The following is a 72089-nucleotide window of genomic DNA, read 5'->3' on the forward strand; positions in this document are numbered from 1 at the left end:
TACAGCCTCAACTGTGGATACTTTGATGCAACAAAGCTTTATTCATATTCAGGCATGAATACCAATTGTTACAGTTCACTCATATGACTGGATAAAGTTATGTAATTCCTCTGAACGGAATAAAGGCTTTTTCTGAAGTATTTTTCGTTTTAGAAGATGTTTTAGGCAAAAACACTCCAGATGCTTTGCGTGATAGAATAAATAAATATATAAAGAGTATTCTTGCTCCAAGCATACTAAACAAAAGTGGGACAAATATACACTTCAATTCACAGCATGATTGTAGAAAATGTTGTCTTTTCATTTAAAGGCATGCTATAAAGATGATCCTACTTATATTAAAAATAATTTCGGGTTGTAGCAGGTTTTGAGGAATTCAGAAGTGTTTCAACAGATGTTTATAATAAGTGATTAGGGAAAATTGTTATAACTTACCGGAAAGGCACTGAGGTATTGGCCTGTAATTGCATATCAATTATGTTATTTTGTGTCTTTACTCCCAGACACCATTTATTCCTGTCCGAGTCGCAGGTTTGGAGGACATTCCTACTTTCGGTTAGCTAGCTTTATGACGGCCGAGTAACACTCATACAGCTAGATAACCAAAGATAGCAACCGACTCCTTCTCGTACATACTGCCAGAGTATCGTATGGGTTCCACCTAACACGAAAAATAAACATTTTGTTAATGCAATAATTAGCCTAATAATGACACTGCTACCACCAATTGGTATCCATAAATGTGCCCCCTTCCCCAGAAAAATATAATAATAATAAATAGGCCTACATCAATAGAAATATTTCCGATTATTAGTTGATGTGCAGGCCATGGGGTCGATGAATAAGACCCTGGGAAAGGTTTTAATCTGTCTCCATCTCTAACTACTCTCACTGATATAGACCCATGCATGGTGACATCACAAGCATGTAGACCTATAGGCCTACAAGCCTGGCCTGGACGTGCAACCAGCTTCCCGCCTTTTGTGAAAGATCCTTAAATTCTGCATAACTTAAATCATTGCGATATTAAATCCCGAGTCACTTTAGAGTAAATCGATCAATAGACTCTCAACCAGCGGAGGACTTGGCTAACATTGAAATGTTCCATTTATAGGCCTATAGTTCTGCTCCCATACACCATCACCGTCTTCACCATTTAGGATTCCACTCCCACTACATATCTTATGACAATAATTAGGATCAATTCATGTAAAAACATATCACAGGCGATTTAATTGCATCGATTGGCATCGTATTTGCACGCAGTAGGTACGCTATTATAGGCCTAGCGACTTTTCCAGAAAAATAGCCTGTGTCTATTATGGTAAGGACTGCATGGCACTATACGTCACCTATGATCATTATAATGAAATTATATGATGATTATTATTATTATTATTAATGTCATATTATAATTGGAATCCTTAGTCTATAGGCTATTTATATATCTGGATATCATTTAGTTTCTTACCCCTTCTGGAAAAATGTATCTATTTCAAAAGATCATAGAGGATACCCACACTAACACACAATTGGGCTATTCATTCACTAATTCATTCATTTCTCACAAGGGAGTGTAAAAAACACAAGCTAAATCATGTTATCAAGTAGAACGCGTGTAGGCCTTTAGACCATCATTATTTTACCGGGTTTAGTATTGTAGCTAGTCTATCTATAAAGAGCCTTCTGCACATGTTTTAATAAAGACTAATCTTGTGATGAACCCACGTTTCCCTTTATCAGTGCGTCTTACGTCATAGCTTTTATTTGAAAAAGTCACGAATAATAGTGATCTTGTAAGCAACTTCCAAATAATTTCGATTTAACACATCAATAATTTAACACAACGCAATGTTGTTTGTTATTAATATAATGCAACAATTAAAATATTTACAGAAATTGACACAACTTTATTGCTATGTTACAGAATAGCCTAAATAATTGCATATTTTATGTGCACGTCTTTGTATGTGGGTGACATTACACATCCTGATGTATGGATGAGGATATTCCTACAAAGCAGTTAGGTTACCAGGCTATAGGCTACATTTGAAACTGCCCAATTTCATCACACCGACTATCTTACTAAATGAATGTAGAAAATAATATAACCAATATACCATATAAATAAAAACCCTAGCAGTATCTACATGACCAAAAGGACTGCGTTTATTTCACAAATAGGCCTATACATGTCATAGAGGCTATACATGGCGATGTAGATCTATCCGCGCTTTCGACTATATAAGGCTAGGCTACAGTTGATCAGATCAGACACAGGTTAATTTGTCCCATAATTAGCCAGCTTTACTAGATCAATTCAGACTCTTTAACACTGTATATAAATATATAAATGATGGTCAGAATTGATGGCTGCGATATGGTAAACAAAGCTGAGTGTCTGCAGCTAGCGGTAGGCTATATAGCCTGAAATAAACTCACATCGACATCTATTGAATAAGGAATCCTTACTTTTCAATGCGAGGAATTTTTTTCCTGGTTCTTTTGCCATCCAATGGAGGGCGGCGCACCCGCGTGGAAGGCAGCAGTAAGGGTTCCGGTATAGGATGAGAAGCATATGGCTAGCCTATAGAATAGGTTTTTACCGAGGAAATGAAATCAGATGATTTACCTATGAAGAGAGGACAGTACAGAAAACGATAAACGCTTCTTATCCAAAATCCGCCTTCGAAGCAGGTGGAGGCAGCCAGTTTCTAAAAGGCGCTGTCGATGCTCAAACCGATCCATGTCGAATTGGTGGTTTATTTCCGAGGTTGTGAGATCCCTTAACCGTTATTTCACTTGTCTCTCGTGGATGGCATACGAGATGGTATCTCTCGACGGATTATAAATCAAAGCGCGGTCCTCCCGTGGCCCGTTAGTTTATCCATTGTGGCTCTCCTCCGTGCCTCCGTTGCTCTCACTACCCTGAGAGCATAGAGTTTTTTCTCTAAATGCTTCTTCCTCTGACAGTTCTCTCCTGCAGTGACGTCACTTCAGCAGAAAACGGCCGAGTGACCAATCACAGACAGGCTACACAGTGGGAAAGAGACACTCTAGACCTGACACATGGGCACCCACAGACAGGCTGTGATAGATGAAATCATCAGAGCACCCTATTGGCTGTACTGTGTGTGTGTGTGTGTGTGTGTGTGTGTGTGTGTGTGTGTGTGTGTGTGTGTGTGTGTGTGTGTGTGTGCGTGTGTGTGTGTGTGTGTGTATGCCATTTTATGAGAGAGCGCTTTTTCTATCCATGTTTAGGCTATAGGCTACTTGAGATAATATTACCGCCTGTTTATTACACTATATAAGTAAAAGATCGAAAGATTACCCCAAACTTGGTTTGGGGTAGGCTACAATTTGATTGCACGGGTTTTATGCACGTTTGGTGACTTTTACGCAGGTTTATACCTGTGTGTGTGTGAGTATTTGTGTTTATTTGATTTCCCCCCATTAACTCTGTATGAATGTTATTGGATGAGGACATACTGAGCTAGGCCTAGTATTGCCCAATCCACCTTCGGGTGTTGGTGTGGCAGATTTAAATTAAGCTAATTCGGATGAAATAGGGTGCTAGAATAGGCCTATCATCGAAGGAGAGAGAGGGAATCTATTGAAACTGGATTTAGCCTTGTAGTTCTGTGCTTTGATACTATCCGCGCTCAGTGTAAGATTTGCTCTGTAGTAGATGTGCTCAGTAAAGATGCTGTGTAGCTATTCATAATAAATTAACTATACATCTGTTAATGTCATTTCTATGTCTTTATGATATTTATTAGGATATATTATCCTAGTTTTTTAGCATGACATTTTTTTTTCTCCAACCGTTTTGGCAAACTGTCCAGGTGGGCTATGGGTTAGTGCGTGCTATGTGATGAGACGTAATCAATGCAGCTTGCTATATCTTCATTTATCAGCTGAGCTATTTAAGCCTGCAGTCTACACTTTTAGCATGAGCATTTTCTCGCTAATCCCCCTTTTTACCTTCAATGCTTGGCACTCTTCATGTTTGATGTTTGAAAGCAGATATTCTACAACACAACGTTCCGCTCCAGCAGTGTATGTAGCCAATAGGCAATGAGAATAGAGAAAATACAAATACTTTATGGAGGGCAAACGATTTTTATGGTTCATATAATGTCGTGATCTAATTTCTCTAAACTATCAAACCGATTGAAGTTTCAATTAAGTTTGCAATATCACAGCCAACAAATCTTAAAGTAACTCAAAAACCTATTTGGACTATGTTTTGTGGGTATTCAATTTTCCCCAGGCTTGGAAGACGAAATTCTTGAACTTATTTATCTCTGATCTCCTCTCTCCGTTCGGCCCCAGTCGGACAGGGAAGTAGAGAAAATAATATGCAGAGATACTGTAAAAAGTGTACTTTTTAATGCACCATTTATGTACCGTTTATGTACCATTTACGTACAATGTATGTACCATTTAGGTACCATTTATGTACCCTCAATGTACCATTTAGGTACCATTTTGGATGGTGGTCCAAACAAAGGTAATGCATGATTATACGAGCTCTCAGTGATGGAGCACCTTGTAATAAAACTGATCTTAATATGATTTGAATAGAAATACATGTATTTGCGAGACAACGGCAAAAAGGCATTAACAGACCATACGTTATTTTTTAAAGGCTTACTGGAGTAGGTATAATAACTGGACAGGCTTGACTGTGCATTTTGTCTAATGCAACAACAACAAAACAATTGGTACTTGAAGGCATTCTAGTTTTTATTTTTGGTAAAATCATATGGTTATGCTTGTGTGAGGCAGATTGTCTTTACTTGGCTATTTACTTAATTAGATCACACACACACGAACGCACGCAGGCACAGACGCACGCACACACACGATATATCTTCCTCTATTATTTCTTATTTCTCGTGTTTTTATTATTTTTAATTTTTCTTATTAGTTATACTTTATTATATTGAATTACTGCACTGTTGGGTAGGGCTTTCAAGTGAAGCATTTCACTGTACTTGTACATGTGAAAAATAAACTTTAAATACACACACACGCAATCTTTATCTCACACACAAATGGATTTTCGAATGGATAAAAATATTCATTAATGATCATAGACTCATGTCATGGACTAATGTCACGAGGGACTTTGTGGGGTTGATGGCTCAGGCAGTGACAGAACACGTCGCGGAGATAGCGGGTCAGTTCTTGACCTCTAAACCCTGGGTTTTGTTATAACAAAGTGGTGCTTTCACTAAGTCCGGTCTCTCCTTGTAGAGAGGGTAATTTAAGTTTAGGTTAAGTGCTTGTGTCTCTATAGACAGACGGATTACTAGCTTGTTAACCAATTGTGCGAGCCATTGTCAGATAATGCATTGTAAAATCGTTTATCAAAATAAAATGCCTGCAGTGATGTTACCCAGGTCAGCCTAAAAATGATCTCTTTCCATAGCCTTTATTCACACATATTAACCTGCTGAATCTCCAGATCAAATTGCTGAAATATATCCCAAATAGCAGTTTTTTGCAATCCGTAAATGATTACATCGAATAATGCTGAAGTGCGTATAGACTTTTTAATCTAAATTTTATGTCACTGACCCGTGGTTTGACCGTAATCTGAAAAGAGAGGATGGGCCTATAAGAAATGAATGAAGAGGTTTGAATAATGGTCCAACTGACTTGGGTTATACCGACATCTAGTGCTCGATTAATGCTTTTTCATTCCTCGTGTTATCATACTGTAAAGTCAATGGGATATGCTCTAGGCATAACCTCTATAACGTTTGTAATCGAAAATGCAATATATAATCTTAATTAGGCAATTAAGAGAATTTCGTAAATGTTAGGTCTATTTCAATTTGTTTCAACATTGTAATATAGGATTGCTAATTGTTTGTGTCAGATGTTTTGTAATATATCAGAAATGATGGTATTAAATCACCAAAGTTTGAGTCAAGACACAAACATCCTACTCTACAATAGATAGTTTATATTTTATATTTCTCCCCCAATGCATATTCTCATCTTCTAAAAAAGTTTACAAACTACAATCAATGTTGTTCTATAAGACATTTTTTCTAATATGCGAATATAATACACACTAAACCTAAGAATTAGATTCACTGCACAAAGAGTCCTTGTTTTGTTTGAAGAAGTCAAATGCAATCTTTTCCATGTTTGGTGCAGACAAGACTTTAAAATTATTTGTATAGTCCTAAATTGGCTTTGTTATTGCAGTTGGTTAGCAAATTAATGAAAGTGTTCAATATGTAACTTTAGAACTAAAGTTGTGTTCTAACAAATGGCAGTTCACAGTTTCAGAGATCTAGAATGATATATTTTTAACATTAAATGATAATAACATGTTTCATGTGTTTTAATTTGTTTGCATTATTACATGCCTCCTTATAATAAACAATAACATGTTTAGCATTATTACATGCCTCCTTATAATAAACAATAACATGTTTAGCATTATTACATGCCTCCTTATAATAAACAATAACATGTTTAGCATTATTACATGCCTCCTTATAATAAACAATAACATGTTTAGCATTATTACATGCCTCCTTATAATAAACAATAACATGTTTAGCATTATTACATGCCTCCTTATAATAAACAATAACATGTTTAGCATTATTACATGCCTCCTTATAATAAACAATAACATGTTTAGCATTATTACATGCCTCCTATAATAAACAATAACATATTTAGCATTATTACATGCCTCCTTATAATAAACAATAACATGTTTGCATTATTACATGCCTCCTTATAATAAACAATAACATGTTTGCATTATTACATGCCTCCTTATAATAAACAATAACATGTTTAGCATTATTACATGCCTCCTTATAATAAACAATAACATGTTTAGCATTATTACATGCCTCCTTATAATAAACAATAACATGTTTGCATTATTACATGCCTCCTTATAATAAACAATAACATGTTTAGCATTATTACATGCCTCCTTATAATAAACAATAACATGTTTGCATTATTACATGCCTCCTTATAATAAACAATAACATGTTTGCATTATTACATGCCTCCTTATAATAAACAATAACATGTTTAGCATTATTACATGCCTCCTTATAATAAACAATAACATGTTTAGCATTATTACATGCCTCCTTATAATAAACAATAACATGTTTAGCATTATTACATGCCTCCTTATAATAAACAATAACATGTTTAGCATTATTACATGCCTCCTTATAATAAACAATAACATGTTTAGCATTATTACATGCCTCCTTATAATAAACAATAACATGTTTAGCATTATTACATGCCTCCTTATAATAAACAATAACATGTTTAGCATTATTACATGCCTCCTTATAATAAACAATAACATGTTTAGCATTATTACATGCCTCCTTATAATAAACAATAACATGTTTGCATTATTACATGCCTCCTTATAATAAACAATAACATGTTTGCATTATTACATGCCTCCTTATAATAAACAATAACATGTTTAGCATTATTACATGCCTCCTTATAATAAACAATAACATGTTTAGCATTATTACATGCCTCCTTATAATAAACAATAACATGTTTAGCATTATTACATGCCTCCTTATAATAAACAATAACATGTTTAGCATTATTACATGCCTCCTTATAATAAACAATAACATGTTTGCATTATTACATGCCTCCTTATAATAAACAATAACATGTTTAGCATTATTACATGCCTCCTTATAATAAACAATAACATGGTTGCATTATTACATGCCTCCTTATAATAAACAATAACATGTTTAGCATTATTACATGCCTCCTTATAATAAACAATAACATGTTTGCATTATTACATGCCTCCTTATAATAAACAATAACATGTTTGCATTATTACATGCCTCCTTATAATAAACAATAACATGTTTAGCATTATTACATGCCTCCTTATAATAAACAATAACATGTTTAGCATTATTACATGCCTCCTTATAATAAACAATAACATGTTTAGCATTATTACATGCCTCCTTATAATAAACAATAACATGTTTGCATTATTACATGCCTCCTTATAATAAACAATAACATGTTTAGCATTATTACATGCCTCCTTATAATAAACAATAACATGTTTAGCATTATTACATGCCTCCTTATAATAAACAATAACATGTTTAGCATTATTACATGCCTCCTTATAATAAACAATAACATGTTTGCATTATTACATGCCTCCTTATAATAAACAATAACATGTTTAGCATTATTACATGCCTCCTTATAATAAACAATAACATGTTTGCATTATTACATGCCTCCTTATAATAAACAATAACATGTTTAGCATTATTACATGCCTCCTTATAATAAACAATAACATGTTTGCATTATTACATGCCTCCTTATAATAAACAATAACATGTTTAGCATTATTACATGCCTCCTTATAATAAACAATAACATGTTTAGCATTATTACATGCCTCCTTATAATAAACAATAACATGTTTAGCATTATTACATGCCTTCTTATAATAAACAATAACATGTTTAGCATTATTACATGCCTCCTTATAATAAACAATAACATGTTTGCATTATTACATGCCTCCTTATAATAAACAATAACATGTTGACATATCATTGAGACACGCCATTTCGATGCATGTGTGAGTCAGTTGTTATACGTTGGTAAATTAGGCCAACAACAACAAGGTAACCTGGCAACATGTGCGTGCGTGTGTGTGTGTGTGCGTCTGTGTGCGTGCGTGTCTGTGTGTGAGAGATATTTCTTTACAATTGATTTCGTTGCGATTTTCCAGTAAATTGACGCGTGCCACAAATGTCCAAAATAAGGTGTCTTCGACTGGTGTCTTGGATGGGTGTCAAACACATAGCCTAAGCAAGGGATGGGGAACTGGCCGCCTGCGGGCAGATCCCCATTTGAGGAGTATAGAGCAAAGTTGTTCTTTAAAATTAGTATTGATTAGGCCTATATGACACAGTATTTGACCGATCAAGCTTATTTTCCATAAGTAGAGTTCAAAATAAATACACCATTATTATGTGTCAAAATGTTATTAGTTGAGCCTCCGTATGGAATAATGTTGGGAGGAGGCTATGGGCCATTCATTGCACATCTGAAATGACTGCAGTGGGTGGGTTTATGATGGAAATAGGACGGAAATCCTACTAGAAAGTTAAACGAAACGATCACCATTTACTTACCCCCCTCGAGTCCTCGACTCCTTTAGTTCCGCAAGGACTCGGCATCAAGGGCAGGGAAAGAAAGGATACAAACTTTTCCGTTTTGAATTTAGGTGAAGTCGCTCCTTCCTCCTGGAAGGATATGAGTAAAAACGTTCCAGTCATTTGGCGCCATCTAGTGTAGGAATCCATAAAGTCAAACAATTCAAATGGTAGGCTATTTGACATTAACAGTCAACAATGAATAATAAACACACTTCGATTAAAGAAATGGGGGTGAAAAACAATTTATCAACAAATGGTTTCTACAAACGTATGTTCCATAATATGCATACAACATTTGATGACCATCATCAAATTAGGAAAAGGGCATATGTAGCCTAGCCAGCACAGGCTGGATTGCAAATGTTCGTAAATGCTTGCAAAACATATCTGCTTTCCAGACCTGAACCTTTTAGTTGGGTCTTTTGTCCATTTATTAGCAGCAAATATTAAAATAACAAGAATTAGATACTGGCAGATGTAATTACCATCTGCCATATCATAGTTCCAAAGGGTTAACATTGAGCAAGAATAGTATGCTCTCCTTACCTATGCATCCCTAATTACTGGTCACCTGTGTGTCTATATAGGCCTACATGTGACCATGACCCGTGACCCAACATAGTGCCCTCTACTGTAGGACTAGCCTAGAAATGAATTGGAATATACAAAGACAGACAAACCATAGACAGCACAACACAACAACTATATAAGTAGGTCAACATGGCTCCTATAGCAGACATGGTTAACAAATCCATGTCCTTTTGTCACTTCGTCTTAATTACAACACTTTCCACACTGCAACTCTCAGAGAACTGCTTGGCTACATGCAACAATGTGGAGCGAGCACCATTGTCTTATATCAGATTGCACGACGGCTGTCTGCACTGATCAGTTTTTATATCAAATGATTTTCTTACAGATATTTCAAAGTAGTGTGATGGATATTATTAAAACTCAGATCTACTGAAAAGCTTAGAATCCACCTATTCACTCAGAACCTAGCAGAGGGCCACGGAGATGACCCCAGTCTGTCAACCTGTTCACTCCTGTCTCAGAATCTAGCAGAGGGCCATGGAGATGACCCCAGTCTGTCAACCTGTTCACTCCTGTCTCAGGACATAGCAGAGGGCCATGGAGATGACCCCAGTCTGTCAACCTGTTCACTCCTGTCTCAGAACCTAGCAGAGGGCCATGGAGATGACCCCAGTCTGTCAACCTGTTCACTCCTGTCTCAGAACCTAGCAGAGGGCCATGGAGATGACCCCAGTCTGTCAACCTGTTCACTCCTGTCTCAGAACCTAGCAGAGGGCCACGGAGATGACCCCAGTCTGTCAACCTGTTCACTCCTGTCTCAGGACATAGCAGAGGGCCACGGAGATGACCCCAGTCTGTCAACCTGTTCACTCCTGTCTCAGGACATAGCAGAGGGCCATGGAGATGACCCCAGTCTGTCAACCTGTTCACTCCTGTCTCAGGACATAGCAGAGGGCCACAGAGATGACCCCAGTCTGTCAACCTGTTCACTCCTGTCTCAGGACATAGCAGAGGGCCATGGAGATGACCCCAGTCTGTCAACCTGTTCACTCCTGTCTCAGGACATAGCAGAGGGCCATGGAGATGACCCCAGTCTGTCAACCTGTTCACTCCTGTCTCAGGACATAGCAGAGGGCCAGGACAGAGATGACCCCAGTCTGTCAACCTGTTCACTCCTGTCTCAGGACATAGCAGAGGGCCATGGAGATGACCCCAGTCTGTCAACCTGTTCACTCCTGTCTCAGAACCTAGCAGAGGGCCATGGAGATGACCCCAGTCTGTCAACCTGTTCACTCCTGTCTCAGAACCTAGCAGAGGGCCATGGAGATGACCCCAGTCTGTCAACCTGTTCACTCCTGTCTCAGAACCTAGCAGAGGGCCACGGAGATGACCCCAGTCTGTCTCAGGACATAGCAGAGGGCCATGGAGATGACCCCAGTCTGTCAACCTGTTCACTCCTGTCTCAGGACATAGCAGAGGGCCATGGAGATGACCCCAGTCTGTCAACCTGTTCACTCCTGTCTCAGGACATAGCAGAGGGCCACGGAGATGACCCCAGTCTGTCAACCTGTTCACTCCTGTCTCAGGACATAGCAGAGGGCCATGGAGATGACCCCAGTCTGTCAACCTGTTCACTCCTGTCTCAGGACATAGCAGAGGGCCATGGAGATGACCCCAGTCTGTCAACTTGTTCACTCCTGTCTCAGGACATAGCAGAGGGCCATGCAGATGACCCCAGTCTGTCAACCTGTTCACTCCTGTCTCAGGACATAGCAGAGGGCCACGGAGATGACCCCAGTCTGTCAACCTGTTCACTCCTGTCTCAGGACATAGCAGAGGGCCATGGAGATGACCCCAGTCTGTCAACTTGTTCACTCCTGTCTCAGGACAAAGCAGAGGGCCATGCAGATGACCCCAGTCTGTCAACCTGTTCACTCCTGTCTCAGGACATAGCAGAGGGCCACGGAGATGACCCCAGTCTGTCAACCTGTTCACTCCTGTCTCAGAACCTAGCAGAGGGCCACGGAGATGACCCCAGTCTGTCAACCTGTTCACTCCTGTCTCAGGACATAGCAGAGGGCCATGGAGATGACCCCAGTCTGTCTCAGAACCTAGCAGAGGGCCATGGAGATGACCCCAGTCTGTCTCAGAACCTAGCAGAGGGCCATGGAGATGACCCCAGTCTGTCTCAGAACCTAGCAGAGGGCCATGGAGATGACCCCAGTCTGTCTCAGAACCTAGCAGAGGGCCATGGAGATGACCCCAGTCTGTCAACCTGTTCACTCCTGTCTCAGGACATAGCAGAGGGCCACGGAGATGACCCCAGTCTGTCAACCTGTTCACTCCTGTCTCAGGACATAGCAGAGGGCCATGGAGATGACCCCAGTCTGTCAACCTGTTCACTCCTGTCTCAGGACATAGCAGAGGGCCATGGAGATGACCCCAGTCTGTCAACCTGTTCACTCCTGTCTCAGGACATAGCAGAGGGCCATGGAGATGACCCCAGTCTGTCAACCTGTTCACTCCTGTCTCAGGACATAGCAGAGGGCCACGGAGATGACCCCAGTCTGTCAACCTGTTCACTCCTGTCTCAGGACATAGCAGAGGGCCATGGAGATGACCCCAGTCTGTCAACCTGTTCACTCCTGTCTCAGGACATAGCAGAGGGCCATGGAGATGACCCCAGTCTGTCAACCTGTTCAGAACTCCTGTCTCAGGACATAGCAGAGGGCCATGGAGATGACCCCAGTCTGTCAACCTGTTCACTCCTGTCTCAGAACCTAGCAGAGGGCCACGGAGATGACCCCAGTCTGTCAACCTGTTCACTCCTGTCTCAGGACATAGCAGAGGGCCATGGAGATGACCCCAGTCTGTCTCAGAACCTAGCAGAGGGCCATGGAGATGACCCCAGTCTGTCAACCTGTTCACTCCTGTCTCAGGACATAGCAGAGGGCCACGGAGATGACCCCAGTCTGTCAACCTGTTCTGTCAACCTGTTCCTCCTGTCTCAGGACATAGCAGAGGGCCACGGAGATGACCCCAGTCTGTCAACCTGTTCACTCCTGTCTCAGGACATAGCAGAGGGCCATGGAGATGACCCCAGTCTGTCAACCTGTTCACTCCTGTCTCAGGACATAGCAGAGGGCCATGGAGATGACCCCAGTCTGTCAACCTGTTCACTCCTGTCTCAGGACATAGCAGAGGGCCATGGAGATGACCCCAGTCTGTCAACCTGTTCACTCCTGTCTCAGGACATAGCAGAGGGCCATGGAGATGACCCCAGTCTGTCAACCTGTTCACTCCTGTCTCAGGACATAGCAGAGGGCCATGGAGATGACCCCAGTCTGTCAACCTGTTCACTCCTGTCTCAGGACATAGCAGAGGGCCATGGAGATGACCCCAGTCTGTCAACCTGTTCACTCCTGTCTCAGGACATAGCAGAGGGCCATGGAGATGACCCCAGTCTGTCAACCTGTTCACTCCTGTCTCAGGACATAGCAGAGGGCCATGGAGATGACCCCAGTCTGTCAACCTGTTCACTCCTGTCTCAGAACCTAGCAGAGGGCCACGGAGATGACCCCAGTCTGTCAACCTGTTCACTCCTGTCTCAGGACATAGCAGAGGGCCATGGAGATGACCCCAGTCTGTCTCAGAGGACCTAGCAGAGGGCCATGGAGATGACCCCAGTCTGTCTCAGAACCTAGCAGAGGGCCATGGAGATGACCCCAGTCTGTCTCAGAACCTAGCAGAGGGCCATGGAGATGACCCCAGTCTGTCTCAGAACCTAGCAGAGGGCCATGGAGATGACCCCAGTCTGTCAACCTGTTCACTCCTGTCTCAGGACATAGCAGAGGGCCACGGAGATGACCCCAGTCTGTCAACCTGTTCACTCCTGTCTCAGGACATAGCAGAGGGCCATGGAGATGACCCCAGTCTGTCAACCTGTTCACTCCTGTCTCAGGACATAGCAGAGGGCCATGGAGATGACCCCAGTCTGTCAACCTGTTCACTCCTGTCTCAGGACATAGCAGAGGGCCATGGAGATGACCCCAGTCTGTCAACCTGTTCACTCCTGTCTCAGGACATAGCAGAGGGCCACGGAGATGACCCCAGTCTGTCAACCTGTTCACTCCTGTCTCAGAACCTAGCAGAGGGCCACGGAGATGACCCCAGTCTGTCAACCTGTTCACTCCTGTCTCAGGACATAGCAGAGGGCCACGGAGATGACCCCAGTCTGTCAACCTGTTCACTCCTGTCTCAGGACATAGCAGAGGGCCATGGAGATGACCCCAGTCTGTCTCAGAACCTAGCAGAGGGCCATGGAGATGACCCCAGTCTGTCTCAGAACCTAGCAGAGGGCCATGGAGATGACCCCAGTCTGTCTCAGAACCTAGCAGAGGGCCATGGAGATGACCCCAGTCTGTCAACCTGTTCACTCCTGTCTCAGGACATAGCAGAGGGCCATGGAGATGACCCCAGTCTGTCTCAGAACCTAGCAGAGGGCCATGGAGATGACCCCAGTCTGTCAACCTGTTCACTCCTGTCTCAGACCCTTAGCAGAGGGCCACGGAGATGACCCCAGTCTGTCTCAGGACATAGCAGAGGGCCATGGAGATGACCCCAGTCTGTCAACCTGTTCACTCCTGTCTCAGAACCTAGCAGAGGGCCATGGAGATGACCCCAGTCTGTCAACCTGTTCACTCCTGTCTCAGAACCTAGCAGAGGGCCATGGAGATGACCCCAGTCTGTCAACCTGTTCACTCCTGTCTCAGGACATAGCAGAGGGCCATGGAGATGACCCCAGTCTGTCAACTTGTTCACTCCTGTCTCAGGACATAGCAGAGGGCCATGGAGATGACCCCAGTCTGTCAACCTGTTCACTCCTGTCTCAGGACATAGCAGAGGGCCACGGAGATGACCCCAGTCTGTCAACCTGTTCACTCCTGTCTCAGAACCTAGCAGAGGGCCATGGAGATGACCCCAGTCTGTCAACCTGTTCACTCCTGTCTCAGGACATAGCAGAGGGCCATGGAGATGACCCCAGTCTGTCAACCTGTTCACTCCTGTCTCAGGACATTGGAGATGACCCCAGTCTGTCTCAGAACCCATGGAGCCCCAGAGGGCCATGGAGATGACCCCAGTCTGTCTCAGAACCTAGCAGAGGGCCATGGAGATGACCCCAGTCTGTCTCAGAACCTAGCAGAGGGCCATGGAGATGACCCCAGTCTGTCAACCTGTTCACTCCTGTCTCAGGACATAGCAGAGGGCCATGGAGATGACCCCAGTCTGTCAACCTGTTCTCCTGTCTCAGGACATAGCAGAGGGCCATGGAGATGACCCCAGTCTGTCAACCTGTTCACTCCTGTCTCAGGACATAGCAGAGGGCCATGGAGATGACCCCAGTCTGTCAACCTGTTCACTCCTGTCTCAGGACATAGCAGAGGGCCATGGAGATGACCCCAGTCTGTCAACCTGTTCACTCCTGTCTCAGGACATAGCAGAGGGCCATGGAGATGACCCCCCAGTCTGTCAACCTGTTCACTCCTGTCTCAGGACATAGCAGAGGGCCACGGAGATGACCCCAGTCTGTCAACCTGTTCACTCCTGTCTCAGGACATAGCAGAGGGCCATGGAGATGACCCCAGTCTGTCTCAGAACCTGTGACCCAGTCTGTCTCAGAACCTAGCAGAGGGCCATGGAGATGACCCCAGTCTGTCTCAGAACCTAGCAGAGGGCCATGGAGATGACCCCAGTCTGTCAACCTGTTCTCAGTCTCAGGACATAGCAGAGGGCCATGGAGATGACCCCAGTCTGTCAACCTGTTGACCCCCTGTCTCAGGACATGGAGATGACCCCAGTCTGTCAACCTCAGCAGAGAGGCCATGGATGATGACCCCAGTCCCCAGTGTCAACCTGTTCACTCCTGTCTCAGGACACAGAGGGCCATGGAGATGACCCCAGTCTGTCTCAGGGCCATGGAGATGACCCCAGTCTGTCAACCTGTTCACTCCTGTCTCAGACCCTAGCAGAGGGCCACGGAGATGACCCCAGTCTGTCTCAGGACATAGCAGAGGGCCATGGAGATGACCCCAGTCTGTCAACCTGTTCACTCCTGTCTCAGGACATAGCAGAGGGCCATGGAGATGACCCCAGTCTGTCAACCTGTTCACTCCTGTCTCAGAACCTAGCAGAGGGGAGATGACCATGGAGATGACCCCAGTCTGTCAACCTGTTCACTCCTGTCTCAGGACATAGCAGGGGCCATGGAGATGACCCCAGTCTGTCAACCTGTTCACTCCTGTCTCAGGACATAGCAGAGGGCCATGGAGATGACCCCAGTCTGTCAACCTGTTCACTCCTGTCTCAGGACATAGCAGAGGGCCATGGAGATGACCCCAGTCTGTCAACCTGTTCACTCCTGTCTCAGGACATAGCAGAGGGCCATGGAGATGACCCCAGTCTGTCAACCTGTTCACTCCTGTCTCAGGACATAGCAGAGGGCCACGGAGATGACCCCAGTCTGTCAACCTGTTCACTCCTGTCTCAGGACATAGCAGAGGGCCATGGAGATGACCCCAGTCTGTCTCAGAACCTAGCAGAGGGCCATGGAGATGACCCCAGTCTGTCTCAGAACCTAGCAGAGGGCCATGGAGATGACCCCAGTCTGTCTCAGAACCTAGCAGAGGGCCATGGAGATGACCCCAGTCTGTCAACCTGTTCACTCCTGTCTCAGGACATAGCAGAGGGCCATGGAGATGACCCCAGTCTGTCAACCTGTTCACTCCTGTCTCAGGACATAGCAGAGGGCCATGGAGATGACCCCAGTCTGTCAACCTGTTCTCCTGTCTCAGGACATAGCAGAGGGCCATGGAGATGACCCCAGTCTGTCAACCTGTTCACTCCTGTCTCAGGACATAGCAGAGGGCCATGGAGATGACCCCAGTCTGTCAACCTGTTCACTCCTGTCTCAGGACATAGCAGAGGGCCATGGAGATGACCCCAGTCTGTCAACCTGTTCACTCCTGTCTCAGGACATAGCAGAGGGCCATGGAGATGACCCCAGTCTGTCAACCTGTTCACTCCTGTCTCAGGACATAGCAGAGGGCCACGGAGATGACCCCAGTCTGTCAACCTGTTCACTCCTGTCTCAGGACATAGCAGAGGGCCATGGAGATGACCCCAGTCTGTCAACCTGTTCACTCCTGTCTCAGGACATAGCAGAGGGCCATGGAGATGACCCCAGTCTGTCAACCTGTTCACTCCTGTCTCAGGACATAGCAGAGGGCCATGGAGATGACCCCAGTCTGTCTCAGAGAGGGCCATGGAGATGACCCCAGTCTGTCTCAGAACCTAGCAGAGGGCCATGGAGATGACCCCAGTCTGTCTCAGAACCTAGCAGAGGGCCATGGAGATGACCCCAGTCTGTCAACCTGTTCACTCCTGTCTCAGGACATAGCAGAGGGCCATGGAGATGACCCCAGTCTGTCAACCTGTTCACTCCTGTCTCAGACCTAGCAGAGGGCCATGGAGATGACCCCAGTCTGTCAACCTGTTCACTCCTGTCTCAGGACATAGCAGAGGGCCATGGAGATGACCCCAGTCTGTCAACCTGTTCACTCCTGTCTCAGGACATAGCAGAGGGCCATGGAGATGACCCCAGTCTGTCAACCTGTTCACTCCTGTCTCAGGACATAGCAGAGGGCCACGGAGATGACCCCAGTCTGTCAACCTGTTCACTCCTGTCTCAGAACCTAGCAGAGGGCCATGGAGATGACCCCAGTCTGTCAACCTGTTCACTCCTGTCTCAGGACATAGCAGAGGGCCACGGAGATGACCCCAGTCTGTCAACCTGTTCACTCCTGTCTCAGGACATAGCAGAGGGCCATGGAGATGACCCCAGTCTGTCTCAGAACCTAGCAGAGGGCCATGGAGATGACCCCAGTCTGTCTCAGAACCTAGCAGAGGGCCATGGAGATGACCCCAGTCTGTCTCAGAACCTAGCAGAGGGCCATGGAGATGACCCCAGTCTGTCAACCTGTTCACTCCTGTCTCAGGACATAGCAGAGGGCCATGGAGATGACCCCAGTCTGTCAACCTGTTCACTCCTGTCTCAGGACATAGCAGAGGGCCACGGAGATGACCCCAGTCTGTCAACCTGTTCACTCCTGTCTCAGACATCTGTCTCAGAACCTAGCAGAGGGCCATGGAGATGACCCCAGTCTGTCTCAGAACCTAGCACCTGGAGATGACCCCAGTCTGTCTCAGAACCTAGCAGAGGGCCATGGAGATGACCCCAGTCTGTCAACCTGTTGACCCCAGTCTGTCAACCTCCTGTCTCAGGACATAGCAGAGGGCCATGGAGATGACCCCAGTCTGTCTCAGACCTGCAGAGGGCCATGGAGATGACCCCAGTCTGTCAACCTGTTCTCAGGACATAGCAGAGGGCCACGGAGATGACCCCAGTCTGTCTCAGGACATAGCAGAGGGCCATGGAGATGACCCCAGTCTGTCAACCTGTTCACTCCTGTCTCAGGACATAGCAGAGGGCCATGGAGATGACCCCAGTCTGTCAACCTGTTCACTCCTGTCTCAGAACCTAGCAGAGGGCCATGGAGATGACCCCAGTCTGTCAACCTGTTCACTCCTGTCTCAGGACATAGCAGAGGGCCATGGAGATGACCCCAGTCTGTCAACCTGCAGAGGGCCATGGAGATGACCCCAGTCTGTCTCAGAACATAGCAGAGGGCCATGGAGATGACCCCAGTCTGTCAACCTGTTCACTCCTGTCTCAGGACATAGCAGAGGGCCATGGAGATGACCCCAGTCTGTCAACCTGTTCACTCCTGTCTCAGGACATAGCAGAGGGCCATGGAGATGACCCCAGTCTGTCAACCTGTTCACTCCTGTCTCAGGACATAGCAGAGGGCCATGGAGATGACCCCAGTCTGTCTCAGAACCTAGCAGAGGGCCATGAGGGCCATGGAGATGACCCCAGTCTGTCTCAGAACCTAGCAGAGGGCCATGGAGATGACCCCAGTCTGTCTCAGAACCTAGCAGAGGGCCATGGAGATGACCCCAGTCTGTCAACCTGTTCACTCCTGTCTCAGGACATAGCAGAGGGCCATGGAGATGACCCCAGTCTGTCAACCTGTTCACTCCTGTCTCAGGACATAGCAGAGGGCCATGGAGATGACCCCAGTCTGTCAACCTGTTCACTCCTGTCTCAGGACATAGCAGAGGGCCACGGAGATGACCCCAGTCTGTCAACCTGTTCACTCCTGTCTCAGGACATAGCAGAGGGCCATGGAGATGACCCCAGTCTGTCTCAGAACCTAGCAGAGGGCCATGGAGATGACCCCAGTCTGTCTCAGAACCTAGCAGAGGGCCATGGAGATGACCCCAGTCTGTCTCAGAACCTAGCAGAGGGCCATGGAGATGACCCCAGTCTGTCAACCTGTTCACTCCTGTCTCAGGACATAGCAGAGGGCCATGGAGATGACCCCAGTCTGTCAACCTGTTCACTCCTGTCTCAGGACATAGCAGAGGGCCACGGAGATGACCCCAGTCTGTCAACCTGTTCACTCCTGTCTCAGGACATAGCAGAGGGCCATGGAGATGACCCCAGTCTGTCAACCTGTTCACTCCTGTCTCAGGACATAGCAGAGGGCCATGGAGATGACCCCAGTCTGTCAACCTGTTCACTCCTGTCTCAGGACATAGCAGAGGGCCATGGAGATGACCCCAGTCTGTCAACCTGTTCACTCCTGTCTCAGGACATAGCAGAGGGCCACGGAGATGACCCCAGTCTGTCAACCTGTTCACTCCTGTCTCAGGACATAGCAGAGGGCCACGGAGATGACCCCAGTCTGTCAACCTGTTCACTCCTGTCTCAGGACATAGCAGAGGGCCATGGAGATGACCCCAGTCTGTCTCAGAACCTGCAGAGGGCCATGGAGATGACCCCAGTCAGAACCTAGCAGAGGGCCATGGAGATGACCCCAGTCTGTCTCAGAACCTAGCAGAGGGCCATGGAGATGACCCCAGTCTGTCAACCTGTTCACTCCTGTCTCAGGACATAGCAGAGGGCCATGGAGATGACCCCAGTCTGTCAACCTGTTCACTCCTGTCTCAGGACATAGCAGAGGGCCACGGAGATGACCCCAGTCTGTCAACCTGTTCACTCCTGTCTCAGGACATAGCAGAGGGCCATGGAGATGACCCCAGTCTGTCTCAGAACCTAGCAGAGGGCCATGGAGATGACCCCAGTCTGTCTCCTGAACCCTGTCTCAGGACAGAGGGCCATGGAGATGACCCCAGTCTGTCAACCTGTTCACTCCTGTCTCAGGACATAGCAGAGGGCCATGGAGATGACCCCAGTCTGTCAACCTGTTCACTCCTGTCTCAGGACATAGCAGAGGGCCATGGAGATGACCCCAGTCTGTCAACCTGTTCACTCCTGTCTCAGGACATAGCAGAGGGCCATGGAGATGACCCCAGTCTGTCTCAGAACCTAGCAGAGGGCCATGGAGATGACCCCAGTCTGTCTCAGAACCTAGCAGAGGGCCATGGAGATGACCCCAGTCTGTCTCAGAACCTAGCAGAGGGCCATGGAGATGACCCCAGTCTGTCAACCTGTTCACTCCTGTCTCAGGACATAGCAGAGGGCCATGGAGATGACCCCAGTCTGTCAACCTGTTCACTCCTGTCTCAGGACATAGCAGAGGGCCATGGAGATGACCCCAGTCTGTCAACCTGTTCACTCCTGTCTCAGGACATAGCAGAGGGCCACGGAGATGACCCCAGTCTGTCAACCTGTTCACTCCTGTCTCAGGACATAGCAGAGGGCCATGGAGATGACCCCAGTCTGTCAACCTGTTCTGTCACTCCTGTCTCAGAACCTAGCAGAGGGCCATGGAGATGACCCCAGTCTGTCAACCTGTTCACTCCTGTCTCAGGACATAGCAGAGGGCCATGGAGATGACCCCAGTCTGTCAACCTGTTCACTCCTGTCTCAGGACATAGCAGAGGGCCATGGAGATGACCCCAGTCTGTCAACCTGTTCACTCCTGTCTCAGGACATAGCAGAGGGCCACGGAGATGACCCCAGTCTGTCAACCTGTTCACTCCTGTCTCAGAACCTAGCAGAGGGCCATGGAGATGACCCCAGTCTGTCAACCTGTTCACTCCTGTCTCAGGACATAGCAGAGGGCCACGGAGATGACCCCAGTCTGTCAACCTGTTCACTCCTGTCTCAGGACATAGCAGAGGGCCATGGAGATGACCCCAGTCTGTCTCAGAACCTAGCAGAGGGCCATGGAGATGACCCCAGTCTGTCTCAGAACCTAGCAGAGGGCCATGGAGATGACCCCAGTCTGTCTCAGAACCTAGCAGAGGGCCATGGAGATGACCCCAGTCTGTCAACCTGTTCACTCCTGTCTCAGGACATAGCAGAGGGCCATGGAGATGACCCCAGTCTGTCAACCTGTTCACTCCTGTCTCAGGACATAGCAGAGGGCCATGGAGATGACCCCAGTCTGTCAACCTGTTCACTCCTGTCTCAGGACATAGCAGAGGGCCATGGAGATGACCCCAGTCTGTCAACCTGTTCACTCCTGTCTCAGGACATAGCAGAGGGCCATGGAGATGACCCCAGTCTGTCAACCTGTTCACTCCTGTCTCAGGACATAGCAGAGGGCCATGGAGATGACCCCAGTCTGTCAACCTGTTCACTCCTGTCTCAGGACATAGCAGAGGGCCACGGAGATGACCCCAGTCTGTCAACCTGTTCACTCCTGTCTCAGGACATCTGTCAACCTGTTCAGCCTGTCTCAGAGGGCCACGGAGATGACCCCAGTCTGTCAACCTGTTCACTCCTGTCTCAGGACATAGCAGAGGGCCACGGAGATGACCCCAGTCTGTCAACCTGTTCACTCCTGTCTCAGGACATAGCAGAGGGCCATGGAGATGACCCCAGTCTGTCTCAGAACCTAGCAGAGGGCCATGGAGATGACCCCAGTCTGTCTCAGAACCTAGCAGAGGGCCATGGAGATGACCCCAGTCTGTCTCAGAACCTAGCAGAGGGCCATGGAGATGACCCCAGTCTGTCAACCTGTTCACTCCTGTCTCAGGACATAGCAGAGGGCCATGGAGATGACCCCAGTCTGTCAACCTGTTCACTCCTGTCTCAGGACATAGCAGAGGGCCATGGAGATGACCCCAGTCTGTCAACCTGTTCAGTCCTGTCTCAGGACATAGCAGAGGGCCATGGAGATGACCCCAGTCTGTCTCAGACCTGCAGAGGGCCATGGAGATGACCCCAGTCTGTCTCAGAACCTAGCAGAGGGCCATGGAGATGACCCCAGTCTGTCAACCTGTCTCAGGACATAGCAGAGGGCCATGGAGATGACCCCAGTCTGTCAACCTGTTCACTCCTGTCTCAGGACATAGCAGAGGGCCATGGAGATGACCCCAGTCTGTCAACCTGTTCACTCCTGTCTCAGGACATAGCAGAGGGCCATGGAGATGACCCCAGTCTGTCAACCTGTTCACCCTGTCTCAGGACATAGCAGAGGGCCATGGAGATGACCCCAGTCTGTCAACCTGTTCACTCCTGTCTCAGGACATAGCAGAGGGCCATGGAGATGACCCCAGTCTGTCAACCTGTTCACTCCTGTCTCAGGACATAGCAGAGGGCCACGGAGATGACCCCAGTCTGTCAACCTGTTCACTCCTGTCTCAGGACACCTAGCAGAGGGCCATGGAGATGACCCCAGTCTGTCAACCTGTTCACTCCTGTCTCAGGACATAGCAGAGGGCCATGGAGATGACCCCAGTCTGTCTCAGAACCTAGCAGAGGGCCATGGAGATGACCCCAGTCTGTCTCAGAACCTAGCAGAGGGCCATGGAGATGACCCCAGTCTGTCTCAGAACCTAGCAGAGGGCCATGGAGATGACCCCAGTCTGTCAACCTGTTCACTCCTGTCTCAGGACATAGCAGAGGGCCATGGAGATGACCCCAGTCTGTCAACCTGTTCACTCCTGTCTCAGGACATAGCAGAGGGCCACGGAGATGACCCCAGGTCAACCTGCCACGGAGATGACCCCAGTCTGTCAACCTGTTCACTCCTGTCTCAGGACATAGCAGAGGGCCATGGAGATGACCCCAGTCTGTCAACCTGTTCACTCCTGTCTCAGGACATAGCAGAGGGCCACGGAGATGACCCCAGTCTGTCAACCTGTTCACTCCTGTCTCAGGACATAGCAGAGGGCCACGGAGATGACCCCAGTCTGTCAACCTGTTCACTCCTGTCTCAGGACATAGCAGAGGGCCACGGAGATGACCCCAGTCTGTCAACCTGTTCACTCCTGTCTCAGGACATAGCAGAGGGCCACGGAGATGACCCCAGTCTGTCAACCTGTTCACTCCTGTCTCAGGACATAGCAGAGGGCCATGGAGATGACCCCAGTCTGTCTCAGAACCTAGCAGAGGGCCATGGAGATGACCCCAACCTGTCTGTCTCAGAACCTAGCAGAGGGCCATGGAGATGACCCCAGTCTGTCTCAGAACCTAGCAGAGGGCCATGGAGATGACCCCAGTCTGTCAACCTGTTCACTCCTGTCTCAGGACATAGCAGAGGGCCATGGAGATGACCCCAGTCTGTCAACCTGTTCACTCCTGTCTCAGGACATAGCAGAGGGGCCATGGAGATGACCCCAGTCTGTCAACCTGTTCACTCCTGTCTCAGGACATAGCAGAGGGCCATGGAGATGACCCCAGTCTGTCAACCTGTTCACTCCTGTCTCAGGACATAGCAGAGGGCCATGGAGATGACCCCAGTCTGTCAACCTGTTCACTCCTGTCTCAGGACATAGCAGAGGGCCACGGAGATGACCCCAGTCTGTCAGACCTGTTCACTCCTGTCTCAGGACACCTAGCAGAGGGCCATGGAGATGACCCCAGTCTGTCTCAGAACCTAGCAGAGGGCCATGGAGATGACCCCAGTCTGTCTCAGAACCTAGCAGAGGGCCATGGAGATGACCCCAGTCTGTCAACCTGTTCACTCCTGTCTCAGGACATAGCAGAGGGCCATGGAGATGACCCCAGTCTGTCAACCTGTTCACTCCTGTCTCAGGACATAGCAGAGGGCCATGGAGATGACCCCAGTCTGTCAACCTGTTCACTCCTGTCTCAGGACATAGCAGAGGGCCATGGAGATGACCCCAGTCTGTCAACCTGTTCACTCCTGTCTCAGGACATAGCAGAGGGCCATGGAGATGACCCCAGTCTGTCAACCTGTTCACTCCTGTCTCAGGACATAGCAGAGGGCCACGGAGATGACCCCAGTCTGTCAACCTGTTCACTCCTGTCTCAGAACATAGCAGCAGAGGGCCATGGAGATGACCCCAGTCTGTCAACCTGTTCACTCCTGTCTCAGGACATAGCAGAGGGCCATGGAGATGACCCCAGTCTGTCTCAGAACCTAGCAGAGGGCCATGGAGATGACCCCAGTCTGTCTCAGAACCTAGCAGAGGGCCATGGAGATGACCCCAGTCTGTCAACCTGTTCACTCCTGTCTCAGGACATAGCAGAGGGCCATGGAGATGACCCCAGTCTGTCAACCTGTTCACTCCTGTCTCAGGACATAGCAGAGGGCCACGGAGATGACCCCAGTCTGTCAACCTGTTCACTCCTGTCTCAGGACATAGCAGAGGGCCATGGAGATGACCCCAGTCTGTCAACCTGTTCACTCCTGTCTCAGGACCCTAGCAGAGGGCCACGGAGATGACCCCAGTCTGTCAACCTGTTCACTCCTGTCTCAGGACATAGCAGAGGGCCACTGAGATGACCCCAGTCTGTCAACCTGTTCACTCCTGTCTCAGGACATAGCAGAGGGCCACGGAGATGACCCCAGTCTGTCAACCTGTTCACTCCTGTCTCAGGACATAGCAGAGGGCCACGGAGATGACCCCAGTCTGTCAACCTGTTCACTCCTGTCTCAGGACATAGCAGAGGGCCATGGAGATGACCCCAGTCTGTCTCAGAACCTAGCAGAGGGCCATGGAGATGACCCCAGTCTGTCTCAGAACCTAGCAGAGGGCCATGGAGATGACCCCAGTCTGTCAACCTGTTCACTCCTGTCTCAGGACATAGCAGAGGGCCATGGAGATGACCCCAGTCTGTCAACCTGTTCACTCCTGTCTCAGGACATAGCAGAGGGCCACGGAGATGACCCCAGTCTGTCAACCTGTTCACTCCTGTCTCAGGACATAGCAGAGGGCCATGGAGATGACCCCAGTCTGTCAACCTGTTCACTCCTGTCTCAGGACATAGGAGAGGGCCAAGGAGATGACCCCAGTCTGTCAACCTGTTGACCCCAGTCTGTCTCAGGACATAGCAGAGGGCCACGGAGATGACCCCAGTCTGTCAACCTGTTCACTCCTGTCTCAGGACCTAGCAGAGGGCCATGGAGATGACCCCAGTCTGTCAACCTGTTCACTCCTGTCTCAGGACATAGCAGAGGGCCATGGAGATGACCCCAGTCTGTCTCAGAACCTAGCAGAGGGCCATGGAGATGACCCCAGTCTGTCTCAGAACCTAGCAGAGGGCCATGGAGATGACCCCAGTCTGTCAACCTGTTCACTCCTGTCTCAGGACATAGCAGAGGGCCATGGAGATGACCCCAGTCTGTCAACCTGTTCACTCCTCCTGTCTCAGGACATAGCAGAGGGCCACGGAGATGACCCCAGTCTGTCAACCTGTTCACTCCTGTCTCAGGACATAGCAGAGGGCCATGGAGATGACCCCAGTCTGTCAACCTGTTCACTCCTGTCTCAGGACATAGCAGAGGGCCATGGAGATGACCCCAGTCTGTCAACCTGTTCACTCCTGTCTCAGGACATAGCAGAGGGCCACTGAGATGACCCCAGTCTGTCAACCTGTTCACTCCTGTCTCAGGACATAGCAGAGGGCCATGGAGATGACCCCAGTCTGTCAACCTGTTCACTCCTGTCTCAGGACATAGCAGAGGGCCACGGAGATGACCCCAGTCTGTCAACCTGTTCACTCCTGTCTCAGGACATAGCAGAGGGCCATGGAGATGACCCCAGTCTGTCTCAGAACCTAGCAGAGGGCCATGGAGATGACCCCAGTCTGTCTCAGAACCTAGCAGAGGGCCATGGAGATGACCCCAGTCTGTCTCAGAACCTAGCAGAGGGCCATGGAGATGACCCCAGTCTGTCAACCTGTTCACTCCTGTCTCAGGACATAGCAGAGGGCCATGGAGATGACCCCAGTCTGTCTCAGAACCTAGCAGAGGGCCATGGAGATGACCCCAGTCTGTCAACCTGTTCACTCCTGTCTCAGAACCTAGCAGAGGGCCATGGAGATGACCCCAGTCTGTCAACCTGTTCACTCCTGCCAGAGGGCCATGGAGATGACCCCAGTCTGTCACTCCTGTCTCAGGACATAGCAGAGGGCCATGGAGATGACCCCAGTCTGTCAACCTGTTCACTCCTGTCTCAGAACCTAGCAGAGGGCCATGGAGATGACCCCAGTCTGTCAACCTGTTCACTCCTGTCTCAGAACCTAGCAGAGGGCCATGGAGATGACCCCAGTCTGTCAACCTGTTCACTCCTGTCTCAGGACATAGCAGAGGGCCATGGAGATGACCCCAGTCTGTCAACCTGTTCACTCCTGTCTCAGGACATAGCAGAGGGCCACGGAGATGACCCCAGTCTGTCAACCTGTTCACTCCTGTCTCAGAACCTAGCAGAGGGCCATGGAGATGACCCCAGTCTGTCAACCTGTTCACTCCTGTCTCAGGACATAGCAGAGGGCCACGGAGATGACCCCAGTCTGTCAACCTGTTCACTCCTGTCTCAGGACATAGCAGAGGGCCACGGAGATGACCCCAGTCTGTCAACCTGTTCACTCCTGTCTCAGAACCTAGCAGAGGGCCATGGAGATGACCCCAGTCTGTCTCAGAACCTAGCAGAGGGCCATGGAGATGACCCCAGTCTGTCTCAGAACCTAGCAGAGGGCCATGGAGATGACCCCAGTCTGTCAACCTGTTCACTCCTGTCTCAGGACATAGCAGAGGGCCATGGAGATGACCCCAGTCTGTCAACCTGTTCACTCCTGTCTCAGGACATAGCAGAGGGCCACGGAGATGACCCCAGTCTGTCTCAGGACATAGCAGAGGGCCATGGAGATGACCCCAGTCTGTCAACCTGTTCACTCCTGTCTCAGAACCTAGCAGAGGGCCACGGAGATGACCCCAGTCTGTCTCAGGACATAGCAGAGGGCCACGGAGATGACCCCAGTCTGTCTCAGGACATAGCAGAGGGCCACGGAGATGACCCCAGTCTGTCTCAGGACATAGCAGAGGGCCACGGAGATGACCCCAGTCTGTCTCAGGACATAGCAGAGGGCCACGGAGATGACCCCAGTCTGTCTCAGGACTGTAGCAGAGGGCCATGGAGATGACCCCAGTCTGTCTGTCCACTCAGGACATAGCAGAGGGCCACGGAGATGACCCCAGTCTGTCTCAGGACATAGCAGAGGGCCACGGAGATTACCCCAGTCTGTCTCAGGACATAGCAGAGGGCCATGGAGATGACCCCAGTCTGTCTCAGAACCTAGCAGAGGGCCATGGAGATGACCCCAGTCTGTCTCAGAACCTAGCAGAGGGCCATGGAGATGACCCCAGTCTGTCTCAGGACATAGCAGAGGGCCATGGAGATGACCCCAGTCTGTCAACCTGTAATTACAGCTCAGCTACCAGGAAGAGGTGCTCTTTAGGCTTGTCTGGAGAATGCTAAAAGACAGCATGTCAGTCGGTAAGCCTACAAGACAACAATATGTATTTTGCAGGTGCACAAATGTGTAAAAACCTAGTTTATGAAGCTTAGTTTAATCTACACAAAGTGTACACAACATTATGAAACATTGCTCTTTCCTTGAAATAGACTGACCAGGTGAATCCATTTTACATTTACATTTTAGTAATTTATCAGACACTCTTATCCAGAGTGACTTACAGTTAGTGCATTCATCTTAAAATAGCTACTGTAGGTGAGACAACAACACATCACAATAGTATCAAGTACATTTTCCCAGTGCTAGTTAGTGCTAGTGGGAAAAGCTATGATCCCTTATTGATGTCACTTGTAAAGTCCACTTCAATCAATGTAGATGAAGGGGAAGAGACAGGTTAAATAATTATTTTTAAGGCTCGAGACATGGATTGTGTATGTGTGCCATTCAGAGTGTGAAGTGTCTTTGAACCAGGTATGGCACAGTAGTAGGTGCCAGGCACACCGGTTTGTGTGTGAAGAACTGCAACACTGCTTGGAATTTCACGCTCAACAGTTTCCCATGTGTATCAAGAATGGTCCACCACCCAAAGGACAAAAAATGTATCTAGGAAAATCTTTGAAGTCCCCGAATATTAACAGCAGGGTGAGACCCAATCATATAGTTGTCCTCCTCCGAAGAAATTACGCCATGACATTGCACGACGTTATCAGGAATCAACCAATGATAAAGAAGCAATGGCGGCCTAAAATCAGAAGCGGGCTTGTGGCGCAATGGATAACGCGTCTGACTACGGATCAGAAGATTCTAGGTTCGACTCCTGGCAAGCTCGTTCACTTCCTTTTTGCACCATCCATCCAAATCACAGAACGATATTCTCACATGATGTTATGTCTATTCAGTGCATTCAAATAAAAAGTATCTGCAGAAAATATCCATTGTTATCGCCAGAGGCCAATGTTAGGTTAAGTAAAGTTAGCTCTTTGTTATCATTACGCAGGATATTCACAACATTTAATTACACAACACAGATGCCCACCCCAAATGGAGGGCTCCATATTGCTCTGTATTTACATGATTGGTTGACAGCAGATGGGAACGGGAGGTCCTGTTGAAATACAAACTCACGTTGACAAATCTTCGTAACAGGTCTGCACCATGAAGCACAAGAAGTAGGAATGCCCAGACTTCTTTTTATTTTACCTTTATTTAATTAACTAGGCAAGTCAGTTATTAAGAACAAATTCTAATTTATAATGATGGCCTACCAAAAGGCAAAAGGTCTCCTGCGGGGATGGGGGCTGGAATTAAAAATAAAATATAAATTATAGGACAAAACACACATCACGACAAGAGAGACAACACAACACTCCATAAAGAGAGACCTAAGACAACAACATAGCAAGCCAGCAACCCATGACAACACAGCATGGTAGCAGTACAAAACATGGTACACACATTATTGGCCACAGACAAAAGCACAAAGGGCCAGAAGGTAGAGACAACAATACATCACACAAAGCAGCCACAAATGTCAGTAAGAGTGTCAATGATTGAGTCTTTGAATGAAGAGATTGAGATAAAACTGTCGAGTTTGAGTGTTTGTTGCAGCTCGTTCCAGTCGCTAGCAGCAGCGGACAAAAAAGACGAGCGACCCAGGGATCTTTAATTTAACAGAATGTGACAGGCAGAACGGGTGTGGATGGGGGCTGCAGTAGGTATCTCAGATAGGGGGGAGTGAGGCCTAAGAGGCTTTTATAAATAGGCATCAACCAGTGGGTATACAGAGATGACCAGTTTACAGAGGAGTATAAGTGTAACAGGGTTATATTGGTGATTCCCCTTGCCACTTTATTGTTAAGCCAATGAGTATTTGGTTTGTCTTGCCTTCACCTACTCAACATGGCATCTTATTGGCTGGTTTGCGTAGCATGCTTATGAGGGGGGATGTTCCAGTTAGAATCGTCCCAGTGAACAAGCACCAAACCAGCGGTAAGTTGTTGGTTGCCAAGCACTGTACATCAAAAGTGATTTTTATACTCTCAAGTGATGATATAAATGTACAATTTTTATCAAATGGTTTGTAAATGTTATTCGAACATCACACATAAGATGCAGCGGTTTTTGGAGAATATTTGTTGTGCATTTTGTTGGAAAGAATTCCCGCCAGTACTAGCTAGCAATTTACTGTGTCTGGTGGGGGGGTTCATATATTTTGTACAGTGCGTGAGTGCAGAGTTGGATGGTGAGACGTGCAATTTTGTGTCGTTCCTATCAGGTACATTGTTAAAGATATTATATTGTATATTGTAATTGTATTATTTTGGTAACTACCCAGTGAACAAGCACCAAACCAGCGTGCGTGAGTGCAGAGTTGGATGGTGAGACGTGCATTACATGACGTGCAATTTTGTGTCGTTCCTATCAGAATAAATCTACATGACTGGTGCTACATGTTGGAGTTCCGTGTCGATGACTGATTGTACACAACGCAAGAAGAGTACTGTTACACAAGCATGTTAGCTAATCCTCCCCCTAACCCTAAATTTAACCCGTTTAGCTAACCCTAACCCTTTAACCTAACTCCTAAACTCAACTCTAACATTAACCCTAACCCTAGCCATGTTAATGTTAGCCAGCTAGCTAGAATTCGTAACACATCATGTTTTGCAAATTTGAAACAAGTTGTACATTTAGCAAATTCATAATATATCATACAAATGTGTTATTGGACATGCACAAATGAATACATACCATACGAAATGTAACATATATTACATTTACATTTAAGTCATTTAGCAGACGCTCTTATCCAGAGCGACTTACAAATTGGTGCATTCACCTTATGACCTCCAGTGGAACAGTAGTGCATCTAAATCTTTTCAGGGGGAGGGGGGGTGAGAGGGATTACTTTATCCTATCCTAGGTATTCCTTAAAGAGGTGGGGTTTCAAAGGTGGTGATTGACTCCGCTGTCCTGGCGTCGTGAGGGAGTTTGTTCCACCATTGGGGGGCCAGAGCAGCGAACAGTTTTGACTGGGCTGAGCGGGAACTGTACTTCCTCAATGGAACATCTTCGGATTTAGGTACAGAATAATACGAAATACTCTGAAACCAGGTTGCAAATCGAGCTCTGTCTGTACCACACAGCTTCCCAAATTTTGTAACAATGCTGAGGGCTCCATAAAGCTCCGCAATGAGATGATTGGTTGACGGTAGGTGGGGGCGGTACGTCCTGTAAAAATACAAACTCCCTTCACAACAGCTCTGCTGTGCTCCACGAAGTATGAATTCCCTGATTTCTGCAGAAGCTGCATCACAGTAAACACTGTATGGCTATTATAGACGCTGGATTGACCGTGCTGCTAGCTTTATGCTAACCAATCACATACAATTTCACTACAAATCGTTTACCTGGAATTGACCAATTAAAAAATTGCTGGTATGCCTATTAGTTTCATCAGCGGGCTTGTGGCGCAATGGATAACGCGTCTGACTACGGATCAGAAGATTCTAGGTTCGACTCCTGGCAAGCTCGTTACTTTTATTTTTGCACCACCCATCCAAATCACAAAATGATATTCTCACGTGATGTGATGTCTTTTCATCCCAATAAAAAGTTCATCCCAATAAAAATGCTCTGCGGAAAACTATGCATTATCACCAAGAGAGGCATATGTAATGCTAAGTCATCACACGCAGGCAACACAGTTGCCAACCCAAAATCGGGGCCCGGGCTGCTGTACTGAGTGAGATTAAACGTTCAGAACATTGCCCATATTTCAGTAGGAGGGGGGTGAATTGTTATGGGGGTGCCCGGTTATCAGCACATACCCTAATTTAACCGTAAACCTTTAACCTAACTCCTGAATTTAATTCTATAACCTTAATCCTAATCCCTAACCTAGCTAACGCTGGCTAACGTTATCCACCTAACTAGAATTTGTATCATATTATACGTTTTGCATATGCATATCATACGTTTTGCGTATGTACAGTCATTGAACAGGAATTGAAGAATTACAAAATAGCTATTTTGGCACCACATACCAGTACTGGGCTTGTGGCGCAATGGATAACGCGTCTGACTACGGATCAGAAGATTCTAGGTTCGACTCCTGGCATGCTCGTACATTTTTTGCATCGGCTGGAGTGGTGTAAGGCTCTTCGCCATTGGACTCGTTCTCTGGAATGATGAACCATGCTTCACCATCTGGCAGTCCGACAGACAACTCTGGATTTGGTGGATGCCAGGAGAAATCTACCTGCCCCAAAGCATAGTGCCAGCTGAGAAGTTTGGTGGAGGAGAAATAATGGTCTGGGGCTGTTTTTCTTTTTTCGGGCTAGGCCCCTTAGTTCCAGTGAAAGGAAATCTTAACGCTACAGCATATAATGAAATTCTAGACAATTCTGTGCATCCCACTTTGTGGCAACAGTTTGGGGAAGGCCCTTTCCTGTTTTAGCATGACAATGCCCCCGTGTACGAAGCAAGGTCCATACACAAATGGTTTGTCGAGATTGGTGTGGAAGAACTTGACTGGCCTGCACAATGCCCTGACCTCAACCCCATCGAACACCTTTGGGATGAATTGTAGCGCTGACTGTAAGCCAGGCCTAATCGTCCAACATCAGTGCTCAACGTCATTAATGCTCTGGTGCCTGAATGTAAGCAGGTCCCCGAGTGGAAAGCCTTCCCAGAAGAGGTGGAGGCTGTTATAGCAGCAAAGGTGGGAGGAACTCCGTACTAATGCCCATGGTTTTAGAATGAGATGTTCGGCGAGCAGGTGTCCACATACTTTTGGTCATGTAATGTGCTTCTACATCTGCATTGCTTGCTGTTTGGGGTTTTAGGCTGGGTTTCTGTACAGCACTTTGTGACATTGGCTGATGTAAAAAGGGCATTATAAATACATTTTATTGATTGATAATGTATATGTAAACAGACCATAAATGTCTACATTTTCATTTTATTTTAAAGCTGTGAGTGATATATGATATAATAAGCTGTTGCATTTACAACTTGTCATCAATTGTTTTCAGCCAGTGTATGGCTGTGGAGTGACTGCATTGTTTGAATGTAATGTCATATTGGCAGTTAATGGAAACATTTATGGAATCATTCCTCTAAAACTGTCTGGCTAGCGCACTAACAATCATACAGTGCAGTTACATTCTTCAAATTCATTATTTTACACAGTATTTTATCACAGCACTGTCATACCATGGTTGACCAACTCCCTAACCAAAATGGTTGATCTTTATCCCATCATAATTACGTTTCATTCCCATTCTAGTATTCTAATTCTGACTGGCCACCCCTCTGAGCCTGGTTCCACCCTTCTAGGGAGTTTTTTCCTAGCCACCGTGCTTCTACATCTGCATTGGGGTTTTAGGCTGGGTATCTGTATAGCACTTTGTGACTACTGCTGATGTAAAAAGGGCTTCATAAAATACATTTTATTGATTGATGTCCAAATGTATGGCTTTATGCATTTAAGATAGCAATTTTTATAATTATTTAGTCACCAAACCACGACTTTCAATATTTTTTATATTATGCCTTTACAATATATTAGTCAGTCAAAGATTACAGAAGCAAGAATCATATTTTATTTCACATACAGAAATGGGTAGTGACGACAAAATAGCAACAGTGAACAGTATAACCTGTTTATGATGACAACGTCTATTATTGTACAAGCGGATGAATTACACGGAGGAAAAGAAAAGTGCTTGATATAGAAAACGAAGAGCATTCTTCAACATTTATTTATAAAACCACAAATATAGAAAAATGAGAAAGGGATGAATACAAAAGATATACAGTTTATAAAACAAATACATCATTTTAACAGTACAAAAACAGGAAAAAAGAGAGCCAATTTTGACACGTGGAATTGAACTTGATTCTGTTTCATTTTAAACAGGATCCTGCCATTAAGCCCTTTGGCATTTAAACTGAATTCTGCCGTAAGGTCCTTTTGCATTTCAACTCGCTTCTACCATGAGGTCCTTGTGCTTTTAAACAGGATTTTTCCTCACATCAATTCTGGAATTGTTTGAGATCAGTGGTCCGGTGTTGAGGCTGGATCGGCGGGACTCTCTGCGTGATTTGGCAAATGGCAGAGATGTTGTACCACTCCAAGGCCCCGTGCCTGTCTGAACCACCCGGTTTACAGGCGTCTCCACGGCCACCCGCTGCTGTAGCTCCTCCATGCCGCAGGGGTCCTCGGTGGGGAGGGAAGAGCGCCTCCATGTGGCAGGGAGAGGGGCGTTGACCAGCTCCCTTATTTCCTCCCGGGACCTGGTTGGTCTCTCTGGCTCCCCTGGCCCTCCCCTACGGCTGTCGTCTGGGCCTCGGCTCAGCCTCTCCACACTGCCACTGCCTGCTGTTCTGCCCTCAAAGACCGGAACTGCAACCCAACATTTAAAATAATGAATATTCACATGCCTCCTCGCACTGAACAGGACAGACTAGGACAGAATACTCACAAACACTGAATGTTGAATACTTATTATTCCCTGACAGATGTGCATTTTACATATGTACTTTTAAAAAAAATTTTTTTTATCAGAGAGCAGATGTCTGAGTATTTGAGCAGATGAGGATTATTTTAACAGAAATCAGAGATTGGATTATGTTTTTTATACCGATGCCTTCTGTTATCTTATCTTACCTACATTATGTTACATTAATGTACTTTACCTACTGACAAGGGCGCTTTGTAAAAAAAATGACAATAGCATGTCCCTATCCAAAATGAGCCATACAGTACCTTTTCCCTGCTCCATGGACTGGCTGGCGTTGCCACACAGCTCCCTGAACCGGTTGCTCAGTTCCAGGTTGGCAGCCTTGTAGTGGTTGAGCTCTTTACTGAGGTTATGGATCCAGCCTTCGTACTGCCTCTGCCTCCCCGCCAGGCCCTCGTCCATTTGCTCTGTAGGGAAGTAAACATCAGGGGGACCACAACAATACCTGAGGAACACTGCGCTGCAGATAATGGGCCTGGTGGCTGTTATCACACTGGGTGTGGGAGGGTTGAATGGGAGGTATAGACATGGCAAACTGAATGGAGATCAAATATCAACAATATATATCTTAAAAATAGAAAGGGGTAGTTGTTCCCGTGTCTCATTTTGTTGTCTTGAGGTGGAGCAACAAAGTGTGACTAGATCTTTGTTGAAAACAAAAAATGTTGGTTATATTCTGACATGTTCTGCCTAAATTCTACAGGTGTGTGTATTTATTTGTGTGTGAGGCCCACCTCGGCACTGCTGCAGCAGTAGCTGTACACTCCTCTCGTGCTCCTTCTGCTGCTGTGTGAGCCTGCGGTCCGTGTCGAGCTGTGTGCGGTCCAGAGCGTTCTCCAGCCACTGCACCAGCTGCAGCTGCTCCTCACCACGCATCTCTAGATCTGCCAGGGCCAGCTGCAGCTTACGCTCCTCCTCCCGCAGCGACACCACCTACACACACAAACAACTTACATTCCCAATCTTTCTCTCACTCCATTTCCATGCTGCTTTGAATCAGAATGGAGACTTGCCGTGTACACATTGACTATGCGGCCATGTATTTGAGGGGACACAGTGAAAACCACAACAGCAGGGAAGAGGGACACACAGACAGACCTTGTCAAAGTACTTGCAGAGCAGCGCACGGGTCTCTGAGGCAGACAGGTAGCTGAGTTTGGCCATAAGGTTCATCTCCCACTGGGAGAGCATGCTGGCAGAGGCCCTCAGCTGCCTTTGTCTCTGGGTGATGGCCTCGTTCTTATACTCTATAGCCGCGTCCAGAGCCTCGATTGCCTCGTCCAGCTGGAACACAGACCGCTCCTCCTGGGGACAGAACAAAGAGAACCACAGGGGTTGAAATGGGGGAGGAATACAGGCACACACACAATATACCAAACTACAGGGGCACCGCTAGCATTGACACTCAGAACCTAACATGCCAAACTACAGAAACGATACAAATACTACGTATGGAAAGAATCCACAGAGAAGTGTTAGGGCGGTGTTAGAATCTTCTGTAAGCCTGTAGGGTCTCTGACCTCTGGTGAGAGCAGACTACCCTGCCGTAGTTTGTCATCCAGCTCCACTCTCTGTTTGAGCAGTGTGTCCTTCTCCTGGCGCAGGTTGTTGATCTCCTGGCGGATCTGCTGGGAGTCCTGGGCACTGCTGCTGCGGAGCAGGCCGTTCCTCTCACTCAGCTCCCGCTCCAGAGACTCGATACGGCCAGACAACGTCACCAGGTCCTCACTGAGGGCCTACGGGGAGCGAAGAGATATACTACAGTTGAAGGAAAGACGCTACTCGGCCGTACTAGATTTATTAATGATTTATCAATGAGTACGGTAAATAATAAAATTGAAATTAGCTTGGCAAACCACTATACCTGAAGGGCCACTGAGTGTGTGGGGCTTATTTAATGTGTGTGTACCTGACTTGAGCGGAGTCTTTTGGTTTCCAGGCCACTGCGCTCCTGCAGCAGGGCCTCCTTCTTGGCTAAGATCTGTTCCCTCTTGGTCAGCTCTCCCTCCAGGTCCTCCAGTCCTTTCCTCTGCTCCAGAACACTTTCCATCTCCTCATCCAGCCAGCGTTTCTGCTCCTCAATCTTCTGCACGCACAGGAACACATGCAGACACACTTCATTTGGATCCACAATGAAACACGTTAGTACCGTACAAAGGAACTCAATATTTCAGACGTAACTCACATTGCACACAAAAGGGGCAAATGTAGACACATCCCACATCTGAAGAACGTTCAATAACAAGACCAGCCATTTTGCTCATTGGAAGCCCGGACAAGAAATAATTAAACACTTGTGCCCCACAACATTGTAAATCTATAACTGACAGGCAGCTGGGAGTTTTTGTTGTTGATTGCCCATCATTCAGTGTATTGATCTATATCGCACCTATCTCCATCACACAGACTGCCAGGTCTCTTACTCTATTCATTAAAAAGACCATGCTAAGAGACCCACTAAAACAGGCTCTCACACAGAGTTCAGTATGGTGGCTGTGTATCACACTGGTCCAGTGTGAGTGTCAGTGTGAGCTCTGGGCCTGTCCAGGCACATAAGATAATGACTTGAGACACTCTCCACTCAATGTGTACTATGAGTGTGAGATATACGGAAACGCACAGGGGAAACTCAGCTGCATTTAGTTGCTGGGGGATACGAGACATTTTTCATCTTTCACTCTTAACAATGGAAATAAAGCCTTTGGATGTTGAAACATGCTTTTTGGATAAATATGTAGCCAGCTGATCTCCTGGCCAGGCTAGTTTTTAGTTGTTATATGTCCTTGGCTCATATATAGAGGAAACTATGAGTAAAACCACATAAAATACTTTAAAAGGCCATAGAATTACTTTATAAATGGTGTAGACCTACTGCATGGTTTGTATGTAACATCTGTATAAATGCTTTTGAGATTCTATGCCTATTGTATAACTAACTGGTGTATAAATACTTAATCAACTGTTCATATGTGCTATATAAATGCTTCATAAGCATTGTAGAAGACCCATGTCACACCAGTTGCTCCTCCAGTGATATGACAGAGCCGTTGCTGCCGCTGCGTCTCTGTCTCTGGAAGGCAGCAATCTCCTCCGTCTTTATCCTCAGGATCTTCTGCTGCTGTTCATTCTTTATCTCCAACTCCTGGGGAGGGAGGGATGGAAAGAGGGATGGAAAGAGGGATGGAAGGAAGGAGTATTCAGTAAAAACAGAGGGATACCAAGGTAGGCAGGCATCATATTCTAATAGCAACAATATAATTGCCATCAAACTGCCTAGTCCTTCTCTCATTTGAGAAAACTGATGTGGGGAAATAGCTGCTTAGAAATAGCTGCTATGCATAATGCAGGTGTTAGTTACATGTTGGAATTCTGTCCACAGAATTTAGGCCACAGTGGAGTGTTCGTAATACGCTATGAATGCAAATTAGTCAAGTGTTGATGTCATGTGATCACTGAAAACTTTTGGATGTGACAAATGCCAATCTGTAAAAACCACAGCATTGTCCTGCTCCACTCTGTTTCTTAGCAGGTATTCTACATTCTCCAGGGCTGCACCTTGACTCTGTGCGTGCGTCGCTGCATCTCTGTCTCCAGGCGTCGTTTCTGTTGGCTCTCGTGTCGCAGACGTCTCTGCAGCTGCTCCTGCTGCTGCCTCATGCCCTGCACGCTGCGCTCCAGCTCCGAAACACGCCGCTCGCTCTGTGCAGACAGTGAGGCCAGCTGCGCCGTGTCCCTCTGACGCTGGCTCAGGACCTAATGCGCACACACACATGCCCACACACACAAATATGAATAAACCGACACAGGAGAGTACAAACTAGAGGTCGACCGATTGTGATTTTTCAACACCTATACCGATTATTGGAGGACCAAAAAAGCCAAATACCGATTAAATCGGACAATTTTTATATATATATATATATTTGTAATAATGACAATTACAACACTACTGAATGAACAATGAACACTTTTATTTTAACTTAATATAATACAAAAATAAAATCAATTTAGTCTCAAATAAATAATGAAACATTTTCAATTTGGTTTAAATAATGCAAAAACAGTGAGAAGAAAGTAAAAGTGCAATAAGTGCCATTTAAAAAAGCTAACTGTCATGTGTCAATGTGCAGCGGTTAGGACGGAGTCAGACGCAGAACACAGAACTGAGTAAAAGACGTACTTTACTCGAAAAGAAACAACAAAATTTCCACACAGGGAAAACACACCAGCTCACAGAAGTCTTGAACACTAAACAAAGAACAAACACGCACAAAACCATGTGGGAACTAGAGGGTTAAATAGGGAATAAATTATAACGTAATGGGAACCAGGTGTGTACAATCAAGACAAAACAAATGAAAAAAGAAACGTAGATCGGTGGCAGCTAGAAAGCCGGACGACCGCCGAACGCCGCCGGAACAAGTAGTGGCACCAACTTCGGCGGAAGTTGTGACACTAAAGTTTAAGTTCCTTTCTCAGAACATGAGAACATATGAAAGCTGGTGGTTCATTTGGTCATTAATATGGTCAAATCCGGAAACTATCATTTCGAAAACAAAACGTTTATTCTGTCAGTCAAATACGGAACCGTTCCGTATTTTATCAAACGGGTGGCAACCCTAAGTCTAAATATTGATGTTACATTGCACAACCTTCAATGTTATGACATAAATATGTAAAATTCTGGCAAATTAATTAGGGACTTTGTTAGGAAGAAATGGTCTTTACACAGTTCGCAACGAGCCAGGCGGCCCAAGCTGCTGCATATACCCTGACTTTGCTTGCACTGAACGCAAGAGAAGTGACACAATTTCCCGAGTTAATATCGCCTGCTAACATGCATTTATTTTAACTAAATATGCAGGTTTAAAAATATATACTTCTGTGTATTGATATTAAGGAAGGCATTGATGTTTATGGTTAGGTACATTTGTGCAACAATTGTGCTTTTTTAGCGAATGTGCTTTTGTTAAATTGTCACCCGTTTGGCAAAGTTGAAGTAGGCTGTGATTTGATGATAAATTAACAGGCATCGCATTGATTATATGCAACGCAGGACAAGCTAGATAAACTAGTAATATCATCAACCATGTGTAGTTAACTAGTGATTATGTTAAGATTGATTGTTTTTTTATAAGATAAGTTTAATGCTAGCTAGCAACGTACCTTGGCTCCTTGCAGCCACAAGGTCCTTTTGTTACTGCACTCGCGTAACAGGTGGTCAGCCTGCCGTAACAGGTGGTCAGCCTGCCAAGCAGTCTCCTCGTGGATTGCAATGTAATCAGCCATAATCGGTGTCCAAAAAGGCTGATTACCGATTGCTATGAAAACTTGAAATCGGCCCTAATTAAATCAGCCATGCCGACCTCTAGTACAAACATCCACTATGAGCAGACACACTAACTGATGTTACGAGTGTGCAGTATGCATTAGTGTAGGAGTCTGACTCAGACAGACAGACCTGTACTTTGCTCTGTGCTGCAGCTATCTTCCTGCGACACTCCTGGGCCCTGGTCCTGTCAGTGACACCGCTGGTCTCCTTCTCATGTTTCTCCAGGTCCTGAAGCTGTCTCTGGGCCTCCTGGACCTCCTGCCTGGCCTGCTCAGCTTCCCCCTCCAGGGCAGAGATCTTACGGGTGTACTGCCTGTTCAGAGCCTGGGCGTCTTTACCTACAGTAACACATGATAACATCTGTCCCACCACTCCATGGTACATTACGTATTGTTTATGGGGAGAAAACAGGCATGTGATTGCCATCATATAGAAAGCCAGGAAGGAATGGTCTTAGGTATGTACCTGTCTTGACCAGTTCTCTGATGAGCTCCTCCTTCATGCGGATGGTGACAGACAGCTCTCTGATCTTCTGCTGGGCCTGTAGCAGGCCCCACTCTGACCCCAAACCCACTGAGCTCTCCCCTACACTAGAGTTGGCTGCACAGAGAGAAGGGGATGCAAACACATGTTAGTGCTTCCACAGTCAACTTAAATTTGAATTAGTTCATTTAGAATTTGAATTAGTTCATTTAGAATTTGATTAGGCCCCGTCCTGCTGTGGGACTCACATGGACGCCTGGTGGAGAATTGTTCAGAGGCAGGCAGCCCAGGCAGCTGAGACAGGAGACCTCTCCCTCCAACTGCTGATCCACCCATAATATCTCTCTTAGTCCAAGTCAGATTCACGTGTCTAAGAGATACATACAGTAGCCATCAATAACCTAGACAGTCAATGATGCTTGGGCATTCTATAATCTGCCTGATCTCACTCAGTTTTAAATAAAGATGTGATATTCTCTCCATACTTCCGTCTGTCGTGGCTCATGTTGACATAAGTGTCCTCCTCCTCAGAGTCCTTCACCTCTCCCTCTCCTAGGTCCTCGTGGTCATGAGAAGATTGACCATAACCACACTGGATCTGGGCACCAAATGAGCTGCTCTCCACACAGTTCACTGGACTAACCTACAGCCAACACAGTCACACTCATAGCACACAGCGACATACACTGTGGAACACACTACTGATTAACGTTGAGACTGTGGAACTTCATGCCAGTTTTCATTCCACTACTAAGAGGTGCTGATCAGTCAGGTACCTGTCTGTTGGTGAGTCCGTTGTGGGAGTGGCTCGTGGAGCCCTGGGGGGCGGTGTGGGGGCGTGGTGTCAAGTGTAATCCCAACCTCGGTACACCTGGCCCCGAGAGCAGACACTGCAGCTCCACTATCACGTCCTGCTGCTCCTGCAGCTTATCACTCTAGGGGAGGGGGAGAGAATAATTGAAACAATGAACAATGTTGATCATCTCTCAAGATGTAAATGATTATCTATAGAGACTAGTACTGAAATACTGGAGGCAAGTGAGGACAGACTAAGAAATGAGACAAAATGTATTTGCTTTTATTCTTTGATGATTACAGTGCTGTCATGTTGAACACCAAAATGCCAGTAAGAAGTCGAAATGCTGTGTAGTTCTGACCTGCTGTTTGTACTGCTCCATAGCGTCCTCCAGAGCAGCCAGGAAGTCTGTGTTCTCTCTCTCCAGCTGCTGGACCTGGCCCTGGAGCTGAGCCACACTCTCCTCCCTCTTACGGCCCAACTCCTCCCCACCACTCTCTGCCTCCTGTGGGGTTCAATGACAGATACATTGTGAGTCACAGAGCACAACAACACTTCCTGGATTGTTCGGTGAGATGATTGATGCCTTACCACCATAATTCCATCAGGTTGTTTGAATGCTTTTAGGATAGGATGAACTAAGGCTGGGCGATATGGCCAAAATATCACATCTTTTTAAACATTTTGACAGTATGGCGGTATTTGACAGTATTTTATGTTTCTGAAAAATAAACATTCTAAATATGTTTTATGAGCAGTGAAACCTCTCTCTTCACCTCTTCCTCTCGGAATCTTATCTGTGTGTGCCGGGAATCATTTATCCACAAGAAAATACTTTCAACCTCTAGCATTGGGTGCGCATGCACTAGTGATCGGACAGATGAGCATGGACCAAAGTGCTTAAAAGTATGCCACCATGTGCATACATATGAAATCGTTATCCAAAACTGACCATGAAGTAGTCCACTTTTTGGAACTGTTAACTTACTTAGCACTGTATCAACATATCGCTATAAACAGCATTGTAAAAACCCATAGCAGTATGTGGGTCCATACCCTACTTTAAAATATGATATATTACCCAGCCCTAGGATGAACCTCTTGTTGATAAGATAAAATATTTTGTTAAGCCTTTTCTTTGAATAAATAGGAGCTTTATGAATATGTAGTGAGCGATGTAGTGATTGTTAATGTGTGTATGACCTGGTTCTTGACTGCAGCCCTCCCCCTCCTCAGAGCGGAGGTGTCCTCGGTGGAGCTGCTCTCGATGCCGCTGTCAGGACCTGAGGCCGTGGTCAGGCCGCTGCGTTCTTCCTCCACAGAACACAGCCAGTCCTTCACCCGCAGGCCTTGCTCCGCAGTCAGCACCCCGTCACCCTGCAGCTCACACAGCAACCTGGGGATGGGTACACAGACTTACATATTCAGACAACTACTCCTGAGCTCATTAGCCAAACACAACACCCACACACATCTATCCTAACAATAAAGTGCCCTTTTATGAAACTGTTTATGAAACTGATAATATGACTTCTAGTCAACTACTGAACTTAATGCCAGTGATTATCAAGAAAATTAAAGCAGTTTGTGCTAATTTCATCTCACCTGTATGCAGTGTCAGTGCAGGTCCTGTAGTGGGCACTCTGGGCTTGCAGTCTGATGATCTCTCCCTCTCCGGGGCGCAATCGCCTGTCTGGGTCCGAGCGGGCGATGATACGGGTCTCTGAGCGTTGGCGGTTCTCAAGGGCCCTGCGAAGTGCCCGGATCTGCTGCTCCAGCCCCTCCACACGGTCCGGCTCTCCTCGGCAGTTCACCGTGGCCCGGTTCTGGATGTTGCGGGCTCGCTTGGCGTAGTTCAGTGTGTTCAGGCTCTCGTCAAAGTCCGCAGAGGAGGGGCTGATGCATGCAATCATCAGCGTCTTGGCGTTTCCTCCCAGAGAATCTTTCAAGATCCTGAATACAGAATTTAAATGTCAGACTTAAATGATTTGCAAAAAAAGGAGGAAAAACAATATACCCTGCACACCATTTTATGAGTCCCCAAATGTTAGATGACTATATACCTGGTGATTTTGGAGTCCCTGTATGGTATGTGGGTGCCTCTCCTCTTGGGGTCTCCCAGGGCTCCTATGACATTCCCCAGGGCTAGCAGCCCACTGTTGATCTGGATGCTCTCCTTCAGCCTCTCCCCTGTGTTCCCTGTGCGGAGGATCCTCTCCGACCCCGCTAGGTCCACAAAGTGAAACTTAGAGGAGAGGACGTGAGGCCCGGTGCCCGTGGTGGGGTTACCATGGGCCCGGGAGTTGCCACTGCGCTGGTCCATGTGCACACTGAAGATGGTGTGTGAGCGGCTAGAGTGGGGGTTCATCTGGGTGGCACCTGTGTGTCTGGCCGTGTTGCCAGACTCCAGCAGGCTCAGCACCTCGTCCAGCCCCTCCACCTCACACTCCTTCACCCCGCACAGCACTGCAGGGAAGCGCACACACGAGCACAGACAGGGACATGAATAACTAACACACATGACTTTGACTCCTCCCTACCCTCATGTTGAACTTTAAGATCCCTGACAACACAGAGAGATGCTTGTTTGTGATAAATATTTGTTGGAAAAACAAACAAACAAATATCCATACCAATGTTGCCCTTGTCATCCTCTCTGATGTGGATGTCCTTGCTGGCTGTCTCCACCTCCAGCAGGTCCCTGAAGTCCTCCTTGTACACCTCCAGGTAAGACACTCGGACAGAGAAGTCACTGAGGTCATTCTCATCCAGCAGCTTGAAGACCTCAGCCACAGCCCTGGGGATGATGCCCTGCTCCTCATCCCTAAAGGAAGCTACACACAGAGACTGGGTTCATATACCCTGTATGGTATAGCCTAGTAACCTCTGAGGATAATTAAGTATGTACGTATATAAAACCATTGCCTGCAGCTTCAGTTTTCATTGAAGGAACACGTACCTCTGACACACACATGCACCACAGAACTGATCTAATATAGCACATACTTCATCACACACAAACACACACGCTCTGTGTTGTAACCATAACCCACCCACACAGATTTGCCATCTCACACACCAGTAGCTCAGATGGCAAGCCTGTCTGGTATGGACTGTTCCCGCAGGCTGTGGCAGCTGAATTGTAGGAAGTGCAGTTGGCTTCCAGGATGGGTGTGAACTCTCTGCATATCAGCATTTCTATATCACACACCAGAAGATGTGCATCTATTCTCCGCTCCACTACACTACAAGCTAGCACATCTCCTCTGATGGAACTCAAAAGGCATAGAACAAAAATTATTAAATGACCAAACATTGCAGGTAGCTGGGAAGAAACCAGAAACTCACAAAGGTTGGCTTCTCCGATAGTGTATGTCTTCCCAGAGCCTGTCTGACCATAGGCGAAGACAGTGGCGTTGAAGCCCTGAAAGAAGGCCTCTATGAGGGGCTGGACACACACAGCGTACACCTCCTCCTGGCAGCTGGTCTCCTCAAACAGGAAGTCACAGTGAAAGTGTCGGTCATGACCCAGAGTGACCCTGCGCTGCTCAGGGTCAGCCGTCATGCAGCTCTCGTGGCTGTGCAGCAGCTCCTTGGGCAGCAGGGGGCGCACTCGAACAGCGACCTGTACCGCCGTGTCCTCCGCCCTGCCATGGCCAGGCACTTTGGGAGACATCGCTGGCAGGCTGGGCTAGTAGTCAGGGGTCCAGGACTCCCTTCAGGGTCTCTGGTTTGTGAGTTCAATCATCTTAAACAGGACATCCTACACAGGCCAAAATAACCACAATCAACTCATACACTCATACAGAAAAACCCCATCAATAATCCTCATACAGAAAATATGTTAACATTCAATAGAAATAAGAAATAAAATGTGTCAAAGAAAGAAAATGCCAGTAGAAAGAGACTAAAAAAATATAGTGTGTAAATAATATATTATAAACTAGGTGGTTCGAGCCCTGAAGGCTGATTGGCTGAAAGCTGTGGTATATCAGACCGTATACCACGGGTATGACAAAACGTTTATTTTTACTGCTCTAATTACGTTGGTAACCAGTTTATAATAGCAGCAAGGCACCTCTGGGGATTGTGGTATATGGCCAATACACCACGGCTAAGGGCTGTATGCAGGCACTGTGTTGCGTTGTGCATAAGCACAGCTCATTGCCATGGTATATTGGCCATATACCACACCCCCTTGGGCCTTATTACTTAAATATAGGCCTAGCTCTATCTGGTTTTATAGACAATGCCAATGGGTCCATGCTATAATGGGAACTTAATAGATGGCATTGTTATCTGGTCATAATAAAATAATCATCTAGCAAAGCAATATGTGGATTTCTGTAACTGGTTAGTCATCTGCTAAACAGCACGTCCAGTCTGAATTTGTTTTTGGGATTTTATAAATTAATTACTTTAATTGAAAAGATGTCTGACTTCTAGACCGCCAAGTAAACAAAAACTTTGATTTGGAACTCGCGCAGCCTGCAGGCTAGCTTTAGCTTAGCTACACACATGATGGCATAGCTCTGGTCCATTGCGTGTCCATTGCATAGTCGAACCCCATCAATGATTTGTAGAGTAGACCCAAAAGTATAAATGTTGCCAGAGAGTGCTGTCTGGAGAAGTTTTCCAGAAATCTGTATACAATAATGAGATGTTAATGTCTCCGCCCTAATAACGGGAGTCATTGTCTCAAAGGTGGGAAGGCGTTTATGCAAAAAAGTTGCCCATACATACTAACGCTTCGCATCTTCCTCTCTGACCCTTCTCTGCGTGTGCAGGGTACCATTTATCATAAATAAAATACTTTCTACCACTGACGTCGGGTGCGCTTGCACTAGTGGCGATCCGTCGTATGAGCGTGGACCAAAGTGCTTAAAGGTATGCCACCCTGTGCGCACATAAGAAAACGTTATCCATCACTCTGGCAACATCTTTACTCGGAGTTACAGCAATGGTATATTGATGCCAGTCACTACACAAAAGTAATTTACAGCCAAAAATAACACTCAGACTGAAGATGATGTTAGCAGATGGCAGTTATGGCTGTGATGTATTGTTGTCTCAACCTTCTTGCCCTTTGTGCTGTTGTCTGTGCCCAATAATGTTTGTACCATGTTTTGTGTTGCTACCTTGCTATGTTGTTGCCTCATTTCTCTTTATGTAGTGTTGTTTCCCTTGTGATGTGTTTTGTTCTATATTTATATTGTTTTTATTTTTAATCCCAGGCCCCCGTCCTCGCAGGAGGCATTTTGCCTTTAGGTAAGAATTTGCTCTTAATTAACTGACTTGTCTAGTTAAATAAAGGTTAAATAAATAAATGACCAGCCAATTCGTTGTCATCGCGCGATGGACCAGATCTAACGATAGTCTCGGTAGCTAGCTGGCTAACTAGCTAGGAAAGTAACTTTTGTTGCTAACTCACTAACGTTAGCTGGCTAACATTGTTTTACGAGAACAACAAAATACGTATACCGTAACGTTAGTTGCCAAAATAGCTAATTTGGTTGAGCAGCTTCACAGAACGCCATAGTTAGCTAGCAGAATTTGGCCAAAAAAAGTTAGCTAGCTAACATTAGCTAAAACGTTTTTTTGTTGTCGTTACACGCAAATTAGTTATCCCGTACCTCTTATGCATACATAAAGCATCCACAAACAAATGTGTAAAATGAATACGTAAATAACATAGTGCAATGTATTCACTTACTGAAAACTTTAACTTTTCATCTTCCAATCCATTACCCTCCAGCAGAGAGGCTTGAGAGTTGCAGGGAAGGTGTGGGAATGTTTGGATGAAGTGATGTCATTCAGTAGACACTAGCAGATGCTCGTCCAAAGGGTTTCGACTATGTGGTGGCACAGATAGAACACATCTTTGGGTATACATCCATGACCGTAAGTTACTTTTTCGTAGCAGGTTAGGATAATTAGGTTAAGGTTAGGAAAAGGGTTAACTAAAATCCTTTACTAGCGTACTATGAAAAGTCACTTCCGGTCGCAGCTGTACTGTATCTATTCACAACCCGTCCAAAGTAATGTGCTGAGCGTGTTCAATTGAAACCGCTCTGGTCCAATGACTGTAATCAAACAAACTATGATTCTGAATGTTCTCCGGTTGTTTTACATTTGAATACGACAGGAGAAATAAGAGTACTCTAGCAAATATGCAGTAGGTTATTTGGCAGTTTATCCTTCAATATTAAAACATGGTTAATCATAGTCTCATTATTATTATTATTGCAATATCCACATATGGTTATATTATGTTATCTATGTGATTGAATATATAGTGCATTCGTAAAGTATTCAAATCCATTCCCTTTTCCACATTTTGTTACGTTACAGCCTTATTCTAAAATTGATTAAATAAAACATTTCCCTCAATCTACACACAATACCCCATAATGATAAAGCAAAAACAGGTTATTATAAATGTTTGAAAATTTATTTAAAAAATAAAAAATAAATGAAATATCTTATTTACATATGTATTCAGACCCTTTGTTATGAGACTCAACGGGGAAGGACTGCCCGTTCCATGATCTCGCCATCACGGTTGACAACTCCATTGTGTCCTCCTCCCAGAGCGCTAAGAACCTTGGCGTGATCCTGGACAACACCCTGTCGTTCTCAACTAACATCAAGGCGGTGGCCCGTTCTTGTAGGTTCATGCTCTACAACATCCGCAGAGTACGACCCTGCCTCACACAGGAAGCAGCGCAGGTCCTAATCCAGGCACTTGTCATCTCCCGTCTGGATTACTGCAACTCGCTGTTGGCTGGGCTCCCTGCCTGTGCCATTAAACCCCTACAACTCATCCAGAACGCCGCAGCCCGTCTGGTGTTCAACCTTCCCAAGTTCTCTCACGTCACCCCGCTCCTCCGCTCTCTCCACTGGCTTCCAGTTGAAGCTCGCATCCGCTACAAGACCATGGTGCTTGCCTACGGAGCTGTGAGGGGAACGGCACCTCAGTACCTCCAGGCTCTGATCAGGCCCTACACCCAAACAAGGGCACTGCGTTCATCCACCTCTGGCCTGCTCGCCTCCCTACCACTGAGGAAGTACAGTTCCCGCGCAGCCCAGTCAAAACTGTTCGCTGCTCTGGCCCCACAATGGTGGAACAAACTCCCTCACGACGCCAGGACAGCGGAGTCAATCACCACCTTCCGGAGACACCTGAAACCCCACCTCTTTCAGGAATACCTAGGATAGGATAAAGTAATCCTTCTCACCCCCCTTAAAAGATTTAGATGCACTATTGTAAAGTGGCTGTTCCACTGGATGTCTTAAGGTGAACGCACCAATTTGTAAGTCGCTCTGGATAAGAGCGTCTGCTAAATGACTTAAATGTAAATGTAACATTTTGCTCAGGTGCATCCTGTTTCCATTGATCATCCTTCAGTTGTTTCTACAACTTAATTGGAGTCAACCTGTGGTAAATTAAATTGATTGGACATGATTTGGAAAGGCACTATAGTGCACTATAGTTTTTTCTGTTGAGTTTCATAAATTATTGCTAATACACAGCAAACACCACAGTCTTTGACTTCATTCATACTTCGTTTTGAAGATTCTATGAGACAAATTATAACTTGTTCTGGCTTTGTTGGTGATGTCATGCTGTTTTCTGCAGCATTGAAGGTCCCCAAGAACACAGTTCCTCCATCATTCTTAAATGAAAGAAGTTTGGAACCACCAAGACTCTTCCTTGAGCTTGCGGCCCGGCCAAACTGAGCAATCGAGGAAGAAGGGCCTTGGTCAGGGAGGTGACCAAGAAGCCGATGGTCACTCTGACAGAGATGGTCACTCTGACAGAGCTCCAGAGTTCCTCTGTGGAGATGGGAGAACCTTCCAGAAGGACAACCATCTCTGCAGCACTCCACCAATTAGGCCTTTATGGTAGAGTGGCCAGATGGAAGCCATTCCTCAGTATAAAGGCACATGAAAGCCCGCCCGGAGATTGCAAAATTGCACCTAAAGGACTCTCGTGCCATGAGAAACAAGATTCTCTGGTCTGATGAAACCAAGGTTGAACTCTTTGGCCTGAACTCCAAGCGTCACGTCTGGAGGAAACCTGGCACCATCCCTACTGTGAAGCATGGTGGTGGCAGCATCATGCTGTGGGGATGTTTTTCAGCGGCAGGGACTGGGAGACTAGTCAGGATCGAAGGAAAGCTGAACAGAGCAAAGTACAGAGATATCCTTGATGAAAACCTACTCCGGAGAACTCAGGGCCTCAGACTCGGGCGAAGGTTTACCTTCCAACAGTACAATGACTCTGAATGTCCTTGATGGCCCAGCCAGAGCCCTGACTTGAACCCGATAAAACATCTCTGGAGAGACCTGAAAAACGCTGTGCAGCGACACTCCCAATCCAACCTGGCAGAGCTTGATAGGATTTGCAGAGAAGAATGGGAGAAACTCCCTAAATATAGGTGTGCCAAGCTTGTAGCGTCATACCCAAGACGACTCGAGGCTGTAATCGCTGCCAGTGGTGCTTCAACAAAGTACTGCGTAAAGTGTCTGAATATTTTCCTCGTCAATCAATTTTAGGAGAAGGCTGTAAACATAACAAAATGTGGAAAAAGTCAAGGGGTCTGAATACTTTCCAAAAGCACTGTATGTGTGGATCATGATTTGTCATGTTTCTGCAGAAAGCCAGCTGGAGTCACGTTAAAAATGACCTTTCCCAAATAAAATAATGCAAATAATTACAAATAAACCAATAATAACACTATCAATTTATGTAAACGTGATGTTTTGGGTGTAGTATCATATCCTTGCTCATTAAAGGCCTCGTGAACAGCTAGTTTTCTGTCTGTAAAATTATTGCTTGAGAAATTTCTTTTTGATATTAGAAATATATATATTTTTTTTTGACCATTTTAATTGAAAACAATCACAGTAAGGTACTTAATTGTTACCCATAAATTATTTGATATTGAGATAAAAGCGGCTGCATTAGATCTTTAAGAAATTGATTTTGAGACTATTGGATCTATCCTTGAAAAGCCATTTCGGTAGGCTATTGCTGCTGAGCCCCTGTTTCAAACCCACCCAACCTAACCCTATGGCACAATTAATGACCTAATAAAAATTTAGACAGAGGAGGTCTACTGCTAAAATGATCCCAAAGGTATTTCTCCAACATTGAGTTCAGCTTGGTATCATCTATTATGGATTAATTTCAAAATGCACTGTATAAAACAATCTTTTCACTGTACTTCAGGCCATTTTAATGCTCCATTTTGCAAAAAGACCTTGGAGATTATTCTTCCTGCAGTATAGCCTGATATTATTGTAGCAGTTATATATTTATCTTTTGGTTGTCTGGCCATTTCAGTTGAGGCACCATTCAATTATCCAGCTATCTACAGCATGGCCCTTTTCCATAGAGATGTATTTCTACAGCACAGTGAAAGGGTTGTTGAGTTTCACCAACAATGATTCTCGAGGCCATGGAAATCAGACTATTTCATACTGATTTGTTCTAGGCCGATGTCTGTTTTTTAGTAAAGGTTGCCATGGGAGTAACCATGGAAACATCCTACACTGATCTCAGAGTTGAAGGTAACGCCCACTCTCATTGTTACTCTCTGTGATGCATATTCATATTCAAAAAAAGCTATTACAAATGGCTGTCATTAGGCTTCCATTTAATCTGTCCATCTCTCTTTTCATCCAGTAACTACTGTAAATGCAATAAATACAACTAATTTCCTTCAATACATTCTTCTTTCCTTGCGGCGAATGAATTTATAGAGGTCTAGAATTTCACAAAATTGTAAAGGCTATACTGCTGGGAAATTATACATCTTAGTCATTTGGCACTATGGGCTGTCTGGCATGGACAAGGCTTACCTGTCCAAGGCTTACTACTTACTATTTGCCACTCAAGGTCTATGGAATGATATCTGTAAACAGAGTGTGTGCAATTGTGTTATTACAGTGGTTATAACCTTCTGATTGGTAACACTAAAGAAAAAGTTAAAGTACCTACGCTAAGATTTCATAAGACTTGATCGAATAAGAAATCACAACACATAATCCATTGTTTTATAACATATTTCAACACATTTGCATTTTCAAAATATATCAATCCCATTACTGATCATGGATGGTAGTTCATAGCTCACACTGGTAATATCAGGTATATAAAGTTCAATAAGATGTGCTCAACTCTAACCAAGTTAGCTAGTATTAATCTTTGAGTATTTATTCATACTGAGTATTTATTCATTTAGACAAGAAGCCTGGAGAAGAACCGTGGCGAAGGAGATGGACTGTGGCCCGTCATGGAATAGCATTCCCAAAAAGCCTGGAGAAGAACCGTGGCGAAGGAGATGGACTGTGGCCCGTCATGGAATAGCATTCCCAAAAAGACTGGAGATCAGCAGCAGTGGTGCTCTCTCATGGAAAACTTGTGTTCCACATCGGAATGAAGAGGATTAAGTATGAGTATTTATTCCATATCAACACTCATATCAACACTCACAATGGACCCAGCATCTGATGATTGAAGCCCTTATGGCCGAAACGTGTCCATTTTAACATCAGATGTAGCCTAAACACAGAACGGACAAAATCCATTATATTTTAAAAGAAGAATAAAAGACACCTCTCAATCAAGAGGAGTTTCCTTTAATGATAAAAGACATACAATATGTGAATTTATGATGAAACGTCAAAGAACACATAAGCCATCGGAAATGACAATAGGTTACAGTGCATCCCACAATTTCAAAAAAAGAGTCCACTCTTCCTAAGCGTTGTACGATTATGTCTCTACTAAAAGCTTGAGGTGTCATTGATGCATGAGTTCTGGACACTGAGGTAGACTATGACTTGTTGTCTGGGTGCTGAATTTACAACAACAAAATCACTAGTCTTCCATAGCGTCCAGGACCACAAAAGTTAGAACTCTTCACCTTGAGCTGTGGCTCCGTTTCTGTTGTAGCGCTCTGTAAGGTCAGCTTGGATGTTAGCCCCCTGAGTCACGATGCAGTGTCATCTCCCTACGGAAAATAAAAAAGACATGACAAGCTCGATCAGGGCCAGCCAGATACATTGTAAGATTTAATTTACCACCTGTATTAATTACTAGGAAACTAAGACAAATTAAAGACTGCAGTTATAGCTACTAAACTGTTGGAATTGTATATTATGGCTCCATGTGCCCTTACAAATCCTGTTTTGGAGAAGTTAATAATGTCATGGTGTAAAATTTCCAGTGAGTGGGCAGAGAGTCTCCCAAATTAATAATATTCTCCTTCATTTCCAGGGACTGTCACCTGTGTCCCCCTCCTCTCTCAGTGCTCAGGAAGGACATGGCCAATACAGCCACAGCACTCTGAGTCTAATAAAACCCATCAATGGAGAGGGGTTGTCCTTGTAAACGCTCAAACTGCATTTAATGCATAGTGCAACCAATGGTCCAAGTGACACGGCGGGACACAGAGAAACTAATGTGCAATAGACCGTGTTTATGCACATCATTTTCCTAAGATACTTTCAATCACGAACAGATCTCTTGATTGGATGCATTGAAGTAGAAATAAAGAGTTCAAATAGGACATGATACTTCACCCGCTATCCTCTCTGATGAATATTTAGCCATTCTGTTTAACAGTCGGAACATACTGAGTAGCAGAAGTATAACAGTCAGTGTCAAGTTAGCAACTTGCTCATCAAAGGCAGTTCAACCTGTCTGGATGCTGAAAAGGTGCTGAAAGGGAGTTGGGTCCTTGAATTTTAAACAAGTCAATGTGAAATAAGGCACTTGGGTAAATGAATGATTCCCCATTGATCTCAGCAGGTAGTGTAGAGCTGTGTTGGCCGCCTCCGACTGGAACTGTGGCTAATGTGCTTCATTTGAAATGGTATTCTGACTGCTTAGCCTTAGACTGTCTCTCTACTGTTCTCCATCCCTCTTGCTTTCTCTTTGTCTACACAACATACACCTACAGTACACACACACACATCATTCTATATCAATGAATATATAATTATTAGCCTCTAAATAGCTTTTTGTCATTACCCCCACTGACGGGTTTGGCTGTGTGCTAACTGGCCTGATTAGCCTATATTCAAGTCCCATTTATTTTGCATAAGGAACTGCTTGGGTTATCACAAACAAAAGCAGAGGTCATAATTGGATAGCATTGTATGGGAGTCGGCTCCACTCAATGGGAGCAGACTTGGCTGGGGAGGAAAGGGTAACTTGCCACCACCATGGGTAATGTATTACATTAGGAGTCCCACTGTGAGAGGGAAATTGACTTGGATCAAATACGTTTTCCCAATTAAATATATATTAACCATAATAGGACCATCCGCTAGTGTGAATATGAGAGACTTGTTCAAAAAAGCAGAGCCTGCCTCTGCATCCATTTATATATTTACTTGGGGTCTTCATGAAGAAAAAGGTCTGGAATATGTTCCTCTTATTTCTGCTGGAGTCCTGGAAGAACTAATAGGTGCAGCATGGAATGGTAATGCATTATTAAAGCCGGCTGAATTATGCTCTCCAGCTCAAATGAAGGCCTGTCCTCTATACAATTACCGACACAGCGGGCAGAGAGGGGCCAGGGCCAATTCTGTCCTTGTGCGCTTTGAATGGAAACTAATGTTCAACTAGAGCGCCTATGATTATGGCAGACTATGATTAATAAAATGCTGGCAATTTGCCTTTTTTCCCCATCAACACAGAAAGGAGAAAATAACAAACACCAAAGCATGTTTCTTCCTGACCCCATGACTAAAACACACCACCTCTGAACATTTCACATTCTCCTTTTCGACATTAGATGTAGAATGGTGAAAAACAGAGGAAGAACACCTAGATACAGTATATGTGTTGTTACTTTTAAAATCACAATGTCTAGACAGTGCAGTTGGAAACATTCTGATTCTAAATAACACTGACAAATTAGACCAGCATGCACCTGGCATGGGGGAGAAAGATAAAACAGACTCCCTGAGGCCAAACAATCAGGTGTAAAAAGAAAAATACATTCCAGTTTTCCAGAACCAGACTGAAATGAGGATGAGGGAGACTTTAATTCAATAACTCTGAGTGAGAATAATCATGCCCTTAGGGCAGCTCTCTGGCCTCACCTTAACTCCATTATAACATCTCATCACCCAGCCCTGTCAGCAGGGAACATGGCAGGAATTTCTTAAATGGCTTTTTATTCACTCCTCGTTTCATTAGTTCTGTCTCTCCACAGGTGTGGAGCGGCTCTGATTAGTGGAAAGACTTATGGAGACAGACAGACCCTCCCCTATCTCCGATAACAACACACACACACTTTACATACATACTTAATGATGTGCATGCACAAACACACACACACAGAAACACGCAAACAGATGAACAAACACTCGCATGCACTCGCATGCATGCAGGTACACACACAAACACTTGTGGGGACTTCCCTTTTGATCTCACATTAAGAAGCTGATGAGGGAATACGTCTCACTCTGAATCCCGGGTGCCTCATCTTTACGCAAGTGACAGCAAACGGCTCAGAATAACAGCTCAATTCGATCTGGAATGCAGTTTGTTTCCACCTGACAGACTAACATTACAGTGGCAGGGGAACATGAAATACAGCAGGCGTTGTTGTTTCTTATTGTATGTAATAATAGAATACCTGCCTGTGGCCTGTCGGCAGATCTGAGGAGGTATCAGAGCTCTAGAGACGGCTCACGATCCAGTGTCTGCTAGGACTGGAGCACAGCTCAGCTTCTCTTTACTACTCCAGCATGATGTCTCCCCTGAGGTCTCTGTCGAGTTACATGAACAATTTGTTTTATTACAGTAACGAGAGGGCTGCGCTTTAGAAATCAGTCCAGAGTCCCTGTGCTCATCTTCTTCACGCCCGTCAAAGTGTAAAAAATCCACTCTGAAATACATCTGGCACAGAAGGAATCTTATACTCGACGGGTAATCGTACTCTACAACGGGGAAAAGCGCTTGTGAGAGTCTGCAGTGCACACTGTTGCTGTAATCGGAATTGAATGATTTCCTACTGTAGCTCATCTACATGGAGTGATTCCCAACAACACTGTACATGTCCTACCTAGAAAGCCTCCCTAGTATTGAATTAAGAATGATCATTATCTAAATGGATTTTCTATCATTGTGTAAATTGATTTTGGTTTGTCTTAAACGGTTGTCTTATGGGCCAATGGGGTTCCTTTGGAAACAAGCTCTAAATATGTGGCTTCTTTCTTGTAAAAAGCTGTGGCTAGAAACTGAATTTTGCACAATGGAAGAAATCCTGTATGTCCTAATATTACATCTTACCTTACAGCTGCTGACACGCGGTGCAGGAAAATCAAATCCACTATATCCCCAGGCTATCCAGACCGTATTTTTCCTTATCAATTACCAAGCAAATAAAATAAAAACACCTTTGGGTCAATACACATTAGATTACAATTCTCCGTCACCTCAAAGGATCGGCAGTTTGATCCCATTTTCAGGAGACACTAACCGAAATAACATTTTGCTGGTGTATGATCAAATGACAGTAAAGATCACATTAGGTGTAGCCCGACTGCAACTGTCCGCTCTATTTGTTCTCTATTTTCCATGTTTCATTGCACTTAGTGTGTAATTTCATGTCTGGTGCTGTGCTATCAGTGACCCTGTTCATGTGTGGGGCGTGATCTATCTCCACTCCTGCACCAGAGCTGCTGCCACAAACAGTAGGCCAGCTGGAGCCTGGCGACTCACCACCCACAGCCATGCCTCACCACCCACAGCCATGCCTCAGCAGGAGAGAAGACTGGGGGCAGTGGCCCCCTCCCCTCCATCCTGGTCCCCTTCCCAATGGATGTGCTCTATGGTGACTCAGTTAGTGTGCACTGCACGCTCTCCCAATCATTTTACCTCGTTGTAGAGTACGATTCCTCGTCTAGTGTAAGATTCTTTCTGTGCCAGATGTATTTCAGGGTGGATTTTCTACACTTTGACGGGCGTGAAGAAGACGAGCTCAGGGACTCTGGACTGATTTCTAAAGCGCAGCCCTCCTGTAATAAAACAAATTGCAGGGAAAGTAAGGTGCTGGGGGATGGAGGGAGGGGAGTCAGGGGTGGAGGTATACAGGGGTGTGGTGGAGGGTAAACGCACGTTATGGTCGTTAACCCACCTTTTGCGTAAAAATGAATTGAAAATATAGGGAACGTTACTTTACTCACCGAGAACTGCGATCAGAATATTTCTTTTTTTTTACCATAACATCACTGGAGGTATATCAAAGTAGCAGTGGGGTGGGATTCTGGGGTTGAAATGGAGGCTGCTGTTGTTGCTGGGGGGGGTGTTATGAAGGTTACAGGTAGATGCAGGGTGATAGATTGGGGTATTGGGGATATTCAAAGTGTGGGGGGGGGAGTGGTTGGAGATGATGGTAAGTGTGTAGAAAGGGTTGGGGTAGTCATAAGAGGCAATGTAGTCAGTCATAAGAGAGATATGAGAGATATGTAGTAGTAATATTATGATGTGTGGATACCCAGGAATGAGTGTGTTGGTTAGAAAAAGTGGCTGGGGGGTTAGGGCCATGGTGTCCATGTCAGTAAGTGAATATATGGTCCTCTGAGAGGCTTGGTGACTCTCTCTGGGCACACAGCCACACTGACTGACTCTCAACTCAGCCATCTGGCATCAGATCTGCCTCGTTCCTTCCCCACTCCTCCGTATTACATTAGGACTGAGCTTCAACTCTGACTACATGTTATCCACCAAACTGACTGTATAACAGACTTCTACCATGCATCCACACCGCCACCTCACCTCCTTCTCCATAGATACCGTTCACACTGTTTCTCCTTCCCTTCTGCTCCAGCGAAACCATGGAAATGTATTCCAAGACACAAAAAGCTGTGTGAACAATCTATCGTCACAAACCAACAGGGATGGATATGCTTTGAAACATGACACACTTTCTATTCTATTATTCATATTATATTATCCTTTGAAAGCTGACATTAAACAGGTTTGTTTTTAGTGGAGCATAGAAAGAGGGAGGGAATGGAGGGAATGTTTGCTCTCCCTTCCTCTGATCTGCTGTGTTCTTTCCTGTCTCATTTCATCTCGGCTGTTGTGGATTTCTTCTTTCTCTATATATATCTGAGTCGTGTGGTGATGAGGAGTCTGGGTGCTCTTTCTCAGTGTGGGTGACCAGCTCCCTGCCCTGACAGGCTGATGAAAGGACAGTTCAGATGCTGGGGCTCCTCCCCTGGGCTCCATGGGGACACATATACAAACCGGCCACTCGGGCATTAACTACTGGGACTGCACTTCAAATGTCTCTCTTTAAATGGCATCCATTCTCTCTCTCATTCACGCACACACATGCACACTCTCTCAGACATACACATGCACATACATGCACACTCTCTCAGACACACATCCACAAAACACATAAAAATACATTTAGACCTGTTTTTGTGTGTGTTTTCTGTACCCTGTGGCGCTTCAAAAGAGCTGCTATTTCAGAAGCAGATTGCCCTCTTCAAGGTTAGAGCTGAGACTGAATTTTGCGCGATGTGCTCCTGGCAGATGCATCCCTGCTTGCACATATCTGTTTAGCCTTGAGGGGGCCAGAGGCATCAATATGATAAATCATTTCTCCACAAACAATCAGACATCAAAGAGTGACTCCTAGCATGAATTGGTTTGGTTCATTTCTACATTTATGTATACTGGTTGGTTCCAAATAACTACACCAAACCCACTGAATTCATTTAACCAACCTGTTTGTTAAACATGTTTGCTCATATTATATACTACTCCTTTTCTCCGCCAGTTTAACATAATGCATTAATAAGTACAGGTGCCCTATTCTGCCACTTCAATTGGTTAAACAGGAACAACTAACAGGTATACTCGTTAACCTGCAATTGTTATGCAAATATGATTTCTAGAAAATATATCTGCTAGTTTTGTGTTTACCGTGGATCATATACAGTGGGCAACTAACAGGCCAATTACAACCAACACATAGCGAAAGGAGCTGTCCACATCGGTGGTGCTGAACGGCAGATGATAGTGCTGTGTGTGTGTGTGTGTTATGGATGGTTTATCTATCGGAAGTAGCATAAAGCAATAATAAATTATGTGTCCGAACGGAAATGGTTACATATAGCCTACTTATCGCAAAGCAAAGTAGCAGACGTTTTTACAAATAATTAACTGCAAATCCGTTTGATAGCGACGCACTACAGCTGCTCAATCCTAATCCTAGGAATCGTGAATAAATAAATAATGTAGTCTACGGTTCGAAAGGTCATGGTTTATGGGAACTATATAAACGGTACCTAGCCTACAATACATCTATTTCAATCGGGGGCTCTTTACCAATGCTTTTGACCGACGAATGTAGCCCAAGTAGCTTACTGTGTCGGTGGAGGAAAAAGCCGTGTGAGTGCTTGGTTTTTGCTTGCTACAGCCGACCTGTTGCACAGTCCGGCATCCTCTCTCCTTTCACCCGACCCCAACATAAACTCTCTCTCTCACACACACACACACACACACACACACACACACACACACAATAAATACAAGTATCTTACCTTCAGAGTACTTTCTTTCTTCAATCGTCACTGGTTTGCTAAGAAGGACTATCATGTTCAGATGGTATAAACTGCACATCATGAATTAGCGCCAACCTATAGCACTTCCTTCTCCCTCTCTGTCTACCTGTTCTACCTCTGTTCCTCTGTTTACTTGTCGCTTACTCTCTTGCTATCTGTTGAGGAAGAAAGATGACGGCCCGTCTCGATGCCATGTGTAGAGAGAGAAGTCTAGCGTTGTTACAGTCCTGCCGCTTTAAAGAGCAGCTCGCCCGACAGGTGGCCTGTCAATATTCTGAACACCGGTGACGTCACCATCGAGGAGACTGAATTTGAAAGTCCCTGAAGATTTTTTTTTAAAGGGCACACCACAACTCCAGCCAATCTTCCACCGAGCCATTCAACATATACATTTGAATATGCAAGATACTATATACCTGTTCATATTAGAGAGATAGATATCACAACTGTTGCCTGTTGGGACTAGATCTGGTTAAACCCCTTCCACATTTTTTGCATGCATTGTGAAAACCCAATTTGAAACACCTCCAATTAAACCCTTAATGCATTAAGACTGCATCTATATTCTTAATGCCTTGATAATCATAGGGAAATTATCAACTGTATCAATAATTATGACAAATCATGTAGTTTCTTTTTAATGTGATAAAAGTCACTATATGTATTATTCACAAGGCATTTTATTGTTCAAATAAGACACACACTATTCTGTTCATGTTGATCACTGTCTCACTGTATTCCTGTCCTGTTAAACAAGTAGATGTATAGTAGCATACCAGCATGCTTGCCTGACTACATCTGGCTGATCTGCTCCTGCTTTGTCCCACTGTGTGTGGACTACAGTATACAGAACATCGCCTCCATTCTCCGCTGGAGACCAGCACCTCAGCCTTTCAAAGAAACAGCTTGTATTTAAACACAGTGTCTCCACCCTCAGGAAGAACGCATGGAGGCAAATTGTTCTCTGTATTCATCTCCAATTGGGCTTTTTACATGCATATTTCCTCTCTTTTATCCAAGACAGCAGCAAAGAGCCTGTAACTGGCATTTAGCAGTTTCATAATGTTTCACAAAGCAAGAGATCATGTAATCTTTTCAGATGTCAATGTGCTGCTTTAAACAGTATTATCTACTCAAAATATGTAGAGTTATAGTTTTTTTCTGATTGAATGAACACCTGAATTTTGTATTTTGTCCAAAGAAATGTGCTTTGATTTGTATGCAAGTGTCTTGGTGGCTATAAATGAGACATATGGAAATATATCTTATGAAGAGCGCACAAAATATAGTTTTGTAGAGCGTTATACTAATGACTTCAATATAACATACGAGCTTTTTTATTGTGTGGCGCTAAATGTTCGGGTCTGACATACTGTAGTCGATGAAAACACATTTGCATATCACATATCTAGATATTCTTTCATGTATGAAACATTATTACTGAAACATTGTGGTTATTATGATATTGGTGTAGTATTGCTACAATGCCAGTCGATACCATCATTTTCTCTGTAAGCCTGTGATTCCTGAACTGCATTGTTGGTTAAGGGCTTGTAAGTAAGCATTTCATGATAAAGTCTGCATCTGTTGTATTTGTCGCATGTGACAAATACAATTGGATTTGATTCTATTCTAATCCGGGTGTATAAAGAGTGCTTAATGAGACAATTAATAAAAAGCCTGGACCAGAGGGAGTGGCTTACATTGTATTTATACACCATGGTTCATCATGCATGGTTCCAATCAGCCATTCAGAGTTCTCAGGAGATGATAAGGGCTTTGCTACCTGCCATGAAAACAGAGCTGAGGTTCAAAGGTCACTAGAACAGATGTCTGTACTCGGTATCAGTGCTACAACACACACACCTGTATGCGATGGGCTGGGTTTGTTTAGGCAGGGTATGGGTAATTCACTGTGCTGCGTGAGAGCGAGCATCTGCTCATGTATTCTCTCTCTCTCTCTCTCTCGATTTCTATCTCTCCAGCCAACAGGAAAGCAGGATCACCCACCAGGTGCCTCTCTTCCAGGTAACTGACCCCATCAGCTAATGACCTTTTCTTTGGTAGGGTGTAAAACCTCAAACAAGGCTAATGCTCTCCAGCCTGGCAATGCATGCTGCAGAACCATGACCTTCATTTGGATCCTAACTAATCTCTTGTGGACAGAAGAGACATATCTGACCAAATTAAGCAAGATTTTTGTTCTGGGTTAACTGAGATTAAGACCTATTCAGATTGATTTGATCTCCTTGGGTATAACGGCAGCATGATGTCGTGTGGCAAATGAAAGGAAAATCACTGGTAGTCCAATTTTGGTATTTTTTTGTTGTTGAGTAGACTACTCCCTCCAAATGGCCCCATTGTGAATATGAGCCCCCGACTCCCCACTGTTTCTCCTGTTGAGTTCAGGTGTCAGTCTGTTCTCACTTCATCCCACCCACAGTGCTGCTTGACCTCTTAGTGCTCTGCTCTTCATTTAGAAAATGGAGGGAATAATTGATTGGCCAATCTCTATTCCATTTCTCCTCCTTCGCTCGGTACCTTGCTCTCCCTGAAACTCTCATTAGTGTTCTCATACTGTTCACCCCACACTCCAACTACACCAGCTCTCGAAAAGAAAGTGTAGAAAAAGAAAAAGATGTAACATAATTCCATTTATGTAGTAGAGTGCAGTGCAAAAAAAATATCAGTATCAGACTTCACTATAGTGGGTGATATGACTGTAGGCGATACGAACATTCATTTAGCCTTCAGCGTGACTGGAGTAGGCGATATACTCCTTGAATGTTTCAGAGTAAAACCCTTTTCATTACTATGCCTATTCATAGTTCATAGTAATATCAAAGAATACTGAAAGAGTACATAGCTCACCACATGAGAGAAGACTAGCAAACAAACCATGCACCACCAAGAGCGTAGTCATCCAATCTGTTAGGACGCCCACGTAACACCCACACAAACACATGGTCGGTCTCTCTCTCTCTCTCTCTCTCGTTCTCTCGCTCAATCTCTCCCTCTTTCTCTCCCCTCCTCTCTCTTCCTCTTGAACATACACATAAAAGTAGCCAATTAAACACCAATCAATCAAACCAATCAAAAATCCAAGACGTTTCACAAATATTTATAGGTGTCTTGATGGCTTCTGAACTTCCTTTAAGCAAATATACACAATTACTCCATCACACCTGAATACATCTTTTACTGGATGCAAGACAAACCATACACACACGTCACGTGAGTTGTTCAGCTATCTCCTTTCCTTCCTGTTTCTCTCTCCCTCTCCCTCTGTCCTTTGTTTGGCACATATCTATTTCCATGGCAACCAGCATTAGAGTAAAAAGCAACCAATATTTTCCTGAGCTGTTTTTCAGTGAGTGAACAGGATGAAGCAACCCAGGCAGGGCGGGAGGAGTAGGACTAGTCCCTCTGACTGGGTGGGGAAACAGACAGAGACGGCTACTTTTACACATCACACGTTACTCAGGTGTCACATTTTTTTTTTTTTGATATAGAGCCAAATAAGGGTTATTTGGCTCTTAAAAATACCAGAACCCTTTTAGGTACTATATAGATCTCGTTTTTAAAGGTTCTATAAAGAACCATGCTCATACATTTCTAAATGGAACCTTCATTTATTTTTAATTTAACTAGGCAAGTCAGTTAACAACAAATTCTTATTTACAATGACGGCCTACCAGGGAACAGTGTGTTGACTGCCTTGTTCAAAACGACAGATTTTTACCTTGTCAGCTCGGCGATTCAATCCAGCAACCTTTCAGTTTGAAAACCATACAGGGTTATTTATTCTGGTTAGTCATATTATATTATTTTCTCTTAAATTAAATTTCCATTATTGTTATTATAGTGTTAGTTGATTCATCTGTTGAGCTAGCTCTGGAATAGATAATTTACATGGAACTGCTCTGAGTCCCCAGGGAGAGGTTTGAGAACCACTGATTTCGACAACAGTTCCCATGACACAAGGACTTACGTGAGTCTTTCACGAGACACAATTTCTGGCTGTAGTCATGTTCAACATTTAATGGTATAAGACAACACATTTGATAAACTGGAATGACACTTATGTTTGTACAAAAAAAGCTGTGCGCAAACCACACCTCAAAATATTCTAATGAGCTGCCACCCCTACATTTGAATTATCACAGAAAGAGGAAAGAACCCTTTTCTGAACTGCAAAGAACCATTGACGCGCTCAAAGGGTTCTTTGAGTCATTATGGTTCAACAGGGGCGTAGGACAATGGTGACCTTGGCCACCTCACTTCCTGCGGGTGTCTCAGGGGGAGTTGAGATATGCAAGAAACACATTTGTATTATACACTTGTGTGTAACAGGACAAATATAAACATCCACCAATTTGATATTTATATATATATATATATATTTTTAAATCTTTATTTTGTGTGATTTTCACAGCCGAACAACTACAGTATCTTCTCTCTGAGCTTTAGAGTAATATGACTTGGCGTTACCAAGGGGAGATAATTGTTCAATAAATCTGAATAAACCAGTACCATTTACTCAGACACATTTTGTCTAGAACATTCTATGTAATTCTATGCAAGCTAAAACAATTTTTATTCACTCATGTACTACACAAGTTGATGAGGATGTAGTGAGTCATTCAGTTAACTTCTAAATGAGGCTTTCTTCAAAATGTCAGGCATTGCTTTTAATATAACAAAGCATGTATTTTTTTTATTATCAAAAAAATAAAGGGAACACTAAAATAACACATCCTAGATCTGAATGAATGAAATATTCTTATTAAATACCTTTTTCTTTACATAGTTGAATGTGCTGACAACAAATCACACAAAAATTATCAATGGAAATCAAATTTATCAACCCATGGAGGTCTGGATTTGGAGTCACACTCAAAATTAAAGTGGAAAACCACACTACAGGCTGATCCAACTTTAATGTCCTTAAAACAAGTCAAAATAAGGCTCAGTAGTGTGTGTGGCCTCCACGTGCCTGTATGACCTCCCTACAATGCCTGGGCATGCTCCTGATAAGGTGGCGGATGGTCTCCTGAGGGATCTCCTCCCAGACCTGGACTAAAGCATCCGCCAACTCCTGGACAGTCTGTGGTGCAACGTGGCGTTGGTGGATGGAGCGAGACATGATGTCCCAGATGTGCTCAATTGGATTCAGGTCTGGGGAACGGGCAGGCCAGGCCATAGCATCAATGCCTACCTCTTGCAGGAACTGCTGACACACTCCAGCCACATGAGGTCTAGCATTGTCTTGCATTAGGAGGAACCCAGGGCCAACCGCACCAGCATATAGTCTCACAAGGGGTCTGAGGATCTCATCTCGGTACCTAGTTTGTTATATCTGGAGTACTTCTCCTGTCCTATCCGGTGTCCTGTGTGAATTTAAGTATGCTCTCTCTAATTCTCTCTTTCTCTCTTTCTTTCTCTGAGGACCTGAGCCCTAGGACCATGCTTCAGGACTACCTGACATGATGACTCCTTGCTGTCCCCAGTCCACCTGGACACTATGCTGACAAACACAGCAAACCTTCTTGCCACAGCTTGCATTGATATTCCATCCTGGATGAGCTGCACTACCTGAGCCACTTGTGTGGGTTGTAGACTCCGTCTCATGCTACCACTAGAGTGAAATCACCGCCAGCATTCAAAAGTGACCAAAACATTTTTTTTTTTTACTAGGCAAGTCAGTTAAGAACAAATTCTTATTTTCAATGACAGCCTAGTGGGTTAACTGCCTGTTCAGGAGCAGAACGACAGATTTTGTACCTTGTCAGCTCAGGGATTTGAACTTGCAACCTTTCGGTTACTAGTCCAATGCTCTAACCACTAGGCTACCCTGCCGCCCCAGGAAGCATATGAACTAAGAAGTGGTCTGTGGTCACCACCTGCAGAACCACTCCTTTATTGGGGGTGTCTTGCTAATTTGAAAATTTGGCTGTCGAAACGTTGGTATTAAAATTTTGGCATCTGAGCTCCTAGAGTGTGCGGCTCTCTTTTATTTTCAAGTTTCTACTCCGCTAGCCAGCACCTCGTCTTAATAGGTGTGCGTTTCTTTTTCTTCTAGGTGTCTTGCTAATTGCCTATAATTTCCACCTGTGTTGCTTCCTAAGTGGACAGTTTGATTTCACAGAAGTGTGATTGACTTGGAGTTACATGGTGTTGTTTAAGTGTTCCCTTTATTTTTTTGAGCAGTGTATATATATATATAAATATATATATATATATATATATACGTGTGTGTGTATGTGTGTATATATATATATATACTATATGTATAGTAAGAGTCAAAAGTTAGGCTACACCTACTCATTCAAGGGTTTTTCTTTATTGAAGAGATCAAAACTATGAAATAACACACATGGAATCATGTAGTAACCAAAAAAGTGTTAAACAATCAAAATATATTTTATATGCTTCAAAGTAGCCACCCTTTGCCTTGATGACAGCTTTGCACACTCTTGGCATTCTCTCAACCAGCTTCATGAGGTAGTCACCGGGAATGCATTTAAATTAAAAGGTGTGCCTTGTTAAAGGTTCATTTGTGGAATTTCTTTCCTTCTTAATGCATTTGAGCCAAACAGTTGTGTTGTGACAAGGTAGGGCTGGTATACAGATAGCCCTATTTGGTAAAAGACCAAGTCCATATTATGACAAGTATAGCTCAAATAAGCAAAGAGAAAGGACAGTCCATCATTACTTTAAGACATAAAGGTCAGTCGATCCAGAACATTTCAAGAACTTTGAAAGTTTCTTCAAGTGCGGTCACAAAAACCCTTAAGCACAATGATGAAACTGGCTCTCATGAGGACCGCCACAGGAAAGGATGACCCAGAGTTACCTCTGCTGCAGAGGATAAGTTCATTACAGTTACCAGCCTCAGAAATTGCAGCCCAAAAAATTGCTTCACAGAGTTCAAGTAACAGACACATCTCAACATCAACTGTTCAGAGGAGACTGCATAATCAGGCCTTCTTGAATTGCTGCAAGGAAACCACTACTAAAGGACACCAATAAGATAAAGAGACTTGGGCCAAGAAAAACAAGCAATGGATATTATTTAAGATTTTTGGTTCCAACCTCTGAGTCTTTGTGAGAACAGATGATCTCTGCATGTGTGGTTCCCACCGTGAAGCATGGAGGAGGAGGTGTAATGGTGTGGGGGTGCTTTGCTGGTGACACTGTTGGGGATTTATTTTGAATTCAAGGCATACTTAACCAGCATGGCTACCATAGCATTCTGCAGCGATACGCCATCCCATCTGTTTTGTGCTTTGTGGAACTATCATTTGTTTTTTAACAGGACAATGACAATGATCACCCGACCTCAACCCAATTGAGATGGTTTGGGATGAGTTGGACCACAGCGTGAAGCATCCAACAAGTGCTCAGCATATGTGGAAACTCCTTCAAGACTGTTGGAAAACATTCCAGTTGAAGCAGGTTGAGAGAATGCCAAGAGTGTGCAAAGCTGTCATCAAGGCAAAGGGTGGCTACTTTGAAGAATTTCAAATATATAAAATATTTTTATTAAACTTTTTTTTTATTACTACATGACTCCATATGTGTTATTGCATGGTTTTCATGTCTTCACTTTTATTCTACAATGTAGAAAATAGTAAAAAATAAAGAAAAACCCTTGAATGAGTAGGGGTGTCCAAACTTTTGACTGGTACTGTATATATTAATATAATATTAAGCTTTTTTGCATCAATAGTAAACTTTTCAGTCACGTCCATCACAGATCCCCGACTGTACCTGAATTGAATTTCCTTTCATAATTTGCCTTTTCTAAAATGGCTTGGCCCACCACCACCATGTCTAGACAACGCTAGAGGAACAAATGCAGTCCCCCTCCTGAGCATCTGCATCCTCCATCCTCCCTCCAACCTCCCGCATGGAACAAAGGAGCTTTTTACAGAAGAGAGGCAGGTGAGAGTCACCAAATGGAGCTCAAGTAGGCCCCCTTGCCTTCCTCCGTTGACGGCACAAGTATTGCTCTCTCTCTCTCCTTCTCACTGTGTCACTCACAGGTCTAGTCAATCTTCATAATACATCTCAGGCTTCTGCTAAAAGCCTGAGCGAGCAAGACTAGTATAATTGCATTTCTAGAAATACACTAATAATGTCATGTACTCAGGAAAACGCTGGGCCAAATGTGTGTGTCCTCAGCACAACCCTGGACAGGCACAGATATAGCCATACCACGTACAGGATGTGAGTTTTACCCTGATGAAAAGATGAAGACCTTTTGTCCCCATAGCCCCTATTAGAGAGAATCCACGGTACATACTGCAATGTTCACTAAGAAACTCTAATGTTCTTTCCCTCATTTTTAAAGTCTGTTTTTAATGTTAGCCTGTACTATAACATGCTGCTAGCAAAGAAAATTACAAGTTGTAGAGTGGCCATGCGTGGAACAGGGATAATTGGTGTTAGACCCATTATGCTGCACTCAAGGCCACGTGTGCAGTCCTTCCCACTGCTTTAAGCCTTGTTCGCTCTTTTTTGTGTTTGTTTTTTTATACACACATCCATCGCTGCTAGAGCGCACTGAATCACAGCGCAAGATCAAACAGGGGGCTGAGAAGACCGTTTCTTTTGTTTGTGTTTTCTTTTTCTTATAAAGAAAAATCTAAAATCAATATGTTATTCCTTAAAAAATGTCATATTAAATATAATAGAATACAATACAGTACAATAACAGAATGCTATAATGGATACCAAAAGAGTTTAAAATGCCATTCTTGTTCATATTTGACGAACAGACACATGTAAGGGTTGAAAGAACATGGGCTTATAATAGTTGGGTGCATCCAATGTAAAAAAGGAATGAATGAAAATTGTAGGACAAATCAATTGTATGAGAAAGCGGTAAAACTGCGTACTGTATAAAGGAGTCTTTTCATTGTGGACTTTGTATTAAGGCCTTTCACAAGACGTCTTACCATTGAAACCTATCCTGAAACAAATAACCAATGCTGTGACGTACTGTATGTCCTTAGCACATTGCAAGGTTATTAAATGGAATGAAAAGGGTGTGGGCAGTATACCGTATATACCGAATACCGGGGTATTTTGAAATACCCATGGTATTCGGGGGTTGGACATCTTCATAGGTTTTGAAAACTATCAGAAATAAACAGCACAACGCAGAAGTGTCAATTAACATACTGTATCACTTAGCGAATGACTATGGAGGAAAAAGTGGCACTATCGGAACATTCAGACAGAAATTGCATTTGCCCAACTCTCTACACACTCAGTTTACAAAACACTAGAAACGCCTTCGATATATTGTGTTGCACCCCTTTTGCCTTCAGAACAGTCTCAATTGGTCAGGGCAGGGACTCTACAAGGCGTTGAAAGTGTTCCACAGGGATGCTGGCCCATGTTGACTCCAATGCTTCTCACAGTTGTGTCAAGTTGGCTGGATGTCTTTTGGGTGGTGGACCATTCTTGATACACACAGGAAACTGTTGAACGTGAAAAACCCAGCAGTGTTGCAGTTCTTGACACACTCAAACCAGTGGGCCTGGCACCTACTACCATACCCTGTTCAAAGGCACTTAAATCTTTTGTCTTGCCCATTCACCCTCTGAACAACAGTCTCAAGGTTTAAGGTTTCAAGGTTTAAAAATCCTTCTTTAACCTGTCTCCTCCTCTTCATCTACACTGATTTGAGGTGAATTTAACAAGTGACATCAGTAAGGGATCATAGCTTTCGCCTGGATTTACCTGGTCAGTCAGTTATGATGTCCTGCAAAGAGCAGGTGTTCCTAATGTTTTGTAAACTCAGTGTAAAAACTACAAGTTAATTTATTTGGCAAATCTTAGATAGTTAACTCCAGCTCAGGGCTCCAGCTATGCATTTGGTTTGCTAACATGCTAACTAAGTGGCTAGCTTGCAAGATCAAGCTTCTTTGTTACAGCAGAGACAATCAATCCCCTCCACTTTCCCTAACCGACCCTGAAAAGACTGTGCCCCACATGATGGGCATCCAGATATCATGCCATTCAATATGTGCGGTTTCGCTATGCAGACATCAAGCAGGCGCTGAGCAAAGAGGCCAACTCCATGTCCACCCCAATTTGTTTTGTTCATGCACCAAACTGTGAGTAGCCTTTTAAGATATAGTAGTTTTATAATTTTATGAGCTGGGTTGTCTGCCTTTGCAATTAGTTTATGTTCGCTTGTTAGCATTGGTATTTGTTTTACATTTGGAAAGAAATAGTGCCCCTTGTGTGCACTGCCCGTACTACCGTTTACCGGTATGGTCCAGGAACGGTATGAAGGTATGAACATCTGAAAACTGCCCAACCCTAGTATGAGATATTGTCCTGTATTGACCTGAATCCTTATTGAAAGCCCTCCATAGAGAAACATACAGTATGTTCTACAGTGAAGGATTATTCACAGAACTGTTGCTAAACAGACGCTGATCCTTCGGTAGGAAGGGGGAGGGGACATTGGGGAACTAAGATACATGTTTAGGAGGAAGGACTGTTAAACTATTTAGGACAGGATGGCCATCTGGAAGAAAAAAACACCATTTAGAGTGAGTGGGCTCAAGAGATGCCAAGACAGTGTTAGTGGAGCTGGTGCGCCCTCCTCTTAGGGTTGAATTTGTGTTCTATGAGCTGGTCGATAATTGATTGGAATATTCTGTGTTAGTTTGTGAATTTGCCTTGATTGTGTTATGTGTGTGAGGTGAACTGATAGTGTACAATTCTAATTCTCTTTTCTCTTACTTCTTACTCTGAGAGGTGTGATTCTACAGCGGCTCCTTGTGTGTGAGTGTGTGTGTGTGTGTGTGAGGGTGTGTGTGTGTGAGGGTGTGTGTGTGAGGGTGTATGTGTGTGTGTGTGTGTGTGAGGCTGTGTGTGTGTGAGGGTGTGTGTGTGTGTGTGTGTGGGGTGTGTGTGAGGGTGTCCGTCCGCATGTGGAATGCTTTCCATTTGATTTCACCTGACTGCCAGACCTGTAATATGAAACAGAAAACCCTACAGGAGTCCCTATTTCCGTCTAATCACTTCAGCCCTCTCTCTCATTTGGGAAAAGTTAGAATTGCAGGTACTTCATGCAAGAGCAAATGACATGAAAGTGGATTTTTTAAATTACGATCTCTTAGTGACCTTATAAAAGTTTCTCCTCATTGTCGGGGGTATTTCCTAAGTCCATATGTAGTTTGAAGGTTCACAGTTTTTATTAAATTGCCAAATCTGATTCCCGATGGCTCAGGTTGTTGAGGCATGGTGCTTGCATGCATGTCTATACAGTATGTGGCTTAACTGTAAACTGCTTTAAATAACATTTGTGCAATGAAACAGTAATCTCATATGTTTAAACAAAACTGAAACCTGTTGCCATTAATGCTCCACTGCATTTACCATATGCATTTGGCACACTGAGGCCTTTTGCATACAGGCTGTGTATTTTGGTCATGTTTGACCTTGTGATGTGAACAGGATGAACAGTAGACACATCTTTATTATTATGGTTTTCTTGAGTAAATATAGTAGATTTGATCAACGGTGTTGACCTCCCATATTACATTACACACTAATACATGTACCATCCCCATGAACGCTTCCGGTGAGCGTCCATCATATCATGCCACATAAACTAAAAGATAATGTAACATCATAACTGCCAACTCATATGCATTGGCTGTGAAACACACGTATTTAACCCTATTCTCACGCTCACACGGCACACCTCTTATATCTCATGCATTGAAAAGTACTGCTTTTATTTTCCTCATTAGTCAGTGCGTTGACTTTTCAACTGACCTCCAAATCGTTTTGAAGTCGGAGCATCTGCGACTGCAATTTAACATCACGGGCGGAATCTCTATCGTTGTTCTGTCTTGCCACAGCACTGTGAACCACGGCACCTTGAAGCATATGATTGGTCTAGCTATGTAAGGGATCAGGGGGATTGGATGCGGTTTTTAAAGGAACGCCCCTCAAGATTAGAGTGACGCTGAATTGAGAGAGAACGTTCTCTGCTGAGTTTATGAAACTGTATAAAGAGCAGCATGGTAACGTTGTTTTATGTACAGTGTTGACAACAAAATGTGGTTGCTGCTACTCCTGTCCCTGTTGCAGAATGCAGCCTTTTGACAGCATGTACTAAAATCGATTTAATCCACACTTGCATTAGTCCCCTCGTTTGGTGATTGGAATTAAGGTTGTGACAACGAAAGGGCAGCAGAGAGCCACAGTATGTTTTAGCAGGGAAGTTTGGTAGGGTGAACTGTAACCATGAATATCATTGTGTCAAACAGTTGTGATTCCATATGGGTACGTTTGATTCTATAGGGGAAACAATGAATCAAAAAATGATTTGGCTAGGTTATAGGAGCAAATGTATGTAATCTTGTCTTTAGGATATTTTATTATCTATTTACTTTATTTAGTCTGATCAGTAGAATAATGATTATTCTTAACAATGGGCTAAAATGTAGAGTAATTACTGTGCTTGTGTTTTCCAATTTTTCCAGTGTATTCACATATTTTAAATCTGAATATTTCTACTTTAGCCTTTGGAAATGATATGAGGTTATGCATTATTGCAGCCATGCATAGATCATTTTCAATAAGTCATACAAATAAGTATTGGATATTAAATGCTCCATGAATCAAATATAATTTTGTACATTTTAGTATTTTGTAGGCAGAGATGGTAGGGGTTCAAAGAAATATGGCATCAAATCTCTTCAGTAGCCAAGAGTGATATGACTACACAAAGGAATAAAATGAACTGATCCTATACTTAATGCAACTTAATGCAATATGTTTTGCTTAGCTTAGATAGTTGTATTTTGATAAATTGTATCTGTCCCCACAGTGAGACGCCCATGTGCTTTGCTCCACACCATCATGGCTGCTTTTCACTTCAGACAGATGTGTGTGTGGCTGCCCTGACCTTGGTTGCCATGGTGACAAGGCACAGAGTTATTCACTGCCTGCCTGGAAACTGAGTTCCTGCTAATTGCTGTTGTCATGGCAACGAAGCAGCTGATGTAATAGTGGGAAAGGGCAAGAATCTTAACCCTTTTTAGATGCAGCCCTAAAATACCATGCACATCCTCCCGGGGTACGGGAGGATGTGCTGTAGTTAAATTAGTATTTGAATGAATGTAAAAAAAAATATATATATATATGAATAACAAAAATACATTTAGGCCTCCAATGAAATATGGCCCAAAGAAATGATGGATGACGAACAATGAATTTCTTATTGTGTTCTTCACACACAGTCTCAGTAATTACAAGTGGTCTTATTCTGGTTTTGTCTTAAAGATGGCAATTTGTTATGGCCTCGTGGTAAACTGCAGTGTGTTGATTTTTGCCAAGTCCATATGATTTAACCCTGCTGTGCCTCTACTTATGCAATCACTTGTTACCATAGAGGTTGCCTAACTGCAAAGTCAGTGGTTGATTTAACAACAGATTTAGCAACAGGTCATGTCATCAACAACAAGAGCCTTTAACAACTGCATCAATAACCCAACATCAAAACCATTAATAGCAACGTTTCAACCACTTAATGTAGTTGCCTGACAAACATGGCATGCTGGTATTCAACCCCCCCCCCATTTGGCATTATATACTGCTCCTGTTGGTGTTGGATTCATGTACACTACTCAATCTTGAACATGGACCACCAATTATTCAGAATTTGTTCATGTTGTGTACAGTTTGTGAGATTTTACTTTCTTACTCCCTC

At 44.8% G+C, this 72089-nt stretch overlaps 1 protein-coding gene, 2 long non-coding RNA genes and 3 other non-coding genes across 6 annotated transcripts in view; 4 read left to right on the forward strand and 2 right to left on the reverse strand.

Moving 5' to 3' along the window:
- The window catches only part of LOC115112353 (uncharacterized), a 5489-nt gene extending 5349 nt beyond the window's left edge, over nucleotides 1-140 (forward strand). Inside the window, exon 2 of the long non-coding RNA XR_003860923.1 lies at nucleotides 1-140. This exon is cut by the window's left edge and continues 1898 nt beyond it. This is a non-coding gene — a long non-coding RNA (uncharacterized LOC115112353).
- LOC115112352 (uncharacterized) overlaps nucleotides 1-654 on the reverse strand; it is a 13765-nt gene extending 13111 nt beyond the window's left edge. Inside the window, exon 1 of the long non-coding RNA XR_003860921.2 lies at nucleotides 436-654. This is a non-coding gene — a long non-coding RNA (uncharacterized LOC115112352). The remainder of the gene's footprint in view (nucleotides 1-435) is intronic.
- A 27696-nt stretch (nucleotides 655-28350) lies between these two features.
- trnar-acg (transfer RNA arginine (anticodon ACG)) lies at nucleotides 28351-28423 on the forward strand. The gene has a single exon. It is a non-coding gene; the product is annotated as a tRNA-Arg (tRNA).
- Nucleotides 28424-31055: 2632 nt separating this feature from the next.
- On the forward strand, nucleotides 31056-31128 carry trnar-acg (transfer RNA arginine (anticodon ACG)). The gene has a single exon. It is a non-coding gene; the product is annotated as a tRNA-Arg (tRNA).
- A 519-nt stretch (nucleotides 31129-31647) lies between these two features.
- On the forward strand, nucleotides 31648-31720 carry trnar-acg (transfer RNA arginine (anticodon ACG)). The gene has a single exon. It is a non-coding gene; the product is annotated as a tRNA-Arg (tRNA).
- Nucleotides 31721-33177: 1457 nt separating this feature from the next.
- On the reverse strand, nucleotides 33178-46709 carry LOC115112354 (kinesin-like protein kif7). The gene is made up of 20 exons (XM_029639364.2): nucleotides 46446-46709; nucleotides 44081-44495; nucleotides 43366-43566; nucleotides 42796-43198; nucleotides 42338-42685; nucleotides 41936-42128; nucleotides 41094-41237; nucleotides 40713-40871; nucleotides 40422-40579; nucleotides 40185-40306; nucleotides 39919-40053; nucleotides 39583-39791; nucleotides 37677-37874; nucleotides 37138-37263; nucleotides 36031-36207; nucleotides 35642-35857; nucleotides 35220-35426; nucleotides 34856-35054; nucleotides 34367-34528; nucleotides 33178-34003 (listed from the first exon to the last, which is right to left on the reverse strand). Exons 2-20 carry the CDS (start codon nucleotides 44406-44408, stop codon nucleotides 33612-33614), a joined length of 4077 nt encoding a protein of 1358 aa, XP_029495224.1. The 5' UTR covers nucleotides 44409-44495; nucleotides 46446-46709; the 3' UTR covers nucleotides 33178-33611.
- Between the last annotated feature and the right edge of the window lie 25380 nt (nucleotides 46710-72089).

This window comes from Oncorhynchus nerka, linkage group LG28 (assembly GCF_034236695.1).
Source record: "Oncorhynchus nerka isolate Pitt River linkage group LG28, Oner_Uvic_2.0, whole genome shotgun sequence".
Taxonomy (NCBI): Eukaryota; Metazoa; Chordata; class Actinopteri; order Salmoniformes; family Salmonidae; genus Oncorhynchus; species Oncorhynchus nerka.

Bases quoted from the DNA above. Each gene is read 5' to 3' on its own strand.
- LOC115112354 (XM_029639364.2), bottom strand. From the start codon at position 44,408: ATGTCTCCCAAAGTGCCTGGCCATGGCAGGGCGGAGGACACGGCGGTA. The intron at 43,567-44,080 runs GTGAGTTTCTGG...CTCTGTGTGTAG, and splicing joins TATCGGAGAAGCCAACCTTT to CTTCCTTTAGGGATGAGGAG. The intron at 41,238-41,935 runs GTCATACACACA...TGAACCCCACAG, and splicing joins GGGCTGCAGTCAAGAACCAG to GAGGCAGAGAGTGGTGGGGA.